The 72,089-nt window shown below is 44.3% G+C and overlaps 1 protein-coding gene across 2 annotated transcripts; it reads left to right on the top strand.

Moving 5' to 3' along the window:
• Positions 1–26,432: 26,432 nt before the first annotated feature.
• On the top strand, positions 26,433–69,571 carry RFX5 (regulatory factor X5). 2 transcript variants are annotated; one of them, XM_078668411.1, is made up of 10 exons: positions 26,433–26,499; positions 29,696–29,816; positions 33,281–33,314; positions 35,444–35,526; positions 37,134–37,253; positions 37,912–38,032; positions 45,272–45,349; positions 46,528–46,726; positions 57,726–57,820; positions 66,746–69,571. In XM_078668411.1, the coding sequence occupies exons 2-10, from the start codon at positions 29,716–29,718 to the stop codon at positions 68,204–68,206; spliced, it is 2,292 nt and encodes a 763-aa protein (XP_078524537.1). In that variant the 5' UTR covers positions 26,433–26,499; positions 29,696–29,715; the 3' UTR covers positions 68,207–69,571. The 2 variants fall into 2 exon arrangements, with proteins under 2 accessions (XP_078524537.1, XP_078524538.1); XM_078668412.1 differs by lacking the exons at positions 26,433–26,499; positions 29,696–29,816; positions 33,281–33,314 and having other exon boundaries at positions 35,450–35,526; positions 37,953–38,032.
• The last annotated feature ends 2,518 nt before the right edge of the window (positions 69,572–72,089 follow it).

The raw sequence follows: 72,089 nt of genomic DNA, 5'->3' as shown, positions 1-72,089 counted from the left end.
TATTTTAATCATTTTAAACATCATATGGCTCAGAAACCATATCAATGTTTTTACAGTATTATTTTATACTATTGCTTCTAATGTATGCACTTTACTTAACTATAAGTATTGCAATAATATCGATCCATTTCTCTTGTACGAGAAAAGAGACTGATCAATAAATAACATCTTTTATTGAACACGCCCGTCTCTTCCTTTTCTCTACATTCTGATGAGACTAAGAATGCACGTACTGACTGAGTAAAATAATTGCCTTGTGCTCACACGACTCTCGAGATTGACTCTTGATTAGGGGAGAGCAAAGTTGTCATGTTCTATGGTTGTCAGAAACTAAATCCCTTCTTGTCTAATCAGGGGAGTTAATCCTTCCTTGAACATTCGAGAAAGTTTCTAGCGAACTCTGAGCTTAGCTGGCAAACCCAAAAATTAAGTCTAGTATCGACAGTAGTAGACCTAGTTAACGTCTGGCCTAGGCCTTTACTGCTGTAGGTACTATTCCAATGCGCAGAGCCTATTGGGAAAATAGGAGCTACACTACATGGCGCCCAACGCGTTTGGAAAGGGCGATAAAACTAACGTAAGACATTTAGAGTAACTCAGTCGTGCTTTCTCACTCAGACCCCTTCTCCCAAATACTCCAAAGACGTCTGGAGTGGGTGAAAGGTTATTATATCCTCCAAAACCTCGCAGGAGGGAACTCCTATGTATGGTTCTTGGTCTAGTCAACGTTGAAGGATAAAACAGTTCCAGAATATTGTGCACCTAATCTCTGTTTCCATAAAGAAACCTGATCTGCAAATAAAAATAATACCATCCTGTCAATAAAATGGGAGACAGTGATGGAGAAAGAGAGGCAATTAGATTAGCTACTGAAATAGCAGCAGCTGATACTACAGCACTCGATGCAGACCCGGATAATAATACTCATCCAGGTCGCCAAAAGGAGAGCTATAACTCTAAAACTTATAGAAAATGGACTGACACCTAGAGGTGGTACAGTCATATTCGTAATCGAGGCACACGAATATCGGCAGACAGAGGTATACTATACATGGATACATTTTCCAGCAGCAAATGCTGTAACAAAGTACTTCCACTATTACAAAGTAGAGGAACCTCCTAATGAGTACACTCCTTTCGAGGAGGTGGAAGTACCACTCAAATTCCAAGAGCATTTGCTCTTATTTGATGGCGCCCTAATACATAACAATCACATTACAAGGCTCGGTCCTTTAGGAAGACCAGGAGCAACGTGGCCGGTCCTAGCCGGATACACACCACATCCAGACATCGAAAGAATGCCTGCAGCAGAGCTGTTAATACAGCTAAAACAACTACTAAAAATTCACAGACAATTAGTTCAGTATGTAATGCGGACTTCAACAATTCAGCCAGCGATTAAACTTCCACAGCTGACCCCTCACCAGGGGAACACAAATAAAATTACACCACAGAACATCCAATCCTGCCTAGGTAAAGTTCCAGCTAAACGGGAACAAATACCATTCTGGTTGGCACAGAAAATTACCCAAATAGAGGCGGTGTTTCCTGACACCACCCCGCTGGAAAAACACAGGATTCTGACTATATGTCTCCCAATGGGAATCGCACCACACATTGAGGACTGTGACACTTGGGGTACAGTCTTTGCTTCCATCTATACAAAAACGCACGGTGTTCCATCCATTTCGGTAATACCAGATGTGCTAAAAACAAATTCAAGATGAATACGGTCCAGAACCTGCTTTAACTCTTGGTATGAAATTACTGAAAGACTTCAAGCAAGTCTCGGCTATATTACTAGCCAACATAAAAGGTGAAGCAGCAAACGTGGCGATCCGCCAGAGGTTAAAAGAGACAGATATAGCAGACCAACCAGCTGAAATTGCCAGAATCATAGAAAAATCCTATGAAGAACTAGGCAGAGATAGTCTAGGTGGAATACCAGTAAAACCGCAACTGACTACAAGTCCAGAAAAAATATTTTTTAATAGTAATTCACCAAAAAAGAACTGGGATGGAAATAAACAATCCAATCCTAAAGAAAAGAAATTCCAGTCCAGAGGAAGGTCTCCTAGGCGAAGAGAGAAATCTCCAAACCCGAGACAAAGGTCACCTCAGAGTGAACCCTCTGGGAATAGATATAACCTTAGAAATAGGGATAATATTAAAAAACCTGATAGATATCAAGACATTGATACACGTCCCTCTCAATCTTTTCAGAATTCCTCGCAGAAATCGGAAAGAAGAGGACGATCAGAAGAGCACGCCAAGTCCAAAGACAAGGAACCTGCTCAACTGAAAAAGAAATCACAATTTCCAAAAAAGAAGGTAGCCAGTATCAAGGTAGTTAACAATGCCGAGAATACTGAGGACACAACTGAAAAAACGGAGAATGGGCTCAGACAATGCTAGACAGCGCAGCAGAGGTGAGCATAGCTCGCAAAGTCCTTATGAATCATCTGGAGACAGTGGACACGAATGAATACCTTCAAGTGGAAACTGCAGACACCAGAGTTAGCAAGCCCCACAAAATATACGAGATAACATTACGTATAGAGGGAGATAAGACTAGGAAAATAAGGGGACTATTTTGGGATAACCTATCCAAGGGCTATGACATCCTTCTAGCTGAAAAAGACTGGCCACCGGAGTTTGTCAGGGAGTGCCCTCATGGCGAAGAAGTAATTATGCCTGCCTTCTCGAATCAAATACCGATTCATAAAAAATATACACTTGCTAGAAAGTGGGCAGTGGCCTTAGCACCTGCTTTATATAAAAATCATGTAGGATGGGATGAGGATTCTCCTCCTCACAAAGTCCAGTTAAAATCACAACCTACTGCACAAAGGCAGTACCCAATTAAGCAAGAAGCTAAAAAACAAGTAAATGAAATACTAGATCAGCTAGAATACCAAGGGGTGATTGAAACTTGCACCTCACAAATGAACAATCCTTTGTTTCCGGTCTCCAAACCAGACAATTCATATCGTCTAGTTTTGGATTACCGACACCTTAACACATGTTGCAAAACTTTTGCAGTGCAAAACTCACACAGTGCTGCACTAATGAATAACATAGTGCGCAAAAAATACAAAACAACCTTGGACATCTCCAACGGATTCTTTTGTCAAAACATAGCACCAGAGAGCAGATATTTAACTGCATTTTCAGTAAATGGCACTCAAAAACAATTCTGTCGGTTAGCCCAGGGGTACAAGAATAGCCCGGGGGTATTCTCAGCGAGAGTAACAGAATTACTACAACTATATGATGATGAAGCATTATCTTATGTCGATGACATTTACTTAACAGATGATGACTTGGAGACTCACTTGAAAAGAGTGAACACCATAATACTTGGTTTCGCTGCAGAGGGTTACAAATTCAACTTCAAAAAGTCCAGAATTGCCCATCTGACGGTCCTATTCTTAGGATATGAGTTATCAAGTGAAGGCAAAAGCCTGGCAGACAATTTCCTAGAGAAATGTGCCGTAATCCAAGCTCCTAAAACACTAAAAAACCTACAGTCAATTCTAGGCTTCCTAAATTTCGGAAGAACATATATTGCAAATTACGCAGAAAGGGTCAAACCCCTTTACGATCTAATTAAACCAGACTTTAAAAGATCCAGTTGGACTCAAGCACACACAGAAATTTTGAGATCCTTACAAACAGACATGCTAATTAAAACAAAATTAGAAACCCGTGATAATACACGCAACCTTGTGATCCGAGTCATCCCAGGGAGATACGGATTCACATACCTAACCTCTAATGAGGGAGATAAGGTACCAATTGCATTCAAATCACATTTGTACACAAAAGCTGAACAGAGATTCAACAACAAAGGAAAAATTGTTCAAGCAGTTCAAACCGCAATAGCTAGAGAAAAAGACATAGCTGACGGTAGACATATCACAGTCAGAACAGCAGAATCAGCCTTTGAGGCATTAACAACACCGTGTAATTTACCAACAACAACATTGGATCCAGAATGGTTACAATGGGTAAATTCAATCACAACGGACAAAGTATATTACTTCTTTGATCCAGAACTAGAAGAATTAAAAAATCTAAAATATGAAAAAACGTATCCTCTGCCAATCGACATTCTGCCTCTACGACATTACGCCTGTGTAATCTATACAGACGGACATGCTCAACCCTCCGTTTGGGGAGAACATGCATACAATCCCACATGTGAGATTACAAAAGAAGTGTGGCACGGAGGTAAACTAAGACCTCTATTAACAAAATCACACTCAGTAGAAACTAATTCAGAACTACAAACTGAAATAATAGCTTTGAAAATGGCGCTAGATAATGCGGATCGCGAATTCCCGACACTTATAGTGTCAGATTCATATTTCTGCGTCAAAGCATATAACAAGGATTTGCAGACATGGATTCAGAACGGTTACAAAGATGACACAGATGCACCAATAAAGCAGAGATTGCTCTGGGAACAGGTAGCTCTTTTGAAAAAAGAACTACCAAAGACTCACGTGACACACTCACTGAGTCATCAGCGTGATGGCGTTCACGTTGTAGGGAATTCATTGGCTGAAACAGCCGCAGCGGCAGCCAGTAAACCGGCTCCCGTAGATCGAAAAAAGCGTACATTAAAATACATTGACGGCGAAACATTGCTGGCAGTAAAAACGTCATCAAAAGGCGACTGCTCGGCGTTACCGATCAACTATCCACTCAATTACACATACATCATAGATGCAAACTCCATTCCTTTTGCTCGAATCCCTGGAGTGGGGGATAGAGTGATTCCAAACATGGACAGGAGAAACTTGTTAATCGCAGACGCACACATGGGCGAGGGTCTCAGACACCTTAAATTAAAAGATTCTCTGGAAGAATTACAATCACGGTACTGGTGGCCAGGCATGAGCCTGCACTACACCATGTTTGTAAAAAACTGCCCAAACTGCAACAGAGATCGCAGTGGGGAGAGAAGCAGTTTAATACCTCGTCGTATCAAGGCAGATAACATCACCACTAAAAAGAATGGCTTGCGATTAACATATACAGGCTAGTTCCCACTTATAATGTAGATCCACAGCACTCGGCTGACGTCCGGACTGTTATACAAGATTTGCGAGTCTAATTGGCATATACGCTAAGAGCATGCTACGTTCGACCATTTTTTTTTTTTCCTTTTCTCAGGCAATCCAGCCTGGGGGGGGAAAGAATGGCCAAATGAGCACAGCCCAGCGGGAATCTTCTCACTTCCTTCCTGAGGGTATGGGATGGTGTAAAGAAAAAACCAAGACAGAAAGCAATCTATAATAGAAAGGATATTAGGTTCGGGAGCTGGGTGGGTCAAACATCTAATAAGTGTCCAACGTAGTCTAAATAACTTGCCAAGAAATTCTCTGAAGGGATTCAGTCCGTACGAATTATTATTCGGAACTAGGATGTTGATCTCTGACCTTGATAGTCAGACTTCAGTGGTAACAGAAAAAAGCTTTGATGTCAAAGACCGTTTGGCTATTTTGCAGGACTTAAACAAAACAAGAAAAGACCTGAGCAACATACAGTTGAAAGAACAGCCAACGACCACTGAAGAATCACCACCTGTCCCAGCAAGACCTGTCTGGATTCCAAAAGTCGGGGATCTAGTCAGGGAGAAGATCGCGGTAAAGAAGGAATTTGGGCCTTCTTACAGAAAAGCAGTTCCTGTATTGTCTGTCAACGGGACAAGATCAGTTGTACTACCGCCACTTGCTGGAAAAAAGGAGAACCGAGTTGTATCCATCGACCTGGTAAAACCACAACATGTGGCCGATAACCAACAGTAGGCCAAGTGGACTCCCAATAAGTAGCAGAACACCAAGGTTTGCTACCAGTACAGAGGTCCTATCAAAGAGGCTCATCACATTCGAAACGCCTACAGAAGAACAACAAGGACTATGCAACAATGCAATAGAACTTAGACCTCTGAAAACCCAAATAAAGACATTTAGCAGAGACACACCAATCTATACAGAAGTACCAAGTGAAAATGCGAGAAACAAAAATCCTGAACCAATTGGAACAATTGACAGAACTGCATCCGGTTACTTCATCAACTTCGATGATTCCTCTGAAGGCTTCAGCGAACAAAAGACACAGCCATCATCAAAATCCTTTAAAGACAAAGCTAAGGAACTTTTGAAACAACTGAAAGAAACATATCTAGTTTCTCCATGGATTGAATTTTGGGTGGGTTTTGGTGCATTTATCCTCATACTTTGGCTCATCATGGTATTTACCTTGGGACGCTTCATTGAGGGAAAATATGCTAAAATGGACACAGCAAGTCAGAACATCAACTTGGTCCTCAAACCACACACATCTTCACACGTCGAGAAAAGAGAACTTTCTTCAGAACTTTCTTCAGCCAACTTCACAGCAATTCCAATATCTGGTGGGGTAGCCTGGGACAACACTGACTATGAAATTTATGGTCCGGTCGAGATCCTGAAATATCCACACCAAATCAAGATCTCCTTGAGTGACTTTGCAAAACCAAACTCATTTGCTGATGATTGGGACTTTGAAAGTATAAACAATATGATGTCTGACTTAGTAATGTCTGCTAAATTTACAAAACATGATTATTTGCAGGGTTCTACAAATTATGACAGCATGTACTGCTATAACCATTATGGTAACCATTTCTTGCATAAATCTGCACAACCTAGAAATGTTTTAAATTTTAATCAATGGGAACATTGTGCTACACCTCCAAAAGGGAGCTCTAGAACCGTGTATGGCAAATATTCATATTTTTCAGGTTTTAACATAACTAATGCTGAAACATTTTATTACAAATTGTCAAACAAGACAGGGATGAAAACCATGATAACCAACACAAAATTGATATATTCAGATTCTTTCTTTGAAAAAATGAATACTTTTGGATTTGATTATTGGGACAAAAATGTTGATTTGAAAAGTGTTTGGGGTACAAAAGAATGGCAAGTACAGGGTATAGAAGCTTTGTTTAGAGCCTGCATGATCCCAGAACAAATGATATTTTTAAATGACACCGTTCAACAAACCACCTGTCTTGGCTTAGCCAAAATCAAAGATTTAAATAACCTGTCTATTCCAAAGCCAATAATGTTTAGCAATAACTCTGAAACAGATGAAGAAATAGACATAAACCATATACTTAACCAAAACAGAACACATCCTGATTGGAAACAATGGTTGATCTGGCCCACAGATACAAATAACTGTCAAGATAGATTCCTGAATAAAACACAGGGTTTCAAAATGACCAGGCCAGACCCTAGATATCCTCAAAGACATCACCCAGGGATAATAACAACCTACAGTGTGGGCAAATTATGCCTTCAATGGCTACAAACTTCCACACTGCCTGAAATTAAGCAACACCTAACTTTACTTACTGATGGTGCTGACTTGCGTGATTTCATAATGGGACCACGCAAACAGCGTCAAAAGCGTTTCATAGCAGCCTCTGTATATGCAGCATACAATGAGGCCTGGAAGGTTACTCAAATTGAGACAGCAGAGAGAATACGGGAAATTGACCGTATTAATTTGGAAAAATCACTTTCTGTAGTGGACAATGGGTTAATGACTCTGTCCTCCAGAATTTTTTCATTGGACAGCATTGTGTCTTCAGCAATCGATATATTATCGCAAGACTTACTGTTATTACAACATGGTCAGTCACAATTGCGTTCTATTGTACAGCTTGGCTGGACGTTACAAAATCTGCGTTCAGGCTATGTGCCTTGGCGTTTAATCAACACAACGTCACTATTTCAAATCTTTAACCTTACTGATAGACAGATCGGTATGGCGCAGAAGGGTGCTGATTATACAATCTTGAGCATTGAAAAACTAGAAAGATTACCGTTGACAATGTCAGAACGACCTGTCAGTGAATGGATAATCCACGGAATCATAAATATTCTAATCTCAACCTTCAGGTTTCAATACTGCCAAAAATATATACAGGCTGGCATGTACGAGAAATTGGGAAAGGGGTACCTTAAAACAACATGGAACCTGCCCTATTCACATGCATGTGTCAGTAACAAAGGACAGAAAGTGTTTCTTAGTGGCAACAATTGTGCTATGTCACTAAGCGGCACGCTTCTGTGTAACGGTATTAGTTTGCACGGAGCCTGTGAAGGGAATTCATACAACCTTTCATGTCACCAGCAAGGCGCACCTGCAACTGAAATAGAACCATTCTTTCAAAGACTCTATAATGGGAGTTACATTCTTATTGTAGACCGCAGATGCTGTAGTCTTATGCCCGGGACTCCTTATCTCGTCACTACGACGGCGAAGGTCAAGTGCTGTGGACGTTCTTTGTTTCCCAGCTCCTTTCCAGACAGGGAGGCAAGGGCATGGCCCGGTCTGAAAATTACTTCTATTCGAATAGACACTTTAAGCAGAATGAAAACAGTGCTTCTTCAGACGCCTACAAGGCTCACGTCATCTAAAGAAACGTATGATCTACAAGTCGCAAGGACGACTGCAGAGATACATACATTATTATCAACTAATTCCCCCGTACATTTCGCGGAAATTCTGAGCGAAATCTTAAATATTTCTGATACCACTGGGGTCTCAAAGGTATTTAAGACAGTATTTTCGATGGCATTAACACCATTCAAAGCCATACTGGGTATTTTTCCAGATTTCGTCCATTCGATTTTTGGCGGACTTCCCTTGATCCTGGGACTAATTGCAGGAATCCTATTCCTAGTCCTTATTTTTCGTTATGGCAACCCATGTCACAGATCAAACTCTCGCGACAATGGAAGATACGATCCTAGCCATTGGATACCGGGACCGGATATCAAAAATCCTGGGACTATCCCGGCTTAGAGACCTAAACATGACTTGGTTTCTATCATTTCGACCAATGTGGCAAAGGTGTGTTTTACCTGTACTAAGGTGTCTGCTATGCGGAGAAGAATGCGTGTTAGACACCTGTCTGACGCTACAATCGGATGCGCCGGTGGATGCAGATACACTGTTGGTTCCTACCAAGGTTCACGCACTGTGCTGCCCTCAAAGGCTGCCAATTCTGATGACGGCATTCCTGGAATCTTCACCACTGCGATTGAAGAGTAGTGAAGTTCAAGATGAAAGCAGCATCGAACAGGTACGACCTTCTGTCAGCAATGCAAATCAGAATGTCAATGGAGACAATCATGCGCATGAATGCATGGTTACCCCTATTTCCGACTTAGAGGAACTTTCCCATGAAGCTGTTGACAGTTTTTTCGAAAGCCTGAATGATATGATGTTCTCTCCGGAACAGAAATAGAGACTTTTGAGTAAACTCGCACACGGCGTTCCCTGAATTCGGCCTTCAACTTTAAAAATAAAGTCACATGAACAATTACAATCCAGTTCACGGACAGCAACTTTTTTCAGCAAGCCCCTAAAATATTTTTCTATATATTTTTTCCCGGGACACTGATTTTCTGCTTAAAGTAAGAGACTATTCCTAGAGAACTAAGATTTCTATTTTAGATACTTTATAGACTTTATAGACTTTAGCTGCCCGCTGGTATGTTCGCAATAGATTTTATGTGATGAAATGGTTTCGACTTTTTTTCTGTATAGCCATATTAAGAGCCATTTCATGTGTATTTCTCATATACCAACAAGCAATAATGCATAACAATGCGTGTTTACTTTTGCATTTAATTCATAGCTTAAGTGCATACAATATATATGACTGCGATTTTTCAGTATATTTGAAAATTTCGAAATGCATTTATGTATTTTGGGGTGGTAAGGTATACATTATACTCTATAGTATGTTGTACTATGTTATACTATGCATAGATTAGTAGATATGACCATAGTTAGCGTGGAGTGGGTGTCGTGTATTTCTATAGGTTCTGATTCGATCCCCCTATTCCTGACCCTATTCTGGTTAAACTTACTAGCTAGTTAACTAACAGTCAGCCCATGAGGCAAGAAAACCCCCATGATGCAGATACCGTTATCTGACGCAGTCACACTACGGCACAGGAACGTGTTATCTGATTAGGTCATAACGCTTGAGATCTAATTAGACAAGCGACATTCCTCCAGCCCCTGATAAGGCATACGACGTTCTCATAACAAATCAAACCTATGACAACCTGGATAATCCGTGCGGCCATTGTTTTGATTTCACAGAGAACTTTAGTAAAGAATGTGCTAACGAGCAAGTCGTATGACATCTTTATTGACGTACCTATGTCCATCCTTACGTCAATCTCGGCACCTTTAAGGTATAAATATTGCCGACCTTGCCCTATGCAAACACACGCGTGGTGACAAGACGGAGCAGCCATACTTGCCGAAGCCGAGAGCAGAAGCAGACCCCGCAGGCAGCAGCCCCGCCTTCCTGACGCGCTGAGAGACGCGCTGCTATCTCAAGCCGAGAGACCCAGCACCGGCGCTTCTGGGCAGCCCTCGCAGGCAGCCTGGAATATCGAGAGCAGAGAAAGAGATACCATTCCTCATTCATCCTAAATTCCAGGTACAGAACTGAATAACCCCTCCTAGAGAATTCTTTAGTTATTCACTTGGCAAAAACAAACTTAACTTAAACTGTAACTTTCTATTCCCGCCCACGCATTAGACTTAGGTCAGGTACACGGGGTAGGCGTATTTAGAAACACCAGTTGAGTACGTTTAGTCAAAATGTATATGTGTATGTAAATATATTTTAATCATTTTAAACATCATATGGCTCAGAAACCATATCAATGTTTTTACAGTATTATTTTATACTATTGCTTCTAATGTATGCACTTTACTTAACTATAAGTATTGCAATAATATCGATCCATTTCTCTTGTACGAGAAAAGAGACTGATCAATAAATAACATCTTTTATTGAACACGCCCGTCTCTTCCTTTTCTCTACATTCTGATGAGACTAAGAATGCACGTACTGACTGAGTAAAATAATTGCCTTGTGCTCACACGACTCTCGAGATTGACTCTTGATTAGGGGAGAGCAAAGTTGTCATGTTCTATGGTTGTCAGAAACTAAATCCCTTCTTGTCTAATCAGGGGAGTTAATCCTTCCTTGAACATTCGAGAAAGTTTCTAGCGAACTCTGAGCTTAGCTGGCAAACCCAAAAATTAAGTCTAGTATCGACAGTAGTAGACCTAGTTAACGTCTGGCCTAGGCCTTTACTGCTGTAGGTACTATTCCAATGCGCAGAGCCTATTGGGAAAATAGGAGCTACACTACAATATTTAAAATATGAGTATGTCAGGGGTCTGTGAGGGAGGACACTAGTGAGGAGAGGGTGTATTGGGAAAATGTGGGAAGAAAAGGGAACTGGTATGTTTAATTACAAAATGTACAGGGCAGTAGTCAGACGTTCACAGTGCTATGGAGGAGAGTCTCCCCGCCTCCCCACCCAGCCTGCGAATCGCTGCCGTACCTGCTTCAGCCACACTCCTCCCTCTGGAGTGTGGCACGGCGCTCCACAGGGTCGTTGGCCTCCTGGCTCAGCTTCCTTCTCGTTGTTTTCTCTTTTCCTCACTCCGCTCCCGTCACCGTCTCCTTCTCCTGGCCGCCACACTCAATCACCAAATTCCTCCGGGGTGTCGTCACACGCCGTCTCCTGCTCTTCCTGGGTTTTCACCAATCCGACGGTCCTGGCATCATGTGGGGGCGTGGTTTCATCCTCGGCAAAGGCTCAGTTAAAGGCGCCTCCACCACATTCTTCCTCCGGCGTTGTTTTCAAGGGATATGTAGTCCAATCGTTCTGGAGGGAGGGAGGGGAGGCAGAATCAGCAATCCACCATTCACTGGAGGAGAGGGCCCCTCCACCCGCCTGTCCTCCCCGTTACACATATATAGGAATCGAAATAGTATATACCAAGTTCTGGGGGGGCGAAGTATAGATGTGTGGGATACAAGTCACTCACTGACCTTGGGCAGCTAGCATGGTACCTCTTCCTTATCAGGATCCTAGATATCAGAGGGGGGGGGGGGCCTGCTCTGCCTCCTCCTTGCGATGACAGGCAAGGACAGGCCAGCCCTTGGCCCGGGCGGGAAGGCCGCGCTGCTTTTCTGCGGCTGGTGACTCCTCCCCCTGCAGCTGGGGTCAGTGGCGATTAGCGCGGGGCTCCCTGGGACATGGAGTCCCACCAGGGAGAGCGTGAGAGTGGCAGCGGGGTGATGCGGGTGGTTAGCAGAAGATCCTGGGACACCGGTCCCACCAGGATTCAGGTGTGAAGAGGCAGAGTAACCCCCAGTAGTCTGCATTGCCGTTCTCCGCTCCCTTCCTGTGTCTAACTATAAACGAAAAGGGCTGGAGAAATAAAAACCACCTGAGGACTAGGGGGTTTTGGGCGTTGTGCCTATGCATCCACTGTAGGGGAGCATGGTTGGTGTATAGTACAAAGGACCGTCCTTCTAAGTAGTATTTTAGCTTTTCTACGGCCCATCGAATGGCTAGGCTTTCCCTCTCTACAGTGGGATATTTACACTCTCTAGGGTGTAACTTTCTACTAATGAACAAAATGGGATGCTCCATCCCATCGTCTCCTTCTTGTGACAAAACAGCCCCTATACCTGTGTTGGAGGCGTCTGTAGCTAGCGTGAAGGGTTTACTAAAGTTGGAAGGGATAAGTACTGGGCTGGTGGTTATGGAGTGTTTTAAGTGTTGAAAGGCCTGTCTCGCACTTTCGGGTGGGTGGAGGATTTGTGCGGTTTTCACATTCTTTTTTAGGAGGTCTGTCAGGGGACTGGCCGTCTCTGCAAAACTATCGAGGAATCTCCTATAGTAGCCTATTAGGCCTAAGAAAGCTCTCAATTCTCGTTTGGTGGAAGGAAAGGGGGTGTTCAGTATTGCTTTATTTTTTTCCTCTTGTGGAGCTATGACTCCTTCGCCTAACATGAAACCCAGGTATTTGACTTTGGGGTAAGCGGCCCTGGACTTCTTGGCGTTGATGTGTAACCCTGCAGCCTGCAGGGCTGTCAGTATTTTTCTTACGTGCTTCAAGTGCTCTCTCCAGGTGGCACTGAATATGACGATATCGTCCAAATACACTGAACAATATGTGGTATGTGGGAGCAACACGTCATTCATTAGCCTTTGAAATGTCGCTGGCGCCCCATGGAGGCCAAAAGGGAGGACGTTAAATTCAAACAGGCCATCTTCCATGGCGAAAGCGTTTTTTCGTTCATCTTCTTCTCTTAGGGGGACCTGCCAAAAGCCCTTGGTTAAGTCTAGCGTGGTGATGAAGCGTGCCTCCCCTATTCTTTCGATTAACTCATCCACCCGTGGTATGGGTAGGCATCAAAGGAGGATTTGGCGTTTAAGGCCCGGAAGTCCATGCAAAACCTGGTCATTCCGTCGGGTTTTGGTACCATCACAATAGGGGACGACCAGTTGCTCCTGGATGGTCGGATAACCTCCAATTTGAGCATCTCCTGTATATCACGTTAGATGTCTTGTCTTCTAGCCCCTGGTATTCTATTTGCTTTCTGTTTCACGCTTTTCCCTGGTCCTGTCTCAATCTTATGTTCGATCATGTGGGTTCTTCCAGGGGTATCCGAGAACATTTTGGCGAAAGGCTGTAGGGTCTCTATAGTAGTTCTTTCCTCCTTTCTTCCGAGAGATCTACGTTTACGGGTAGCTGCTCTAAGTTTGTGGTGCTAGACGTTAAGGTAAGGCAAAAGTGAGATGCCTTAGGTAAGGGCCCTATCCACTTTTTTAACATGTTTATGTGAAAACACTGCTGTCGGGAAGGAGATATCCGAATCCGATAAGTTGTCTTGCCCAGGGCCTCGGTAACGGGATATGGTCCCAACCCCTCGCTTTGGAACTTTTTGGTCGAGGAGGGAAGAAGGACTAAGGCCCAGTCTCCTTTCTCTAGCCTCCTCCATCTTTTCCCCTTATCATAATATTTCTTTTGTCTTTGTTGGTACTTCTCCAAGTTGGAATAGGCGAGATCTCGCAGTTTTCCCAGTTTTGACCTCAATTTTTGGGTGTATTCTAACAGGGTTCTCTGTTCTGCTACTCCTTCTTGTTCCCAGGGCTTCTTTCTAGAAGTGACCGTGGTTGACGGCCATATAGCATTTCAAATACCGAACAGCCAAGGCTGCTTTGTACCTGTGCTCTGAGTACGTACAGGGCCAGTGGTAATAATCGGTCCCAAATTTTTGTTTTCTACCGACAGCATCTTTTTCAAGGTAGCCTTTAGGGAGCAATTATATCGCTCGACCAGACCATCGGTCTGGGGATGGTATGCCGACGTACGTATGTGGTGCAGATCTAATATCTTGCATACCTCTTTCATCATGCGGGACACAAAGGGTGTCCCCTGGTCCTTTAGATCTTCCCTGGGGAACCCTACTCTCGAGAACAGTTCCAATAATTTCTCTGCCACGTTCTTAGTTGTAGGTGCTCGAAGAGCAAAGGCCTCCGGGAAGCGAGTGTTATAATCCACTATGACCAGAGCATAAGTATGGCCTTTGAACATACAGGAAAGAGGTCCAATCAGGTCCATTCCGACCCTTTCGAACGGATTCCCTATTATGGGCAGGGGTTGTAGGGGTATGGCAGGGGGTTTATACATGTTCCTTTTCTGACAAACCTCACATCACTTACAATATTCTTCTGACTCTTTATATATGCCTGGCCAATAGAAGTGTTTTATTATGTTTTGTGTAGTCTTTTCTGCCGGAGTGTCCAGCTGTCAAGTGAGTATGTGCATAGAAGAGTATCTGCTCTCTGAAGATCTTTGGTACCACCAGTTGGTATGGCTCATTGGGCTTCCCTTCCCTATACAGTAGGTCGTTCTTGATTGTGAATCTAGGGTAGGTATTGGGTGGGGATGTTTGAGATACATGAGCTATTTCCCAAGCGTTGAATAGAGTGGCGTCATTGGATTAGGCAAATTTAAAATTACGGTGCAATAGCCACAGTTCTGCGGTTATAAAGGCGGATCGGGGACTGCTATTTTCTCCCTTCCCCTTCCTTATTTCGGACCGAAACAGGGACATAAAGTCAGGATTATCCACCCCTATAATCAAATCTTCAGGAAGGGACTCCACCACTCCTACCTTAACGGAACATGGGGTCCTACCTATTGGGTGTATTTTGATCTGTGCCAAAGGGTATGGCTTCACGTCGCCGTGTACGCATCTGTATGTGTACTGTGGTATTTGTAAGTGTAGGAAGGTGGCTACCTGACTATGGTTACCCCAGATTTTTTGCCTTGTGTTTAGCTGGCTTTCGACTTAGTTGGCCTGGGATCCTGCTAATCAGGGCCCCAGGCTATCTGCTCTCTCTATAAAATGGACTCCATGTACCTTAGGTACATACCTAATTGGATATTGGGTCACTCTTGTGAGTCCCTGTATAGTGTACCATAGGTACCCAGGGCATAGGTGCACCCAGGGCCTACCAGGGGCTGCAGCATATCTTATGCCAACCCATGGCTGGCCATCCAAACTGACACAACTGGCTGATCACTCAGCTGGGGCAAGGTCGTGTAATCACCCCTTGCTTAGGTATAGTATTCCTATACCTAACATTATATATAGGCACGTATGCACCTATAAGTCACTCCTATGGCAGGCCTTAACAATCCTGAAGGCAGAGTGCTTGGTTTTATGTGAGATGGTGCTCTAGCATGAGCTGAGCCTGTCTGCAGCTTTCGGAACCATGTCCTTATAGCTGTTCTATGATATAGCCATACCATATACTCTTAAGTGCATTATAATTAGGGCTCCCGGTTTTATGGTATTTATTTTTTTGCCATTTCCGTCTGTATTTACCCATATTTATTTTTTGGGCATTTTATCTGTATTTATCCACATTTATTTTCGCCGCAATCAAAAGGCAGCGCTGCAGCTAGTATTTTTCCACATTTAAATAGACCATGTACACCGTTTCCCTTTCATTTCTGTTTAATATGGGTGATGTGTGAGAAGCTACAGACATTTCTTTTAGATCAAAACAGACCTCACCTATGAAAGATGGGCAGGTGTCACAGTGAATATTTGCAGTAAAATAAATAAGCTGCTGCTGTTGTGCACTCAGGTGAGCACTGCAGCTGCTTCCTTTGAAGCCTGTTTGTGCTTGAGCCTTAGGCTTGGTTCATGTAATCAGAAAACTGACTTCCTGGCTCAAGGCTTCCACTGGGATGCCCATGAAACTAGGGTGCAGCGATGAGACCCCTGTACAGGGTGGCCCCGGCCTGCGCAAGTAATATCGACCCAACAAGCAAAATAAAAAGGAGTCCGAGACTAAATACATTCAATTTCTTTGAGCAGCAGCCGAAAAGGGTACATTTGAGGCACCTCGCCACACCTGGGCCAACTACTGCCCCAGTTAATGTATCACAAAAGGAGGGGATCCACCTAACTCCAGGACTTTAAGTGAGCTGGGTCCTGCCGGTGCTCAGCATCAGCAGTTCTAAAAAACAGGTGCTGAGACGGGTCCCTATCGAGCTCTCCATTTTTGCCCTCATCCTAGGATTGGGGTAAAAATCAGTATCGCCCTTTGCTGCTTTGATGTCACATAAAAGAGGTTAGTTATAGTTCTTTCACAATCTCACTATGTCAGAACTGAAGCATTTTTAATATTATATAGAACAAAGCCATAGTTGTTGCTTATTTATCGAATGCGCTTAATTCAGGCAACTCTGTGAAATGTGCCTCTGTAGATTTCTTTTTAATACTAAAGAATTTTTCACAAAATATTTAAAAAGGGCATGAGTGAAAGGAGGCTCAGCCCTTCAAACCGTCAATCCCTATCCTCATGACAAAGTTTCTCAGCTCTCTTACCACTCTTTTTAACTACACAAGTAAATAAACAAGCTTGTGCACTAATTACGAAACAGGACCTATTTATTTTAGATTGTTACAGGGAGATTAAATGACAGTACACAGTGTACTGCACTGCAAGAACTACCCTGCAACAAACTCGGCAAACGCTCCAGCCCCTGTGAGTGGACTGTGAAGCTGCCATCAAGCTTTGCTTGGCTTTGAAGTTGCAGTTGCTGGAGTGTTTCCCGATTTTGTGGCTGGATTATTCTTGCAGCCACATGTTGTTGCAGATTTATATAGCGTAAACTCGGCACGAGGTATTTGAGCGCTTTACCTTTCTGCACAAATTTCATAGTACAAGGACACATTCATTATTGGCAGTCATGGGGAGATTACGTGACAGTAAACCGTACAGTGCACTACAAGAGCAACCCAGCCACAAACACTTAAACATTCCAGCCCCAACCATGATTGGCTCAGGGGCACAGGAGCAAGTCAAAAAATACCCTAATTAGAAGGAATCTCCAGCAACTAGAGACTAATTTCTGGGGGGCTGAGAGAACATTTCGGGGGAGGGGCAGGGGGAGGCTGACTCTCCCAGCAATAGCTAGATTGGAGATACAGGGGCTCTGCAAGTGGTGACAAAACAACAAAGCCTCGTTACCAAGTTAAAGGTCTTTTAAAGACCTGTAAAGTACTCAGGAGCGGCTGTGTGTGTGCCCGAGAAGCCCAGGCTGCCACACACGGGGGGAGGGGTGGGGGCTGCCTGCCTGCCTGCAGCTGAGGGACGTGGCAAGTCATCTTGGCTGGACCACGGCAGCACGTAACATTTACTAGTATTTAACCGCATCTACATATTAATACAGACAAAGGAAAAATAGTTTTCCGTCTGTATTTATATGTAAATATCGGTTTAAACGGAAAACCGGGAGCCCTAATTGTAATCCTTGCGGTTATTGCTAAATTTGGTTTGGCTTTATCAAAACATGTCGTGTAAGGTGTCATATGCTTTGGAATACTACCCCCTCGCCAGTTCTGGCGACGGGGGTAGCATTCCACCCTTCTAGAGGGAGAAGACATGTTGTTCCTACTAATCCCGGTTAAAGTTAACCAGAGCCTCAGCATCACAAAATGGATGCTGCTGCCACAGACACAAGTCTGACCTCCTCCTGCTAGGTGCCTTTCCAGCGAGGGGGGCTTGGACAATAGGTTTCCTGTCTTGGGAGGTGCTAGCACCATCCCAGACAGGCTATAGTGTATTGGGGCAGGGAGGGCTGATTGAAATAAGACATTGCCTGGGGCACACAAGGTGTCCCATGCATAGTCCAGTTCAAACCGGTGCTGGGGCACTCCAGCCCCAGCTCTGGCGCGAAACTGGACAAATGGAAAGGGGTGTAACCACCCCTCTCCCTGGTCCCACCCATAGGAGGGACCTAGCAGGTAATCCAGCCCCTAAATTTGGTATATAGGTAGGAGCTGAGTCCCAAGACTTTAGATTTATCCTAACTGAAACTTGAAACAAAACTCTGGACCTTCGACATTCTACTGCAACTAGAAGACTGAAGAATCTCCCTTGTGGTCAAGGAGTGACCACCCTGTGCAAGCAGGCACCATCAAGCGATCAACGGTTTGCTTTGTCGACGCTCCCGCCGGAGCCCGAGCACAGATCCTGAGAAGACCTGGACTACCAGACTTCCACCAGCCCGATCCACAGTCACAGCAGAGCTGAGACCCGTGGAGGTGACGAGAGACGTGGGACCGGCCATCTTGGAAAGCCAGCTAATTGCTTTCCGTGCAACTTCTGAGGCACCCTCGAAGTTGTGCAGTGGGGATTGAGAAGCCCCAGCCCCGAGCACCAAATGCACCGAAGATCAGCCCTCCACACTCCACGAGTTCTGCGTGGGGCCCTTCTGCATTTTCCTGCTCGATTCGTCTGTCCGGTCACTTGCCCGTTGGCTATTGGCCTCTGTGACGACGAACCTTTTGATTTACACCGCTGGTCTGGTTGCTCCAGACTGGCCCTTGCTTCCCTGAAAAGGAGAAGTCCATCAGACCTTGCTGGTCTGATCCGTAAGCCATCTTCGATTCCTGCGTGGGTTGCCTTTGCCAAGACTTGTTGACTCCAATCCGGAAGCCGACACCCCAGACAGCGAAAGCCTTCGTGGGACAGTCCGTATCCAGCTCCTGGTCATCGTCGACACCTCCTGGTCCACGTGGCTGCAGAGACAAGCCTCACAACATCACCTGATTGCTTCGCGACATCGCCTGGTTTCTTCCTGGTCACTGGCTAGTGACCCAGACTCTGTCCCCTCTGCTTTCAGGTACTCTTCATCCTCGATCCGCCCTTGGATCCACCCGGACACTTCCCTCCTGGTAGCCTGCAGCATCTTTCTTCAAGGCTCCATAGGATTCAGTGGCGAAACTCGACACACTTTGACACCTATGCACCCGCTTCCTGTGGGTGAGGTAACACGAGTACTTTGGTGCTCCTGTGGGTATTTACTATCCTAGTGTCTAACTTTCAAGTAGCTTTCTCCTTGTCCATCCGGAAGTGACCTAAAAGAACTAGTTTCCAATTCTTTCGTTCCCATTCTAACTCTATGGTAACTTGCGTGTGTGTAAAGACACTGCACACGCATGCCGTGGGCCTCCTGCTCCCTATCCTTTGGTAGTACAGCATAGCCCCAGCGATTCTCCAGGCCCTAGGCCTATCCTTTGTTCGTGACGTGGTTCTTATACCACTATTTTAGTATATGGTTCAAAGTGCCCCTAGGGCATTACTGTATTTTGTGCAACTTATTGTATTATAATTGAGTATCTTGTTATGTGCTTGTGCCTCTGACCTCATAAAGAGTTCAGAGGATTGTGTTAGAAATAAATACATATATATTTTGATATACAACCTGTGTGGTGTCCTTTCACTGGGTATTAAAAGGGTTACATATGGTAAAACAGCTGGCTTCACATACACTCTTGAGTTTAGCCTAAGACTGCTTTGTCCATGCTACCACTAGGATAGCTGGTCTATAAGGTTGACTTTACAACCATCACCATAAGGGTTGTTTAGACTGGTGCAAGGTGCTCACTAGAATAGTGAACATCATATACCAGGCCAAATTCTCACAGTAAGTATCTGAGAGGTCAGTACTAATCTCTTTTGTATGACCGATTGCCTACATCCTGAATCTAATAGAGCCCTTATACCCTTGTCGTTAACCTGAACACGTACATAGAAGGAGGGTCCCATTTCTGCCATGTACATCACCGCCTTAGGGATATACCCCGCCTCCATTGGTTCTTCTGTGGTTTTTCTTCTTGAGCACAGACGGGCAATGTGGGCCCACTCACCACATTCGAAACATTGTGGGCCTCTCACAGGGGTGGGGTCCAACCGGAATGGTTTAGCTTTTATGGGTTCTGGGCCGCTCTTGCTTTTCTTTTCCTGTTTAAGGTTGGGGGCCAGTTTGAGGGATTTATCACTGTCCCAAGGAAAGGACCGAGGTTGGGCCCTTGAATAGTTAGCGGCCATTTCTGTTGTTTGAGCGTCCGTAAGCCCTGAGTGCTGTTTTAACCATCGCTGAGTCCCGTAAGGAAGAGCCTCCATGAATTGTTCCAGATAAATGCTGGTCATTATCTCCTCCTTACTTCGGCTTTCTGGCCTTAGCCATTTATCTGCGGCCATCTTTAAACGTAGGAATAGAGTGTTCGGGTTTTCCCCTGTGATCCCCTTTTCTTTTCTAAACCGTACTCGATAGGCTTTGGTATCAAGCCCCAGATGGTCGAGGAGAATTTCTTTTATTTCCCCATAAGGAGTGTTACCCGCGTTGTTGGCGACTTGGTAGGCTGCCTGAGCCTCTCCAGTTAATAATGGAGCCAAAAAGAATGGCCACTTGTCTTCCGGCCACCCACAGGCTCGGGCTGCCCTTTTGAAATGGGTCAAAAATGCGTCCGGGTCTTCTCCCGTCACATACTTTTGTAATGAGACCCCTGCGGGATGCGACACGGGGGCCCTTCCCTCTATTGCGGGGGCTGCGCCAGGATCATGGATAGCTTTTTGTAAACCCTCAATTTGTGTGGTGATGGTGTTCTTAAACATCTCGCGATCGGCTTGTGCTGTAGTCATCTGGCGCACTATGGCCCACTCCAGTTTCTCCTGTCCCTTTATCAAATGTTGAATTACTTGATCCATCTGGGTTGGCGGGATGGAAGTGGAGGATCCCACTTCTGACACCAGTTGTGACGTGGGTATATGAAGGGACCAGAGACTTTTTCTGGTGAGATAGGGTTTTATTTTTGACAAGGATTTTCGTTGGCGTGACGATAGTCTCTCACGGGCAAAGTCGGCAGGCTCCGTCATATCGAGTTCCCTCCCAGGGTGTTCTCAGATGATTGCTTCCTCTTTTCTCTGTACGTCTTTTTGTCTCGGGTCTTGATTTGCTCCCCACCGGCAAGGTATGCAACAAAAAGACAGAGGAAAGGCCGTCAGGGCTGGAGGTATATACAGAGTCACCCAAAGAGAACTGGGTAGTGAAAGGGTCACCGCTGACAAGTGATATTTACAATATGAGTATGTCAGGGGGCTGTGAGGGAGGACACTAGTGAGGAGAGGGTATATTGGGGAAATGCGGGAAGAAACGGGAACAGGTATGTTTAATTACAAAATGTACAGGGCAGTAGTCAAACGTTCACAGTACTATGGAAGAGAGTCTCCCCGCCGCCGAATCGCTGCCGTACCTGCTTCAGCCACACTCCTCCCTCAGGAGTGTGGCACGGCGCTCCACAGTGTCGTTGGCCTCCTGGCTCAGCTTCCTTCTCGTTATTCTCTCTTTTCCTCACTCCGCTCCCGTCACCGTCTCCTTCTCCTGGCCGCCACACTCGATCACCAAACTCCTCCGGGGTGTCGTCACACACCGTCTCCTGTTCTTCCTGTGTTTTCACCAATCCGACAGTCCTGGCGTCATGTGGGGTCGTGGTTTCATCCTCGGCAAAGGCTCAGTTAAAGGCGCTTCCACCACATTCTTCCTCCGGCGTTGTTATCAAGGGATACGTAGTCCAATCGTTCTGGAGGGAGGGAAGGGAGGCAGAATCAGCAATCCACCATTCACTGGAGGGGGAGGGCCCCTCCACCCGCCTGTCCTACCCGTTACACATATATAGGAATCAAAATAGTATATACCAAGTTCTGGGGGGGCGCAGTATAGATGTGTGGGATACAAGTCACTCACTGTCCTTGGGCAGCTAGCACGATGCCTCTCCCTTATCAGGATCCTTGATATCAGAGAGGGGCCCTGCCCTGCCTCCTCCTGGCGATGACGGGCAAGAACGGGCCCGCCCTTGGCCCGGGCGCTGCCCGCGCTCGTCCCGCGGGAAGGCTGCGCTGCTTTTCTGCGGCTGGTGACTCCTCCCCCTGCAGCTGTGGTCAGTGGCGATTAGCGTAGGGCTCCCTGGGACATGGAGTCCCACCAGGGAGAGCGCGAGTCTGGCACAGCGCTGAGTGGCAGCGGGGAGATGCGGGTGGTTAGCAGAAGATCCTGGGACACCGGTCCCACCAGGATTCAGGTGTGTAGAGGCAGAGTAACCCCAACAAACAACTCCTCCGGGACCTGCGTCGCGGGAAGGCTGCGCCGCTTTTCTGCGGCTGGCGACTCCGCCCCCTGCAGCTGTGGTCAGTGGCGATTAGCGCGGGGCTCCCTGGGACATGGAGTCCCACCAGGGAGAGAGCGAGTCTGGCACAGCGCTGAGTGGCAGCGGGGTGATGCGGGTGGTTAACAGAAGATCCTGGGACACCGGTCCCACCAGGATTCAGATGTGTAGAGGCCGAGTAACCCCCAACAAACAACTCCACCCCTGACCTTTTCTCTCACTACACATACACCACTCATAGCACTACAATACAGTGCTCCTGAGTAGTCGCTAGTCGTAGCACGCCCCGTCCTGCAGCGAGGCGGGAAGATCCCTATGATGAAGCATGACACCAAGGGCCCTTTTGGTGTGTGAGGGGTATTTAAGCAAACACCGTGCATGCCCTACCAAGTTTGGGCACACTTCCCTTTGAACCTCTTTGAGGTGGATCTTTTTGTTTTGAATTAGAAACTCAAACTGCCCTGGCAACCAGTCCTAGCTGCTCTCTGATGAGGAATCTGTGTCCTTAATTCACTGGAGCTTAGAGAAATCTGATGGCTATTGATAAAGCACAGTCACACAAAATGCTTGGTACATATATCTGTACTAGCCCCTCATGCCGTTTCCTAGCCATCACAGGAAGAGCTATTGTGGCCTCCAAGTCACTTACTAGGACACCTATATTCCAAACCAGAGATTTCCTTTAACAAATCAGTACATTCTGGGAATTGTGATCCTTGTAAAGTTAACACTTGAAAACAAATTGCCAGAGGAAAGTTCAGGACTAGAAAGCTTGTGTGCCTGAGGCACCCGTCACATTGTACCCCTACAACCGGCTATAAGAATCCCTAAAAGCCTGACTGTAACTCCCCACCCCACTAAATTGCCCATTCTGAAAGCCAAGCCAAACAAAAGTCATGGTTTAGGTAACTTGTAACTGCAAAGTGCGGATCGAAGGCAAATAAATAGAATATCCGGCGTCTTCTTTAAATGCTACATAAGATGCCACATATCATTAGAGAGTTGGGCAGAAGCCCCAACCAAAAGGGGAATAGAGGGGCCGGCGCATTAAGCCGTGCAAAAGCCAGAGAATGTGGCGGGTCCCAACAGGGACTGCCAACAAAGGCAGGGGCGGGACTGTAGCAATGTGTGGCAGACGACGAGACGCACTGCGAGGCACCGGGAACGGCTGTTTGGCATACACTGATTTTACGATGAGAGGATTTGGCCCATAGTACATGCGACCCGTTTGGCGAGAGTCACAAAGTAAGGCAGCCCTGCCCACAGGGACCAGGGAGTTAGCAGAGCGCCGGCCACAACACAAGCGGCTCGAAGCTCTGTGTTTTTAAAAAAAAAAACAATAACAAAAAAAGGGAAACAGCCAGCACAGCGCATAAACAATGCAAACAACTTGGAGGCCCCACATCTAAACAGACCACAACATCCTCCACAAACAAAAGACAGAAGGTCTCTGTACTGACCTGGGATAAACTAATTTGGGACATTTGTCCGCACAGAAGCACTGAAAGAAATGGAGGGGTGTACTCATTTTACAATAAGACTCAGGCCTGAAAGAGCTCACAGGGACAGCCTATACAGGGGTGACATGACCCTCAGCGAAAAGGAGCAGTGAAAGGATTCAAGGACATACTCACTGCACAATAGGCCAAGGCTTGAAGGAGCATATGGGGACAGCCCACAGTGGCGATGCGACCCACAATGCAAAGGCAGAAAGCCGGGCAAGTGGCAAACTAGCAGCAGCGGATAACCCCACCTCGGGTGACACGAACCGGTTGCAAAAGCAGAAGCAGCAGATACAGCCAGTTTGGCAACTCGACCCGTCTGCTTACACCTATAATCAGTGGACCGAGCAAGGATGGTGGAATAAGCCAGCAGAAGACATCAAGATGAGATAGATGAAATTCTAAGAGCGGCCACGCATGGGAAACAATGGCTTCTGAGGCAGCTAAGAGGTGAACCTAGTGGACAGCACAGAGCCCAGAGAAACCAGCGACAGCGGGGAGGGCGAAGAACGCGGCGAGGATCGCGCCGAAGGCATGACGACGATGCCCTGCATGTACTGGACTCGGGGAGTCCTGTCTTCTGATATTCCTTGACCTTTCTGCAGCCTTTGACACTGTTAATCACTCTCCTAAACACTTTAAATCCGAGAAAGGCCTTGGAAGGCACAGTTCTTAAATGGTTTGCTTCTTTCCTCTCGGAAGGATCTCAAGTGATTAAAATAGCGAACAGCCTTTCATCTTCAATGGCAGTAGGTCAAGGCGTCCCTCAAGGATCTATACTCGCAGCCACTCTTTTCAATCTTTACTTGGAACCATTGGGTAATCTCTTAAGGAAATCTGGAATACTTTATCACCTCTATGCTGATGTCACACAAATCTACCTTAAGGTGTCTTCCTCACACGACATCTCTATCCTCAACTCTATTCAAAACTGGATGTTAGCTCATCAACTCATTCTGATCCTTCCAAAACTGAATTCCTCCTCCTCTCTACCTCTCTCACTCTTCCTCCTGTTCAATCTTGGATGAATAAACTGAACTTACTGAACAACAAACCTATCGTTGTCGAAAGCGCTAAATCCCTTGGTGTCATTCTTGACAAAAGGTTCAATCTACAATCCCACATCAACTCCATTGCAAAGAATGCATGTTACCAACTGCGCCTTCTCGGGGAGATTTGACGTTTCCTTCCGGAGCAAGACCTAAAGACCTTGGTCCAATCTCTGGTTCTCTCTAGATTGGACTATAGCAATTCTTTGCTTGCTGCCCTCCCCAAATCTCACCTTTCCCCTCTCAAATCCATACTCCATTCAGCAGCTCGTTTTGTCATTGTGGCCAAAAAACACACCCATTCTTTTTTCTCTTCAATGGCTTCCCATTGAAACAAGATCAATCTACAAGCGTGCTTACCCACAAAGCCCTGCACACTTCCTCCCCTCTATACCAGGCAAATAAACTTAAAATCTCTGGAGGCTCTAGACCTTCACAAATGCGTAAAAATTACTGCTTGAACCCCCCACCTTCAAAAGGGATAGATGAATGGCTCAATCCTTCTCAGGCAATGCGGTCAGAATCTGCAACTTGCTTCCTCCACTACTCCGTACCACCACCTCGACCCGGACTTTCAAAGCTGACCTCAAATCTCTTCTCTTCCAAAGACACTTCCAGAATTAATACATCCCTTTTCATGCCCCCTCAAGGAAGTTCTTACAATGTTGTAAATATGTAAACTATGACTGTACAATCGGAATCCTATTGTGTTTTTGATTTTTGTGTGACTGCCATCTATTGTTTTATTTTACTTTTTCATCTATCCCGTTTGTTTCTGTAATATGCGAGTATGTAAATTTCCTCATGTAACGTTCTTGGTTCTATTGTGAAGTGCTCTGACACCTTTGGGTAGAGTCTGCGCTATATAAAATTGCATAAAATATATATATATATATATATGAATATATATATATATATATATATATATATATATATATATATATATATATAATTTAAAAGGGCAACACAGCACTATAGGCAGGAGCTGCACTAACAGACCCGAGCCTCAGAGTGAAACAAACGGACTGTCATCCAGCCAGCGCCGCTGCACAACCCCATTCCGCCCCCCCTAGAATTACAGGCAGGCCCTGGCTGGCTGCTTAGAGACAGATGTGTCTACTCGGACCAGGTTTCCCGCCGCTTCCATCACTGGTTCGCCTCAGAAGATCCCGCCCAGAAAGCCATGCCACCCCAAGCTGTGTATGACATCACTGCCGAGTAGTAAGAGGGCGGCTCCGACAGTGTTTATACACAGCAAAGGCACGTGCGGACTCCGCAGCCAATCAGCGCTCCGGACTTCTGGGCAGTGCACAAGGATTGGTTGGGCTATCGAAAGTGCTCCAATCTTAGGCCGCCTTACACATTACGAGTCCCTCGCTCTCCAGACCATGTCCAGCCATGGTATTGGCTTTCAGGCGACCCGGAAGTAATGTATTTTACGGACAAATGTCATCCGTTATATCATCAATAAAGGACCTCCGACTTTAAGCTGATTTTACGGACGGTCCGTGTAAGTAGCGGACAGGTGGTCATTTCATGCCCTCCTGAAAAATGAATTATATTGAACTGAGGCTCAACATTAAACTGCTTATTCCCGTGAATTATGCAACTATCGACCTGGCTGGCGTCTTTGTATGTCTCTCCGACTTATGGACGTCAGACAGTCCGTTGTTCTGTGTGTTTGTTCCGCCGACAGTCTCTGTCTGTGATTGTTTGTATATCGGAGCACAGCCGGTTCTGTTTCTGTTGCATATGTATGGTTGTCTGGTAGTGTTGTTGGCCTGGGTCCATCGATGTCTAAAATGCGCTTGGGTGCATGGTTTTTTTTAATACAGATATATAGCACGAACTCCAACCTAAGGTATTGGAGCGCTTTCCATGAGCACCAGTTACGTTACACAAGGACACATTCAGGAACAAGGAGATTACATGATTTTGCCCAGAATCACAGTATGTGGATGCGACCCCGATGTTAGAACCTTGGTTTCCAGCACCAAAGTCGGCAGTCTAGCCGTCAGACCACATCCTGTCCCCAACATTCAACATTGGTCTGTAGGAATGAAAAGGAATCGTGCTTATTTTGGACTCTAGACATAGATGTCAGTATATCTCTATGCACGTAAGGTTGCATTTCTGTTGGTGTCTGCGGGTGTTCTATGTTTGTTGACCTGGATGCATAGGCGACGAAATGTGCGTTGGTCTGGGCACAAGGACGCCTGTATATCCTTTGCTACCACATTTCCTTTGTCCATACATGACTATATTCTCCAGTCAAGGTTCTTTCCTTGTATCCTGGGACTTGTAGTCCTGGTTTTATAATGGAATAAACAAGACATCAAGTACCAGAATGCAAGAAAAACAGGGTTGGAGTACCTGAATGAAGTCACTGGAAAGTTGCACTGCGGATACCTATCATCCACCTACATATTTTATGCTACTCCTAGGACCAATTAGCTCTGGTATTTGCTGAGGAATTCGGGTACTTGTAATTCAAAGCTGCAATCGGGCCGAGTAAAAACAGGCACATCAAGTAATGTGGTCTTTGCAGTAAGGATCACATTACCTGTTGGCTTGTTTGAAAACTAGATCTTGTTCCATTAATTGCGGGGAACATGTACTTTGATGTGGTTTTATGGGTTCTTACCCGAAAAATACTGATTGATTGAATAGTACACTTGGAAGATAATAAATTGTTCTCTTTGGCAGCTGAGAAATATCGTAGATGAGGGTGTCGCAGGGTGTTTCATTGTGTTGCACATTTCTTCCTTGCTTAACACTGTATCATGCTGTTCTCATGACTTGGCTCAGAGAGGTGTGGATCACAATGATGGTGGTTACCAGTTTCTCCTCATTTTTGGCAGACCAGTCTCAGTTTGGGATTTTGTCACTGTTCGCTCAAGCAGTTATGTGGTATAGCGTGGGCTTCCATAAGGGCTCTGTCTGTGTGCCTCTTGCTGTTTTGTAATATGTTTAACTTTTGGCCCAGTTATTAAGATCACATGGATGTTCTTCCTAGTCATACTTCATACCATGTGCAGTTTAGCAAAAGCCTTGATCCGAACTCCTCAGCTTCTCACACTAATCTTGAGGACAGCATCTGACAGCCAACCGAGAATGATCAAAAAATTCCATTCATTGAATGGAAGGCTGACTTGATTTTTCATCGTTAAAAATGAACAGTGTGGGCAGGAAATAAACATTACACCAAGATTTGATTTGAGCCCTAAGGACAAAGCAATTGGGCACGAAAAAGTTTTCTATTCAAATCTTGTATTCTTATTTTGGACATTAACCTGGCCAACACTTCTCTTCCTCAAGGCCAATACGTTAACCATTGCTATAATAGCAACAACAAAAAATTCTTGACACTTCATTTACTTTGTCTATGCTCAAGTGGATACTTCTTTACATAGTCACAATAATATCTTAAGTTCTTAGCAGCATGATAGCCTACTTACCTGCATGTGAATATCTCTGTGTGCTATAGTCTGTTATGCTGTTATGAACATAAGGAGAGTGACTAATTTAAAAGAAGATTATATAAACCTTTGAACACCATAGGAAATTGAGTAACAGATATTATTGTGACTATGTAATGATGTATCCACTTGAGGATAGACAAACGAAATGCAAAGTCAATAGTTCTGAAGTTATTTTGCTATTATAGCAACGGTTTACGTATTGGCCCTAAGGAAGCAACCTTGATGTCGTGAAACAAATGTTGGCCAGGTTTTTGTACAAAATAAAAATAAAAGATTTGAATGGAAGACTTTTTCGTGCACGATCACTATGTCTTTAGACCTTAAATCGAGTCTGGGGTTCTATTTTAGATTAACGGTGGGAAAGGCCGCTCACAAGAGCCTCCGTGTTCCACTTTCTGTTAAGAAGCAAACATTGTTGACCTCCTCACTAGATACCTCTGATGGCTGGTTGTTAAAGCAAAATCCCTGTTCAATGAATATGTTTGTTTCAAGGTACAGGTTATTGCTATGTCAACTTCGTATTTTTACACGCTGTACCTTTTAGGGAACATCTTCTGGTTCCTTCCCATGTTCTCTCTTGCTAGGATCATGTATGCTTGTGTCTTATCCTGACATGATTATTGTAACAGACTGTGTTGTATAAACTGCAGACTATTTAAGATTTTGCAGCCAGAAAGGTAGTGGAGCTGAGAAAGTTAGCTCAGGTCTTTGGAGTTCGATGGAAGCTTCACTGCTTATGTGTAAAGTTAGGACTCTAGTGTTTTAAACACATAGAGTCTAGGCCACTGACATCTCCTGTCTCAGACATTTTCAAATCCGACCTGTGCCAGACTCCTTCATTTAAATGTCCATTGTTAATCCCCCCTCAGTTTGGGGACTCTTGTGTTGGGGAAGACCTTTTAGATGCTTTGATACAACAACTATGGAATTTGCTGCCTATATTCCTATCCTTTTCTGCAAACTTATCAGTTTTAGCCTAATTGACATTAGACCACATTTTCTGAGGGCTGTGTCTCTTAGCACCAAGATGCGCCAAGACGGAACACGCGCTTTACAATCTATAAACATAATTCCAAACTTTCATATTCTCGAAGTAGCCCTAATATTGAGTCATCATCTTCAATATGGTCAGTTGTGATAATTTAATTTGTGCCCATAATTGTAAGTAATGGAAGCTGATGAAAAGTGCAGGTGTTAACAATGGTGAATTAACTCTTCTTGCAGTGATCCTGTGAGCTGATGTCATGGCGGACGACGATCCATATCTGAGCCTTTCGCGGATGGGCCCTGCAGAGGACGCTTATGAGTCGGACATTCTGCTGCAGTCACTGAAACCGAAAATACAGTGAGACGAATTTTATTTCTCTAATTTTTCACACACAAAGAATCTTTCCCCCTTTTGACATCATTAGAAGGAAGGATGAACCCTAACTTGCCCATCAAATTTGTCCGTGCCGTCCTTGGAAAATGTGAATACAATCATAGTTTCATGTAAAAAAAAAAGCTATTTTTCTTTTGAATCATAAGACCTATCTGAAAGGTATCTCACAGAGACAGTGTTTTTTAACACATCCGACAAGGCTGCCAATTGTCAGCATCAGTATGTTTTTCATAATTTAATGAAATGGATTGGTGTAGGCTAGTCCACCAAGCTCACCTCGTTGGCCTATTTCCTTTTGAAAAGAACCCCCAGCGGTATCCAGTGCTTTAATTTGCTCAAGATAGAGACCTCCATGCCTATCCTGTATGCCAATTGCATTTATAAAAGACCATCCAGGCCCAGCCATACTACTGATCTATCCTCTAGGTATGGACCCACAGGCCACAAGAGTTGCCAATTTTAAGTCTATCCAGTTTATCAACTTCCATTCAGATAAGGACTGCATGTTTTTCCAGCTTGCCTAGTTTTCAGCAGCTAAACAATGCAACGCCTCCCAGTCTGCCTATATATTTCAGATTAAGACCTAGTGACACATCAAGGCTATCCATTTCACTTTAAATCAGGGCCTCAAGTTCCACCAGTCTGTCCGTTTCCTCCGATAAGGACACCAAGCTGCAGTCTCTCAATTTTTTAGCTCTTGCAGACCAGACAGCTCTTAACTGCCTGTAGGTGAAAGATTATTGTAGACCTTAGTACAAACATATGGTGGTGTTGGAGCCCACTGGTTACCATGGGTTGACTTTATTGTCACTGTCAGCTTGCTTGTTATTCAATGGCTTGCCTTCTTCTTTTTTTGTTTGCTCTTCCCCTTGAGCACAGCATTTTTACCATTCTTTCTTTTGATTGGTTGACTTGTACCTTTCACTACCCACTTTTAGGGATCTACTTTTTTCTCTTTTGTTAAGCACTCCAGGAGTGGGCATGTGTTTTACAGCTCACTCTCTCTTATGTGCTTCTCCTGCCCCACCAGATACCTCTGCCCTTAGCTCTCCAGGCACAGTATTACAGCTTTGGATTGGTAAAATACTCTTCAAGCCAACCTCTCTGCATACACCTTTGAATTACCCAGAGTTCCCTTTTTCCTTAATTTATGTGGCACTCTAAGCCTGAAAGGGTACTGTCTTGACTTATAGTAGGTACTCCTTTGTGCCTGGACAAAGCTATACCTCTCTGAAATGCTCTAACAAGAGCAACACACTTGCCAGGGGTTGCTTTTATTCATTCCCGTATGGGTTAGATGGTATTTTACCAATTCAAGGTTGTAATATTGTGCCTGGAGTGGTAAAGGCTTTTGTTATTTTTTAGCTCGGCATGTATGGCACTGGCTAATTCTATGCTTAACGACTTTGCTGTAAAAATGACAAAATGCTTTGTCACTTTCTAGCTCGGTGTGGATGGCACTGTGCTAATACTATGCTTAAAAATTCTGCTAGAAAAACAGACATTTGATGTGAGCAGATTCAATATCCGTGATGTTGTAGGGCAGCTCCATATAAAGGAGCTGCTCTTCGCCTCAACCTTGGGAATTACCTAGAGATCCCCGTTTCCTTTCATGCATAATTTAAGCAGCAGGCTAAGCCAGAAAGGGTGTTGTCTGGATATACTCTGAATTGCAGTAAAACGCTTCAGCACAATTGAATTTTTTAAAACTTACTGCCCTTAGTAGCATGAATGATCTTGGATCAAGTATATGAAAAAAATAATGAAATGGCGAGGCTCCAGTAGAATCACCATGCATACGCCCTATATGTGCATCATATAATGAAATTATTTATTTTTTTTGTATTTTTTTGTCTGATGTTGCACAGCAATAGCCAAAAGCCAAAGTCAACAGGTCCCAAAGATGAGCCATTTTGTCTTTGTTAATGCTTGTTTTAAGACGTGGATCCCGATGCCCATGCTGTCTTTGAACGGTTCAACAGAAGCATACCAGTTCTACAGCTCCAAGAAGCGTACAAAACAATACAATTAACAGTCAATGATTTTGCATGTAATTGTTAGAATTTAATTGTTTAATTTGTAATGACATTATGTCACAAAACTTTCTTTCTTGAAAATTATCTTGTTACATCTCCTGCTCTTCAAGAGACTGAGATTCGCCAAGAGAATATTATCTGAGAGATTTTGATTCCTTCTATTGAAGGTTTTCAAATTCTGTACCCATGCTACATGAAAACCTGAGCATCTTGTGGTAAGATGGCAGTAGGGGCTGCTTTGGAGTTTCCTCGCAAGGATGCAAACAGTAAATCTAAGTGTGAAGAGTTGTATGCGGTGGGGCAGAGAAGTAATGGAAGTGGTGATGTATCCGGGAAATTGTGATGATAACGATGTCCAGTGTCACTGGTGGTCCTAGGGAAGCAGTAGATCTCAGAAAAGAATAGTTAGAGGCAGAGAGTAAGGGCAGTGATGGAGGTAATGCTGGTTGGTTCTGTAGCCTTTATACCATTGTCAATATTTTTCAAGGCACTGAGAATGAACGGAAGTGAGAGGGCAGGACTGGACTCTGAGGGCAGAAGATGAGTATGATAGAGAGGTGACAGAATAAAGATTAGAAGTTCGGAGCACCCAAGTCATAATAAGGTGAGACAAGAGGTATGGATTACAGTATTTTGGTTTAAGGATAAGAGAAGCCCCTGAGAAATTGTATTGTATTGTAATTGCATTTATATAGCGCTGACTACCCCATACGAGGTGCCAAAGCACTTTTTCGGCGAGTAGCACGCTACTCCGGGACCCATAAAGGATTAGTGTTGAATTAGTAAAGTGAAATATGAAAGTAATTTAAGTGGTGGATAGGTTAGTCAGTTATTTGGATTCGGAAGGATAGAAGAGGAAAACATTTTTGTATTTATATTGCGCTTGTTACCCCTGATGGGGTGTTGAAGCACTTTTTTTGGCGAGTAGCACGCTACTCCAGAACCCATAAAGGATTAGTGTTGAAAATTAGTATAGTGAAATATGAAGTAATTTGAGTTGTGGCTATGTTATTCAGTTATTTGGATAGAGCAGGGTAGGCGGCGGGATAGACGAGGGAAAGAGGTTTGTATTTATATAGCTCTTGCTACTCCTGATGGGGTTTTGAAGCGCTTTTTTAGCAAGTAGTATGCTACTCTGGAACTCATAAGGATTAGTGTTGAATTACTATACTGAAATAAGTGTTGTCCGTCATACTTACGGGAAAATGTAACTGTTCCCCTGACTTGTCTCCTGTGCAAAGAATAAACCTCTACATACTTTTTTTCTGTTGGTTGCTGCACAAATCCTCACACTCAGTGTTTGATGTTATGTTATATCGTCTTCATGGGTGATATTCGCTTACGTTTTGTTCAAGTTTCACAACTTTCTTATTTTGTGTTTTTATTCCACAGCAGTTGTGTGCAGAGCAAAGTGGACAGCATCCTGGTGAGTTCAGTCTGTCAGATGAAGAGTTTCTGTATACAGGAATGTGGCAAATGAGATGTGGCGCGTGGAGTACTCCTAACAATGCATACACAGGGCTCAAAAAATCTGAAAAATGATACTAGTCCTGCAGGTCTAGTACCTTGAAAAATCTCCTCGACCTAACGGTAACCTACTTGACCTCCGTCTCTGAAAGCGAAGGAAATGTGACAAGAGAAGATTTAAAGGCATCTTTATTGCTCATTTGCTTTGTGAGCAATAAAAAGGTCTTTAAATCTTGTTATCTTGTCATATTTGCTCCGTTTTCAAAGACGGAGGACAAAAGTTAGTATGTTTTCCTACTCGCCAGAAAGGGCGGGTAGGACCTAAAAATAGCTTGACCTCATAAAATTTACCTCGCAAATGCGAGCGGTCGAGTGGATTTGTCGAGCCCTGAATACATAGGATGTGTGTCTGCCACGTTTTCACTGATGGTTTTCGCCATCCTGGGTTTGTTCCAGTACTGTGTTTAAAGATTGTCTCCGTTGAGATAGAAACAGCCCTTTTCCCCCAGGTTACTCTTGGGGAACACTGATTTTGGTGCCAAATCTTGTCTTTGGATAACCTTGTTCCTAAATCCTTGCATTGTATCGCCTTATTCCTAAGTCCTTGCACTGTGTTTGTGATGTGCGCGCTACACAAATCCTCATAAGATTACTTAATATAATACAACTTGCCCAAGCAACTTACAGTCTTCCCTATGGGCCACCCCCAACCAATTCCATAGCATGATCTTTTCTTTTTTTTCTTTCCAGAGTTTTATATAGCGCGAACTTGACCCTAATCTGGTATCAGAGCGCTTTACATAGCACCAGTTACGTTACATGAGGGCACATATTCATTGTTGTTAGGGAGATTAAGTGATTTGCCCAGAATCACAGGATGTTTTAGCGTCGTTGAAACATGAGTTTATGCACATGTTGGCAAAGTGTGCCTTCATGATGTTAGGGCATTCAGTGTTCCTATATCCTGGTAGGTGATTCCATCAAACAGTGTTCCTATATGAATTTGTGTATCACATGATGTAGTGACCCAGCATTATCACGGGGCATACACTCCAACAGCCCTGGACATGTTTACTCCTTAATGTTCTTGGGGCTCACTGTGCTACTATCCCTAGCATGATCTCTGGGCACACTGTGACAATGCCTGGGTCTCTTTGAGGTCACACCCTTACCTAATGCAAAAGTATGAAATTAGGTTGCATTGCGATACAGTTCCCCAATGTTGTTGTATGGCGCCCTTTAAAGTACCTGTGCATGTATTTGGGCACACTTCTAAAGAGAATCCTGGTATTGTCCTAAGGGACACTCTAATTCATTTCCAGCAATTGTAAACACACCTTAACCCTGTGCCCTGACATTTTAGGGCACACCTGGCTACTGCCTTAGGATGCGAAGGCACACCGATGCACAACGCCACAATATGATTGATTTTCAGAACACAGTTAGGTCCCCATTATTATGTTGGGTAAAACCTTGACATAAAACTCCTGTATAATTTCAGGGCACAGCTTCATGAATTCCAGCATGATCTTGGGGCACAGCCTAACCCAATGTCCTGCACGAATTGGTGGACAAACCTTGACACTTTGGCCCCCAGCACAGTTTTATCGCATGACTTTACGTAATGGTCCAGCGCGATCTCCAGACACATCTTTGCACAAATCCCCAGTAGGACATCAGGGCACAACTTGATAGAACGCCTTGATGTGATTTCTGAGCCCAAATTTGACACAGCTCTTATGTGGTTTTATGGACATCCTGCCATAACTCTTTACGGATGTTCTACCATTCAAGTCTCTATTTGCCTTAAATCCCCATCATGAAGATCAGAGCCGCTACTGTTCTGGCAGAAATTGTTATACAAAGACCTGAACTGACCTATTAAACATCAAAAAAGTTGTTGTTTGGTCCTGGTCCGAAAACGGTTCATAGCCTGCCTAGGTTTTGGTAGACAGGTCATAAGGTAAGAAATGTAACCTTAAGCTTGAGTTTACCTTTTTTATAACATATAAACAGAGTTTGAATTAGATCCGGAGTTAGGGCATCCTGGATTGCGTATCCAGTTTCACACATCTTTTGTCTCAACAGCAAGAAGTGCAGAAGTTTTCCGACAACGACAAACTCTACCTTTACCTGCAGCTACCGCCAGGACCAAGTGCATCGGAGAAGAGGTGAGTGGGCACGCGCCTTACTGAGGTGACTGAAATGGAAGAGGAGGGCATCGTCCCATACAAGTGTCTCTGGTTATGGGTCTGGAACACTCAAAGGTGGCACTGGTTTGATTGTCACAGAATTGCATAGCTTATCTTCTCTCCAGCAGAGCTGCATCCTTGTTAAGTTCGAGACCTCTATTCACAAATTAAATGGATTCTGTCTGCTGGTTGTTTGTACGGCGCCTTCGCTCTCCACTAGTTCTCTTCCAAAAATGAAACATGATTACAACTCACAAGTCCTGTTCTTATTAGTAGCACATTGCACTTTCAGTAAACGCGACATGCACACGTGGCTCATGAAACATCCCCCTCCTACCACTGGTCTCAAGAACTGTACTTTTTGGAGAAAATTGTGCTCCCTTATTGGTTGCTTATGTCATTTTCTGGAACTTTATAAAACATGTTAAAGTTGGACATGTCACGGGTAGGTGCTAGCTCAAGAACTTAGTATGCACATACCTGCAATATTATCAGCTTTATATTTCTTTTCTCTTTAGTTGATGTGTACAAGGATTTTAATTAAATAGTTTAATAATGTTTACCTGTGTTGAAAATCATGCTGCCTGGAACATAGCTTTCCCATTTCGCCACCCCGAAATACTTCCTCTGTGCCATTGGACGTGCACATGTTAAAGGCAAAATCACATGTGAGATCATAATATAAATATAACCAAAAACCAAACAGGCCCCCTTAAATTAAAAGTACAATTTAATTCAAAATAGGATAAAAAAAATGGTGGTCGTTTTTAGCAGAATTGACATGAGCTTAGTGAAATAACCTGTAACAACTGTTTTTTTCTTGTGCAGATTTTGCTGGGAACAACCTAGTGAATTGCACTGAAGGTGTGGGGTGGAAATTCCTGGAGTTACAATACAGCGCAGTATCAGTATTTGCAAATGAATTATTCTTAATGGGGTTTAAGTTCACGGCATGTGATGATATTTAAGAAAATGTGTTAGATAGCAATTTGCACCCTCAGTTCTAGGAATATTCTATACCTAATTACCTTGGACCCAAGATCGGAGTAGGACAGAAAATAGGCCGGGCACCAAATTAAAAGTGCTCCTCATTAGCGAATCCGATAGATAAAAAACGTAGCCCACATATGTAAATCAGGGCAGTTCTGAATTTGTACAGATAAGCTGTGTAAGTATCACGCAAGATATGGGAGGCTGCATGCATTTGTGTTTGCTGCAGGCAATATTTGTGGTAATATTAGAGAAATCTACAGTAAAAATCGGCTCACCAGACCATAAAGCAGGCCCACAAACAGGCAATAAGCGGGCCCATACCCTACCTTGTCGGACCAGCTGTTCTGGCACTGCCAAATTGCCTTTTAGATCAGTACGACTATGCTGAGACCATTTGGATAATGAATGCAAGCTGATAAATTCCTGATTACTAGTGACTAAAGGATTGAGACTTATGAGTCTTCAGACTGGTGGCAGAAAACCATGCACAGGTGGGTGACCAGGAACGGTACTTGGGGTGCGCCTCTGTTCACCTTTGGATATCCTATGTACACTGACAAACACTAAGACAATTCTCTCCTTCTCTCCTGCAGCTTAGATGTCAACTCTCTGAGTACGGCAGAACACAAGCGCGCCTGCAACTGGATTCGCAACCACCTGGAAGAGCACACAGACACCTGTCTGCCGAAGCAGGATGTGTACGAATCGTACAAGTGAGTCTTACAAATGCACCACTTCTTTTGAGGATAGGCTGAAACACCAGACAGTTGGAGATATTTTATGCATGTGGGGGAAGCCTATAGCTCTTGGGTTTATGAGCAAGTGTGTTGGGATGAGAACTGGTGGGCTGTGTGGGCAAACCATCTCAGAAAAGATGTTACAGACCAAGACTAAGAAGTATTTTGATCCCCTCGGGGGGAAACCTCAGTCAGCATTAGTGGTGGATGGACAGCTAGTGACCAAAATTAATATAACAACTGCCATGGCCCCCTATGGGCTCTGTTCTCAGTCCTACAACATTGAGGGGATTGGTGTCCTTGCTAGGCAGCAAGATCATTTTTCTGTGTCTTAGAATAATGTAGATAAAAGACTCCCCTGTTGACATACCTTTATAACCTGGTGCTGACTCACTTCTTTCATCCAGTAACATAAAGGAGTATTTTACATCCTGGAAAGTGGCTTGGGCTATTATTAGCATGTGCAAAATGTGAATTCTTGAACAAAATGGGGGCCCTTTAATTAAACTGGAGCTGGAGTATAGAGTGTAAATGATACTGTGTACATCAGTATAGCATATGGTAACATACTTAGCACCCATTGATTCTGCTGTGTTGAATGTCTCTGCTCTCCCACTGTATGTTCTCCCTTCAGGCGATACTGTGATAAACTTTGTTGTAACCCTCTGAGCGCAGCTAATTTTGGGAAGATCATCCGGGAGATTTTTCCAAACATCAAAGCCCGACGATTAGGAGGCCGAGGACAATCTAAATATCCTTTTATGTGTGTTTTCAGCCATTTGAGTCTTTCAGTTGCTTTTGGAAATGGTGATTGCAGAAAAACAAAAAATGTGTCAAAATAACCCTTCTTTACATGTGTTCAGCCACACTAATGATCATACTTAACCCCTATTAACCTAATCTAGCACAAGGAAACTGGAAGAACAGTTTCCTGGGAACACAAGACTAATCACAACAACTAACAATAAATAATAACTATTGAATTAACCACTAACATTGGGTTCTTGAGTAGTGTGCTACCAGCCACAAAGCGCTTCAAAGCCTTGTTGGGGGTAGTAAGCCTGTATCATTGCAATTACATTAGAATACAGCTATTTTGTTCGCCTCCAAAGTGCAGTCTGCCAGTTTGCCTGCATTGTTCGCTGCACTTAACTCTCCAGATTTGTCTTTCAATGCAGGCTGTGACTACAACCCTGTGGCTGGTCAGGGTGTGCTCAATACATTTTTGCAGATGGAAAATTATGTGGGTGACTGTTTTAGTCACTGAGTTTTAGAGCTACACTTACATTGGGGAGAACCAGCTCTTTAAATAAATTTTTGGTAAAAAAACTATCTAGATTTTAGTTTGCTTTTACCGCTCTGTATACACTAAACCAAAACAATTTTGGCAGATTGGAAATTCAAGTCCCGGAGAGGCAAAGCATGAATGCTTCACTGTCAGTAATAAAGTAACTCATCATGTCCATGATTTTGGAGGTCCTCTCAGGGTTCCTGTGAATTAGGCTGAGATTTATCAGACCAATGATTGCTCAATAAAGATTTGAGGCTAGCTGTAGTTAACAGTTTTATGGTTGAATACGCTTCGATTCAGTGTTTGCAACCGTAAAAATGCTTTTTCAAATGTACTGATCCAATTTTAGGAGTCAACGTTTTCCAACTCTTAAAATGGGATTGTGAATGAATACCTATTTGGTATCTGGAAGAGGGGATGTATGATGTTACAACGCATACATTTACATCGCGGTACATTACATCGCGGTTGTTACAACGATTTGCGTTGTAGGGCGCTGGACTTAGGAGTAGTATAATTTACTATTCCAACTCCAGTCTACGTACAGTAGGAAAGGTGTTGGGTACTAAATTATACTATTCCTTGTCCTAGAGCGCCATCCAGCGCAAGTCGTTGTAACGACTTGCGTTGTAAAAACCGTGATGTAATGGCATCGCGATGTAATCCCCACGTTGTAAACGATGTTTCCCGGAAGAGGTGTCTTGTAGGCAAATATTCCAAATACTGAATGGGTATGCTTTGTATAGATATTTTCGGACCAACCTCAAGTTGCAAACCATTGAAAAGTTATTGAGCCGTCAAGCAAGGTGGTCACCCATTTCTAAAATGAAAGGGATCCCCTAGGTGGGACAATCTTCTCTTTGTGAATTAAAAAAAACGTTTGTTGGCAAATAGGCAGCATTAAATTAGCTAATTTTCCTTTAAGGAAAACGTTGTGCATTTAGAAAAAATACATTTACTTTATTTAATACTAATCACAGACATGGTGGTCTGCTGATCCTAGAAGGCACCCACCCCGTGATGGCCTCCAATCGTACCTCTTTGTTATTCTTGAGATAGTTCTGATTGAGGCCCACAATGGTTCAGAAATTTTCAGTTTTTCAAAGTTTGCAACCAGTTATTTGTATATCTGGCCATTCATGCTTTTATTATTCAGCTTGTGAGATTTAGCACCAGCCAACTAAAGCCGGCATTATTTGCATAGATTGAATTTGCCTTGTTTTTGCATCTTGCCACCTGCAGGTGACTGAGAAATCTCTAGTCCAGCTGTCTCCAACTGGTCGATCCTGAGCTCCCAGTAGTTTGCATATACCTTCAAAGTAGCTTGCAACCTTGAGTGCATTTTAAAAAAAATGCACATGGCTACATTTCTTTTTAATATTAAGGGAAAGCTGTGTTTATCTTACATTATTATCATCAGACTGCAGATAGTAGGGCCTGATAATGAGCAGTGCTCCAGTCAGATGTATGACCCAGGGTGGGCCACAGACGTGAAGCACTGAGGTATTTTGCTCTTAAATAACAGTCCATGTCAGCTCAGTATTGGAGTGTGAGCACAAATTGATGTTTGTGTATGCTTTTAAATGGGAGAACATTTAAATGAAGAGTTAACCAATTTGTTAACTCTTAATTTTAAATGTCTCCCATTTCTAAGTGTCGCATTTACAAACAACAGGCCTCTTGCTTGCAGTGGCCAATATACACTGTGACATATTTATAATTTAAAATAGTCATTTTTTTTACTAGGAGAAATTTAAAGTGACGAAAAATATTTCCATGAAACATTGTCTTAACGTTTTTCTCCCCTTTCAATTGTGCCAATTTTGACTTAATATTTTATGAAGAATGTTTCTTTACTTTTAATTGAATCCATTTAAACAAATGGCTGTATTTTTCAGTTATTAATATGGCACCGTGTCTACAGGCCAGTGGGTGCAAGATGCCTGTTGTTTGTAAATGTGACACTATGAAATGGGAGAACATTTAAATGAGGAGTTTTATTGAATCCATATAAATATAAAGTTAACTCTTCAGTTTAATGTTCTCCCATTCCAAAGTGTTGCATTTACATACAACTGGAATCTTGCTCCCAATGGCAGGTAGATACTGTGTCAATATTTATAACTGCAAAATACAGCGATTATTTTGGTTCAGTGATTATTTATTGAAACAGCTTGATTCATTACACTCAAAATAAGATACACTGCACATAACAGCAAGTGTAGTCAGAAACTTTAGTCCGACAGACCAATATAACAAGTCATTTAGTTCTTTAATGAAAAAGAAAGACACCCCCATCCTCTATCCTATCCCACACAATAAATCTACTTATTCCCCATAAGCACCCCCAGCATAGCAATCTCAGGGTGTGAATACCCTATCCCACACCTCACCAATGAATCAGTATTCTTTTATCGTCTTGCCTCCAATACACTCAAACACCTCCCTCTAAACTGATAGCCTAAGGGAGAGTAACAACATGGGGCAAATTGAGTATCAAATGTGTGTGCCATGTTGCAAAGCCCCCAAGCCAGTTTCTCCATTGTAATCAGTGCCCATAAGGTACTCGCCCATTCATATTTTGTAAGAATTGTGGGTGATTTCCATTTCTGAGCTAATAGCTGTTTCGCTGCAAGGATCATTTTAAAGATGAATCTCCCATTGCCCCATGTCAAATGTTCATATCCCACAAGGTAAAGGGCCAGGATTGCAGGTCCGGGGTCTGAATGGAAAGGATACCCTGTCACTCCCCTAATATGACTAAGGACCTCTTTCCACAGCCAATTTTTTGAGCGGGAGAAATTTAAAGTGCAATTTTTTTTCAATATTATGAACAATTTTGCAGCACATTTCTCTGCACATTAATTTTCTCCCATTTAAAAAAAATGGTTGTATGTTTGTGTTATACATCTAATGGTGCCACACATGGTGGAAGGCATGTCCTGTGCCACATGTGCATAGGACACCGCTGTCATTCACCCATACATATCTCATTCATGTGAACACATGTTCATGCATCCCCAAAGACCACGCTCTCACTGTGCACATGGCTGCTTTGCCATAGAGCCCCTAGTCAAAGTATTTTGTTCAAACCATAATATCTGGCTCTATGGACATTAGACTGAAATTCAATGAAGCTGGGTGTGAGGGAGTCTGGTAACACTGTGTGTGTGGCCATGACCTTCAGTAGCTCACAATGATTTTCACTGATCAGAAGTACCTCTCACTACAGAAAAGATTGGAGGTCCCAGCTGAGGTCAAGGTAACAATTCCAAGGGAATGGGTATGTGACTTCAGAATTAACACTACAGTTTATAAGAAGTTTGTAAAGAACCAAACAGAAGGCACATTCTTGGGCCAGAAACAAAGTACTTAGTGTGTGCGGTAGCACATTATTTGCTAAGGGCAAGATTCACAAAGATTTTTGTGAGTAGTTTAGTCTTATAACTGACTCAGGTTTGACCTAATCTTACATTTTCATGAATAAGACACTTTCTCATGGAAAAACAGATTTGTGAATAATATCCTAAGATATGAATGATGCAACTTATATAATATAAGTTAGTCCAAGGGCTGCTTGGGATGAAAAATAAAGATGATCACACAATGTAGCACACTTAATGAACTGAAATATCTTTGGATGCTGATAGCCGATATTCAAGACTGTTAATCTGCGCTAATGTTAATGAAGAGCGAACCCCTGAATCTGCCTTGTTAGGATACATACCTGTGAACTACACTTAACACCCGATCTCCTGTGGGGTGGGGATGTATGGATTTTGATCCTTTGAGCTGAAATTACTGCCAATGAACGTCACTGAAAAAAAATAAAAATAGAGAACTGCAGTTTTGTAGAATTCCACTAGGTGGCGGCCACTGTCAGTACATTTTATTTCTTTACGATTTACCTGAATATGTATGCAATGAATGTAACACCTGGTTAAGTACTGATACAAAAAGGTGCGGTTTTTACCGGGTGCACATCCGGTTCCGCACATCAGAATGGGGGATTTTGAGGGAACCGTGCATGTTTTACCACTTTTTGAATTGTTAAATCTGCAATGCTTGGAACTTTCCCTGCACAGATCCTGTAATTTATTGAAATAAGAACAATCGTCTAGCAAGCTTTCAGACAATTTTGTGTGCTTTGGGATTTGATCTTTCCAGAATGAAGCCAATGGGAAGGCTTCCTTTGGCACAGCTGGTCTAAAAAAAACATGGACGGGGAATTACTAGGGCAAGATATGAGTTATGTGATGGACCAAGATATTACAGTTCCTCCTTATTAGATTACGGATTTTATATAGCATTTCCCCTCTCAAATCGTAAAGGAAAGACAATATGCACCACTGTTTTGGGAGATTTTAAAAACCTTGAGACTGAATGGCGTAAAACTAAAATGCTAGATTTTTGGAAGTTTAAACCCTCACTCCAGGCGCATAAAAATGATTAACAAGACCGAACAAGTAGGCTAAAGAACCTTTTAGTAGAGTCGAAGCCTCAACAGGCATAGTTCCTCCAGGCCTTGACTATCCCAAAGGACTTTATATTTGACCCACAACGTGCTTAATGACAAAGCTCAACAAATCCAGAAAGATGCTTCCAAACAAGTTGTTAGTCTGAACAACTGTGGCCAGTGCTTAATTTGAGCCAGTGGTTTCCTGTGCTCAGCACCGGCACTTAATCCACACAGGCACGTTTCATGAACACCAGTTAAGGATACATTCATTTACATGGACATTAAGTGATTTGCCCAGAATCACAAGAGGATCAGCTGACACCAGGAATCTAACCTGGTTCCCCAGCTCCGAAGTTGGCAGCTCTGGCCATTACGCCACACCCTCTCCCTACTATTACGGTTGTTGGTTCTACTTCGGGTGGCGCTAATAGGAGAAATGGACTGGTGCAAGCTGCCTCCCGACGAGAGCCCCGGCACTTTTTTTTATTTTTACAAATTAACCACTAACTGTGACCATATCTCCTCTGCCATCTAAGTCATGCATTTGGTATTTGTCACAAGAATAATATCTTCCAAAGTTCTTTGTATCACCAATATGACAATTCAGGTCACTGACTGATTTTTATTCAATTGTATATCGTGAGGGTATGTTGGACTACAGACCATTGGCTAAGATTAATTCAAATACAAAAACAACAGTCGATGGACAGAATGCAGAACGATTTTATACATTCACCCCAGTACAGAGATCTGGGCCCAAATCCATTGTTTCTTTGCTCCCCATGCCATTCCAGTTTGAACCCAGCCATATGCAAATCAGTCTTGACCCTGTGCCCCATGGGAACAGTCCAGCCCGAACTGCCAGGTCCTCCATGGACTGAAAACAAGCATCCTGGGACCGGGTTCGGGCTTTCAGCCGTCATCAGCCAGGATAGCTTGATTCCAGTAAGAACATGGGTGTTATTTGAGATGCACAATTAAATTTAAATACACTTATTGGGGCCACAGATACATCCAGCTGCTTCTGCTTTGGACTTCTCAAACAGTCTATTCCTTTTATTGATAAAAATTCACTCTATGATTGTAAAAGTAATCATAAATTACAAATCGGATTACAGTAATACCATGGTGCGTTCTTCTCATTACCAAATTGCATGGTGCACAAAATGAAGCCTCCAAGCAGATTTTCAATGTCAAGAAGGCATAGCATTGCGGGGGGGAATTCAATCCCTTCACTGGCTACAAGGGCAGAAAACAATTGTAGTTAAGATTCTATTCCTAGTCAACAAATGTGTCAAATCCCAGGCCAACTTTAGTTCCTGGAAAAAATGGAGAAAGACTGCTCTTTGATATTGTCGGAACTTACACTGCTTGTCATTCATAAGACTTGCCTGTGCAGGAAGGGGCACTGTGAGTGTTCGCTTGCAGGCACAAAACAATGGACCACACTCCCAATAGATGTTAAAAACAGATCCACCCTCCTAGGTTATAGAAAGAACCTTAAGACCAAGGTTTTTGCTTAGAAGGGCAGGTTAGTGGTCACCTAATTCTCTGATCCTTTTTGTTTTATTAGTTGGCTTCTGGCAGACAACTGAAGGTCATTTATTTTGTAGAGTACACCATGTAGATAGTAAAAAGATTTAAAATCCTACAGGTTTTACCAAGGGTAATTTGTTCAGCGATCATTTATAATGTCAATGCTTCCAGTTTGCACCCGAAATCGGATTAAGAGTATTCGTGAATTGGAGGCCCTAAAGTGTTAAAAATTCTCATAAACCCTGATCTGAGTTACCAGCATGTTTTCATACCAGATAACATAGATTTGAGAATGTGATTGTGGTGCACGGACGTAGGATATTCACAGGAAAATTATAAATATTAAAACAGCTTAGCCTGGCCTGAAACAAGAAACAAGAAATGGTAATGTCGAAATGGAGTTTGAAGCCCCCTTGGCTTGAGCTAACCCTATCTCCTTTCGCCTAGAAAGGGCACATTTTTTAAGTTTAATTTTTGTGCTGTTACCAAACTCCTTGCCTTCTCAGCGCAGTCTGTACATTTCTATACCTTTTTGGTCTTTCTTAGTTTGCTCTTGTGATGGCCTGATGTTGCTTGCTCGTTTATGACCAACTCCCAAGAAATTTGCAGATGAGTTTGTGTTATTCCAGAGAGGAGGGTGGTGGCAATGGCCGTGTAACTCGCCTAGAGCAGGATAAAGCGAGATTTCCTTAACACATTTTAACATATTGCTACAGTGGCATCCGGCGAAGGACTGTGGTGAAAATGCCATCGCTCCCCAGCTTAGATCTGAAGACTGCAGACACCGTAAGATTATTTAATATCCATTATTTCAAGTGCAAACTGGCAAGAGGAACTAGAGAACAGCTTGAGACTTTTGGATATTCATCAGGGAATGTATTCATTATTGTATGCGACAAAATAGGGCATGGGGTCTAAAAAGTGTACGTTTTCATTTGGATTCCCAGAGGAATCTTTGCTCTCTAATACACAAAAAAACCTGAACAAATACATCAAACTAGGCATTTTGGCAGAACACCACTTAAGGAAGTTGTTTTGCTTAATTTGTGTAAATCTTTACATTTGTTGTCAAGAAATTGGCATTTCAAAATGTTTTGGTATGGCCATAAAGAGGTTAAATTGTAGAGCTATTTGGGCTGTTAATTCATGGAGGCCTGCAAACCTAGACTCAGTCTTACGTGAGCTGGTACTCAAATGTGGTTTGGTGAAGGATCTTTTTTTGTGTCGTCCATCTTGGGCCTGTGAACCCAAACTAGGGTCCATTGACCCAAAACTCTGTTTGGTTGGCTACAACTTCAGAAAAAATGTTGTGGCCACGATTACAGGAGTCCCCAATTTTAGAAAAATAAATAATAAAAGGCGCCATGAGGGGCATGGAAAGTATCCCATGATCCCTGACTAAAGTACTTACATTCCTAGTTCTACAGCCTACCCACCATCTTTTGGTTTAAATGGTGCCAGATTAAGGACTAGGAATCTGCTACCTTATCAAAATGATTAGAACTTCAAATGTTCATTGTTGGGCAAGAGAACTGCTCACCTTTAAAGAAGCAGTTTTATTTTTCAATGCATTGGAGCTGCTGTCTACCTAGATCAGTTCATTTGAATCCCTTCACGTTTGTCTATTAAAGGGGAATTGGGTCTGATAACGTGTTTATGGTTAGTTTTGTGCTATGGGGCACAAATGCAGTGTCAGTGGTTGTGCTCAGTGAATATGGCTATGAAGTTATAGGAACTAAAATTCTATTATTAAAAGCAGGGCTGGTCAGAGCCCTGCTCACTTCACAGGTCCCAAATTCTGATTTTTGCCGTTTACAGCTTTAGGATTTGCCGATAAGAATCAAAACTTGAAACGTGCAAAATGATCTAACATAAAGTGAAATACATTTCTCGTGTGCTGTAGGCTGAGGCCCGTTTCCAGTGGTCACTTCTTTTATAATGTGCTTTGTTCTCGTTTTAACCAGTCGGAGTTGACAGATGTGGTGCATTCCTACAGCACCGATGTTGTGGAGGCCTCGTGCGCACTCATCTGTAATTGGGCCGAGAAGATCCTGCAGCGTTCCTTCGACAATGTTGTGGAGATGGCACAGTACCTCATACAGCAACATATCATCAGTCCACGCTGCCCCAGCGCCAAGCTTGTCATGTCCATGGTGGTGTCAGGTTAGTCTCCCTTGTGCCTTCAGTAATGGGTCAATGCATTGTTGTGGTTCTTTTCTGTGCCTCCTTTTATCTACTGGTACAGTCCTTGTCATGTTCGTTGTGCTGTAAAGTCAGTCTTCCAAGTCTCTAATTGAATGTGGCACATTTTCCCTACTTTTGTTGGAGTTAAGTCAGTATTTGCTGTGTCTACGTTATTGAACAAGTGTCTTGTTTGTCAAACGCGTGGGGGTTTGAGATACATTTTTCCTGTGTCTTCTCTGATGTGCCCCTGCCACACCCTTTCATATCAATAGCGTCTTCTAAGCAGTTTCCCGGTGTACCTACTCTGATGAGACAACTTCATTCTGGACATGTTTGCTTAATCCTAGAAAGTTGGTATGAAATGGCATGCACCTAGAATGCTGAGCTAAGATCAGTAGTTCTATAGTGTTTGACTGAAATGGTTGACTCACAGAATTGGGTGTTTAATTTAGAGGCTTCTGGAATGCTCTTTTGAGATTTTAAGCGCGTTGAATGCACAATGCTGGCATCTTGTCTTCAATAAACTGATACACACACCGAAGAAATTTGTAATTGCTTTTAAATTGCATTGCACAAGCACAGGAGCAAAGGAGATATCTACATGGTGCAAAACACAAGGTCCCATACTTTGAATGGGTTTCAAAATTGGACATTTTGAAGTTTAGGCACACAATAGTAATATTTTCTATGGCAGTTTTATGGGATAAATTTAGGCTGGCTATAAACGTCATGGTGTATTTGGCCTATCTAATATATGAGTCTAGTGATGCATAGGCATCAAAGGCAATGAGGAGGGTTTTCTGGTATACACTGTGAAGTGGATCTGTTGTCAGCCACACCATCTGGCAAAACCTCTGTTGCTTCTTGTTTTCCTGACATCTTTACCAGAGGGTTGCCTCAGGTGGACTTGGGGCATAATTTCTGCAGAGCGAGAATGCTTCATAAGTGGGCATCAGGGCCAGAATAGGAAGAAGGGCTCTAGGGACGATATTGGAGATGGCCATTAAGTCCGGGATTATAAAAAGGACACTAAAGCTCGGCTTTCATATGAAGCCCTAGGTCACAATTGGAAATATGCTCTAAACCCAGATTATAAAGTCGGATGCTATGGCCAGAGTTTGGGATGTGGCATTAAGGACTTACTTGGGTTTAAAGGGGCAGGGTGATATAAACAAATTTGGGAGTAAATAACATGTTTTGGAGCTACAAAAAAACATTTAAGGGAAGCATACTCACTCAGGAATGGGTAAAAAAACACACTTGTACCGGAATGAGCAAGAAGCACACTAAATCAGGGCTAGACAGGAAACATAGACTCTGGGGTGAAGGGTGAACACACTGGCGCAGGAATGGGTAGACAAGGCAATAGCTTAAAGATTTGTGCAGGGTGAAAATTAGACAAAACTAAGTAGAGGAGAGAGCAGCATGTGTCTCCAACAGGTAAAATGCTAATGTAGGCCTGGCTGTGGGCCATGCTCCAAAGCGGTCAGGTGGCTATGGGGAAATAGGAATGCAAACAAAACGCCCAAAAACAGTACAATAGGAATACATGTTTTTATCCATATTTTTTTCTTGTGAAAAAAATGATCACTGTAACTTGGAAGGTTGAAAGTTTTCAAGTATATTGGAGTTATACTGACTACTTTGGATCCAGTGGGAAGAAAACCACGACTAACCAAGTCAGAGAAAAGTCTTTATACATCTGCATTTGCTTTGTTTGTAGAAGTGGGCCATTACTGCCATGGGAATATGGTTTTTCATATCTGTTTGTAGAAGTGGGCCATTACTGCCATGGGAATATGGTTTTTCATATCTGCAAGGGCCAGTAAAGACCTAGCTTTAACCACCACTGTATCAGCCATGTGTTAGGAAGCCCCAAGCCTCGGTTTCCTGTGATCCACTGGATTTGGTTGCACTGTAGGAAGAGACACCACCTCTTGCCAATCCACTGGGCACCCTTTTTGTTCTGTTATACTCTGTATCCTGGCACCATTGGTAAGACAGAAATTGAGTGTCTGCCACCCTAAGGTCAGCAAAACTGCTGACTGGCGTTTCCTGCCACTTTGATAGCACAGACATTTTCCGTGAAGGAATTCTGGGTCGTCTTCATATAAGTAGTAACCAACAAAATTATAATTCTGCTTTTTATCTGTAACCAGTGAATAGAAGAAGGATTTCTCTGTCTTCTCCAAGGAGCCATAGACCAAATACAACCTCTTAATTCTGCTGGTGATCAATAGCAATGCAGATGAACATATTGCAGGCAAGCTCTGATCCAAAGGAAGTGAATGGAAAAACAAGCTAATGGGCATGTCCTTCAAACTGTGAAACATATATGAACCCTGAAAGTGACCAGGAGAATTGGAGGCACATTCTAAATTGCATGAAATGATCTAACAAAACAAAAACATTCAGTCCAATCCCTCCTAAGGAGGGTAAACCATAACGTTTTATTTTTTAAAAGACTGAAAAACAGCAAGCTAATTTTTTCAGCTAAAATCTCTGCTTAGGGGTGGTCACAAATTAAGCAGTAAGCAGCAGTAAAAGAAAGTAGGACTTAATGCCCCTGTTACTTACTACCAGTAATCTTCATTACTCTGAGTCCTGGTCTTCTTTGATGCACTGTAGAAAGCTGGCTCTTTATGTCATATATCAATAAGTTGATATACCATGTAAAGAGTCCAGGGGTTCCCTTATAAGTGGACTGGGGCTTGCTATACAATCCCAAAGTGCTCTATTAAAGGAGTAGTGTGGTTGAGCAGCCTTAGGCTTAACACAGTGGAGTGCAAGACACTTGCAAATGTTATCCTATGGAAGGAAGAAAAAGTTCTGCAAACGGGTATAGTACATCGACGTACAGGACCAATCTCCAGTAGTTAATGTGAATGGCGGGCAAGGTCCAAGGCAGCACAAACAGTAAACCACCAGCGACATGAGGGCAGCAGGGTGTAAATCAACTCCAGGAGCCCAATGCGTTTCATAGGGGATCGGTCACTGTAAGAAGAGGCTGCAGGCTCTAGCTAGAAAGCCAGTCGGGCTGAATCAGCAAGTGGGCTCAGACCTTGCGACGCTTTGGACGCGGGACACATTTGGTCCTCTTCTCCGAAGCCCCGGGGTGATGAAAGAATGTACAGTAACCTTTATGATGTACTACAAAGTTCAGTTGAGCAATTCAATAAGCTCTGCTGATATGTAATATCCCCTGCTGGTTGTTCAAGCACTCCCGGGAGTGGTGAGGTAACCAGTTGCAATCTTTTGGCGAAGAGTACACCATTCTGACTCGAGATGTAAACAAAGTGCCATTTTTGGAACATATATTAATTGTGGATTAGCTAATTCAAACAAAAGGGAAGAGGACGTTCTGTAATACAACACAAAGTCGCAACATGTACATGAGAGAAATAAAAAGAATTAAAATGAAAAACAAGAATTCCTGGCTCTGGCAAATCGAAAAAATGAGTAGAGCATCAAGAAGAAGCTGTTGTAAGTATATGTGGAGGTACCCCACTAAATCGAAAATTGTACATGTCTCTTTATAAAATATTAGTATTAGCAGCATAACCAGAAATATTGCATCTCTTATCTTTTGTTGCCCTCCAAGGTAGACAAGAAGACCAGTACTCTATTGGTGTTGGAGTGGGATCTTTGAGGATATGGATAATAATAAAACTCAAGTTAAATGGTATTGAGATCCACAGTGTCTTCAGATGCCACTGACACTCTCATGCCCCTTCACCCTCAATTCTTCCTGTAAGAAAGGGTAATAACTCGCACTCTGTAAATCGGAGAGAATGTCTTCTATTACTGTGTTCTCTGCTGTGTCCAATGATCTGTTTCATACAGTGAAAAAGAAAGAAAAAAGTGTTGCTTGTATTAACCACAGGGCCCACCACACAAATACTATTGCCCATGGTTATACGATTCAGGTCTTCGGTGAAAAAAAGTTCTCCGGGGGCGTGGCCAACTGCCGAACATGGCGGCAGCTTAACTCGGGAGCTCCGCAAGGCTGACCGGCCCGCGTAACTATCCGACCACTTATCCGCTCTTCAGCCCGCCCGAAGGGGTAAAATCGGTTCCGGGAACCAAGCGGCGCACATTGCGCCGCCCCCGGTGGCAATCCGACACCGGGAAGTGCCGGGTTCGGCGACGGCAAAGTGGGGCCTCCGCCTGACCGGCAGCACCGGCCTGGAGTACGGGCTGCGCCCGGCCGGAAGTCCACCATACCCGGCGGGGAGACATCGGCTCTGCCCGGCGCCCGCACCCTGCAATCAAAAGGCGGGACCGGCGCGGCATCTGACCAGCGCGACAGCCTGACCATACCTGCGGCACTGAGGTCTCTTCGCGGACAGGACGTCCTCGGGAGAGGAGGAATCCTTACAACGCGAGGGGGCCATTTTGAGGCTGCGAGACCGGGCTGACCCCCACACACACGCCGAGGTAGAGCGGGAGGCGCCTGGACCCGCGCGGCCCCCCCCTGCAGCTCGCCATATTTGACTCTGGCCCAGGACTGAGTGGGGACGGAAGGGCGCTCATAGCCTGGCAGCGCCTGCACCCAAAGCGCCCATAAAGGAATAGGACACGGCGGTGAGACCCACGTGGAGGGGGCACCGCCATAGACGTGATCGAATTTTACCTGCGGGGAGCCAATACTCCAGACATCACCAGAGGCGAGTCTCGGCCTCATATCGCCGCCACCTGCAGTGCCCACGGAGGTGAGGGTCGCTCTCACGGGGGCATACACAGAAAAAACCCGAGCAGTTTACGACGCGGGCCTGGCGTCAGGGGGCTGCGGTGCGTCACAACCTGCACTCCTACATTTGCGACAACGGCACGCGCCCAAAGAGACTAGGGAAGCGGTGAAAGGCTGTACCGGGGCCCGCTAGACGGATCGGACGGTGCAGCGCTACACACAGCGTCATGACGGGCAAAAACACGAGGCACACAACGACGCAGGCGAAGCTTGATAAATTCGCATATGCCCAGAGTGGACAATCGCAGGGGCCTGGGCGTCATTCCACCGGTGCGTCCGCAGACGCGAATGGGGCTGGGAAAGTCACACTGGAGGCCATAATGAAGACCCTCACTGAGGTCCAGGCGACGGTGGGCACCATCTCCACTGAAGTGAACCTACTGAGAGCGGATTTTAAAAAGATGTCTGAGAGGGTGTCCCAAGTGGAGGTGGTCACAAAATCACTCATTGAAGACACCTCGGATCTGCAGGTGGCGGTGGAGCGACTGGACAAGACCACCAAGCAACTACAAGCGAAACTGGATGACCAGGAAGGGCGCTCACGGAGGAACAACGTCCGCATCCTAGGCCTTCCGGAATCGGAGGGGAAGGGCGCCATGGACCTCTACATCGAGGACCTTGTCAAGACCAAACTGCAGCCCAAAGGCCTGTCCAACTTCTTCTCCGTTGAGAGGGCACACCGGGTCCCTGGGGGAACGGCCAAACCAGGAGCCCCACCACGGCCGGTGTTGGCTAGACTCTTCAACTTTAGGGACAGGGACGCTATCCTGCAGGCAGCCAGGGTGGCACCGCCTGTAAAAGTCCAAAACTCTACTCTAGCCTTTTTCCCGGACTACACGGCCGAGGTGGCCAGGCGCAGGAAATCCTTCACTGAAGTAAAAAAGACACTGCGTGACAGGGGCCTAATCTATTCGATGCTCTTCCCCGCCAAACTGCGGATTGTGGCTGAGGGAAAGACGTGGTTTTTCGACACGCCTGAGGTGGCACGAGAATGGCTGGATGGCTGGAGGCCGGTGGGCAAATCGCAGCGCCCGCACAAAGAACACCAAGCCCGCCGCAACGAGAGGACGCCGGAACGCCGGGCGGACAGCCCAACGTCCGAACAAGGTGCAGCCGGGGGACTGGAATCTGATCTTGAGAGGGATCCGTTTGACTCCGGACAGCCTAATGTGGGTTGATTACCTGAGCTGAGTATATCATGATTTGGACACAGCCCTTGGGACTTCGGACCGATGGAACTGAGTAGGGCGGGCTCTGGCCGGTGCCTGTAGGGGACTCACCAACCCCACAAGCAAGTAAGACTAGATGGGGAGGGAACGAAAGCACTCTGCCAAGTTGGGGATGCGGGCGGGATTTCGTCCGTGGAGCAGGGGAGCAGGGAGGGGGTGGGGGGGGCAGACTTGCACTGTTACAGTTAAAGTTAAGGTAATTGGTCATCATTCTGAATGTACAGGGCACAGTTACACTACTAGTCATCTACGCCAGGTATCATGGCGTGCGGTTCCGCACACTGGCTTCACCACATTGTTGCCCGTTAGCCTCTTGGGTTTTGAACACAAATGGCACACCAAGCACAAGTAGCACCCACTGAGGACGCCCCTGTAACGACACTGGTGCCCCCACTGAAGCTACTTACATGGAACGTTCGGGGGCTGGGGGACAAAATCAAACGTGGTTTGGTACTGCAAACCATTAAGCGCCATAAATCTGAACTGGTGCTACTTCAGGAAACACATTTAGCGGGGACCACCTGCAAAGCACTGAATAGGCGTGGCTACACCATGGCAGTCCACTCCGAATTCACCACGGGATCCAGGGGTACCGGGATACTCCTTAAGAATAACTCATCCTTTCTGGTCACTAGCCACAAGACAGACGATCAGGGGCGTTTTGCGGCACTCTCTGGCCAGTGGGAGGGGAGGGCCTTGAATGTGGTATCTGTGTACATCCCCCCAGCGCTTCATTCTACAGCGCTGCCGGCTCTTGGGCAGTTTCTCATCGATCTCCCGGAAGGTGATATGATCCTGGGGGGAGACTTCAATGCTATCACAGACCCCCTACTGGACACATTTCCCATACGGAATCGCCAGAGGGGGAATGCCACGCTTCCTGGATTTTTGACTGCCATGGGTCTCACGGATGTATGGCGTCACTTACACCCCACAGAGAAGCAATACACGCACTACTCAGCCCCCCACGATAGCCTTTCACGTATTGACTACTTTTTCTCTCTAGGGGTGGGATTAGGCTCCATAGAAGGGCTAGACATCCTACCGAGGGGCATCTCTGACCACTCCCCAATCTCACTTCACCTTTCTACCAAAGAACGAAAACGTGCTAGGATGTATCCAATATATCCCCACTATCTGCAGGTTCCTGGGATTAGGAAAAAACTTAAATTGACTACAACACATTACTTTAGTGAGAACACGGGTTCGGTCTCCTCACCCTCGGTGCTGTGGGAGGCGTATAAAACGGTCTTCCGAGGGGCATCCATATCGGCAATTACGGGGCATAAACGGGACTCTAGAGCTGAACTGGCTAATTTAGAGCTGGCACTGCACACGGCGAATAATGCTCACATGGCCGACCCCACCCCTACCACTGCACATGAGTTGCAACTACGACAGCAGCAGCACCTGGCACATCTCACTACAATCACTAAGGGGCACCTCGCGAACACCGCACACCGCATATATGATGTGGGAGATAAGGCAGGGAGGCTGTTAGCATGGCTGGACAAAAGGGGCGGCAGCAACAGGGGGATACAACGATTATATGATGCTAGGGGCCAGCTGCAGACCCACCCGGAGCGGATAGTACAAGCCCTAGCGCACCACTTCAGGGAGATATACACGCCGACACGAACGGTCACGGAACAAGAGGCCATGGCGTCACTCGACCACATTTCTGTCCCTGTGCTTACTCCTGAAGCGCGGGAAGAGCTTGATACAGATTTGACGGAGGGGGAGATTCAGTTAGCGATCCAGGCGTTGCAATCCGGTAAGGCTTTGGGCCCAAACGGTATCCCTGTGGAGTGGTATAAGGCGGTGGACTCGATACTGGCCAAGCCTCTCTTGGACATGTACATAGAAAGCGTGGAGACGGCACTGCTTCCGCTCGACCAACGCACAGCCACTATTGTGGCCATTCCCAAACCCACCAAACCACCAACGGAATGCGCCTCGTACCGTCCCATTTCTTTGCTCAATGCGGAAGCAAAGATCCTGGCGAAACTTCTGGCCGTTCGTCTGACCAAGCATTTGAGTGCCCTGATCCACCCCGACCAATCAGGCTTCATGCCTCACAGGAGCACAGCGCTGAACTTACGAAGGGTGCATGGGGTGTTGGCGAGGGCACATCTTCTCACGGACCAGGCTGTGATACTCTCCCTAGACGCAAAAATGGCGTTTGACTTGGTGGAGTGGGAGTACCTCTTTGCTGTTCTGACCCGAATGGGGTTTGGCCCCAAGTATCTTGCATGGGTCCGATTACTCTACGCCTTGCCGATGGCGCAGGTGGTTGCAAACGGTCACATATCATCGACCTTTCCACTGGGGCGGGGAACCAGACAAGGGTGCCCGCTATCGCCCCTTCTGTTTGCATTGGTACTGGAACCGTTGGCGGTTCTGCTTAGAGCAACGCCGCTGTTCCGGGGAATCGCTTGGGAGGAGGGGTGGGAGGACAAAGTCTCCCTATATGCGGACGACATGCTGATCTACATGACCGGACCGAATGAAGGGGTCCCTGCCCTGTTGACTCTTTGCGATGACCACGGTAGGGCATCGGGCTATACCCTGAACTGGTCTAAGTCCGTGCTCTATGTACTCAAGGGCCCGGATCCAGTGCTGCCGGCAACCTGTCCCCTTAGGATAACCACCACCTCTTTTAAATACCTGGGTATTTTTGTGTCTGCCGATGCTACGCGGTTTTCCACCGAAAATTTGCAGCCGCCTTTGCAACGCCTGCGTGCAGATGTCCGATACTGGGCTGCGTTACCGTTGACCCTCATAGGCCGCGCGGCACTGTATAAAATGATGGCTCTCCCAAGGTTTCTGTATGTGCTCGAAAATTCCCCTTATGTGGTAAACCCACGTTACTTCCGGCAGGTCGCGGCATTAGTTTCCAATTTGCTTTGGAGTGGTGGCCCGGCACGGATAGCACAGAGTAAATTGGTACGGAGCTGGTACGAGGGGGGAATCGCGCTGCCTGATCTACAACTATATTACTGGGCGTCCCAGCTTAAGGTTATTAATCATTGGATACACGTCTCGCGGGCAGACCCCGCGTATAAGGCGGACTGGTCGCAACTGGGGACTGAAGGTATGCTTTCAGTGCTGTACAACCACCCGCAAGTGAGGGCCCTGCTTGGCCCAACGCTTCACACGGCGACAATATGGCATGCGGCGCAGTCACGTCTGGGGTGGAAGGGTAAAATCACCAGGCTAACTCCGTTATGGGACACTAAAACACTGGGCGCCCTGCGGACATGTAAAGGGTTCGAGAGATGGGATGCCATAGGGATCTCAGTGGTGGGGGACCTCTGGGACAAAGGCACGGTGGTTCCTTTTCCACAGCTTCAACAGATGTACGGCATGGGTCCCTCTGAGACGTATCGCTATGTGCAGATCAGGCATGCTCTCTTGCAAGCAATCCCACCAGACACCACACTCCCAGAATCGTCACCACTGGAGGACAGGCTACTGACCGAATTTATGGAACAGAAAGCGACCTCACTCACGTACAAAAAACTGATTAATAACCTGCCAGATCCCACACAGAGACTTAAAGAAAAATGGGTGGATGAATTGGGTGAATTGGATGAGACGGAGTGGAACGAGGCGCTTGCCTCACCGCGAGAGGTAGGCATTTCGGCCAGATTCCGCCTAGTGCAACTCAAAATTTTACATCGCACCTATTATACCCGAACTCTGCTGCATAGAATACAAAGGGCACCACACCCATACTGCCTCAGGGGTTGCGGGGAGGAGGGAACTCTCCTCCACACGATATGGGAATGTCCACAAATAAGGGAACTTTGGAGACAGATTATGCGCACAGTCTCACAGGCCATCAATGTATCTGTCCTACCGGAACCCCGTAAGTGTCTGCTGAATGTCTGGGACCCTACGGACCTAAATAGGTATGGACGATTGTGGGTCACACTGGCGGTGACAGTGGCCAAGCGGGACATTGCGCAGAGATGGGGGGCCCCAGAGGTGCCGACGGTAGCGGGGTGGATACGAAACATGGACCTCCTCATGGTGAAGGAAAGAGCAGTATATGTATTGAGGGCATGCCCTCGCAAATGGAATGGGGTGTGGACGCCATGGAACAAATACAGGGGGGAACCATGCGAGGCCCTGCCAGAGGGTGAGGACTCGGACTCTGAGGAGGACGAGGACTAGTGGCAAAGGGTGTGCCAACACGATACTGGGGGAGGCCGGGAGGAGGCGAGAACACAGCGCTACCTTGGGCGAAATGCTGAGTAACTGAACCTGTGAACAACTGTATGTGGCTAATCGCAATAATGTGCTCAATGATGACCTTAGTTGGATTTTTAAGTTTTAAAGTTTTATGGTTTATCTACAGTTACGTATTGTTGAACTCAAAGGGATATGTCAGCAGTGCATTTTCAGGGAGTGACTTATGGTAAGATGTAACCTTGGGCCATGCTTTCAAAATGCTTGTATTTCCTACATGTTCCAGTGCATGGCTATTTTAGTCACTGATAGGTGCTGACGCTCGATCTGTTAAGTTCCTTTCATTAGTTGACAATTGATAATGATGTACAATTGTGCTTAACGAATGCAAATGTCATTGTCTCCTTTTGTTTTCGTGCAAAATAAAGATTTAAAAAAAAAAAAAAAAAGTTCTCCGGGGGGGGGGGGGGGGGGGCGCTATTTAACCTGACATCATACTGGCATTTTCATGCAAAACTTACTTTGACCTTGGTGGTCATTACCCTCACCATTATCTGTCTCAATGGATTGAGTATAACTACGAACCGCAAAGAAGGCTTGGCTTTCAATGTCAGGACGCATAGCTCTGAGTTCCCATGCTTTTGATCTGATTTTCCAGTGACTCTTTTTATTTGGTCTTGGATCGATCTTGCCATCTCCCCCATCTGTGAATATAAAGGATGAATAGAAATAACTTTTTTTCGGTGTAAACGTTGTACAAACTAGTGTCCCTTATAAAGTAAAATATGCATTTCTTTGTTGACAGATGGCACTGAAAATGCCCAGCGAAGCCAGAAGCAGCCAGCACCCACTTCCCGGAATGACAAAGTGGAAGGTTCTGAGAGTGTCGCAGATTCGGAGGTGAGAACTGGTCCTTGTCTTTGACTGTTTATTCAGATACAAAATTGTCTGCAGTCTTTGAAGCAGTCTGTGGGTTAACAATTCTGTGCTCTCCTTGCTACTGTATTGGAGAAACTACTACTTTTAGAAGCAGTGAAATATTATAGGCTTTCTTACAATAGTATTACGAGTATGGGGCTCCTTTATGCCTCCAGCTACTTACATGCCATTTACTTCTGTATAAAAGCAGCATTCCTTTCTATTAACATCAGTCCTGCCAAGTATCACACATCAGGCGTTAGACTGAAGCATTTTGGTGTGGTGGTCCATATCACCGCACTGAATTTGAAAATCATGCATAATAGGCATAGTGCCCCCTTGGCTGTCAAGCCGCGTATTAGCACTTCTAACCATGCAGCACCGAAATGCTAAATTAAAGCTGTAGTGGTAGCGCATGGTGGCGCTGCTCCCGGCAGGCTTGGGGGCTTCTGCTACTACAATCTAACAACCATTCTATTCCAAACACCGCGCAGCTGCACAAGACATGATGTCCTGCTGCCTCCCGATGCGGTGTCAGCGGATGGCTACAGTTCCTAAGAACAAATTGTGGGAGGCTGCAGTGGCAATGAGCGCTGCTCGCAATGCAGGAATTATTTCAAAATTTGTTATCCCTGCGACTGGACCCAACCGACCCAAACCCTTGTTCTGCAGCTGCCTCTGGAGGTTCAGAGCACACCGTTGTGTAGCTTTGCTGCTGAGCTGTGTGGGATTGATCATGCCCAGGAGGCTTGGTTTGCCCCGGGAGTCATTGCGGCCATGAGGCGGCTGGGCCGTCCCGAATAGTCGCTCGCCTCGAGTCAGTGCCTGGAGTGAAGTAATGGTATGTCTCTCGCTCTGCTAGTTTCTAAATAAATTATAACAGTACTAAATAGCGCCTAGCGCGCAGTCATGATCTTCAGCTGCCTGCCCTATTAAAGCTGTAGTTTGCAGTCACTCACAGTCTTAGTCTGTTAGGTGAGTCACTGTAGTTTTCACTGAGCCGCGCAACATACAGCCGCACTAAACTGGTGGTGAAGTCAACAGAGCCTGATGTAGCTTTGATAGCATGTGGGGGTCATGGTGTGATCTGTGCTGCTGGCTAGGCAGATAGAGGCGCGCCAAACGGGGTTAATGATTTTTATTAGGGTTTGAGCAATGAGTTCGTTTTTGAAATAATACAGTTTTATATCCATTGTGTTAAGTCTTTTTTTTATTCAGCTGCATATTTCCCTCGTCTTCATTGCTTGATTTTGTTCTCGTGAAATTGTCACTCGTTGTTGAAATGCCACTCATAATTTCGCTGAAATTATGAAATGTCACACATAGCAATCTGAAACCTTGGCAGCTATCTACCATGAGCCTTCTGACTGTGACAAATGGGCAATGTTTGAAGCCTAGAGAGAAGTTTCATATATCTACCTGAGGGTAACACGGGAAATAAAATTAATTAGGTTGGTTAGATACATTCAGTGTGTATCTTCCTGTGTTTGTATGTGGGCAGTGCTTAATTTAAGGTGGTGGTTGCCTTTGGGGGGCACCAGCAATGTATTTTTGGACAACAGCACTTATTTCCCGCATCATGCATTTACTGAGTGCAAGAGAGGGAAAAACACACAGATCGGAAAGATGGAGGAAGGGAAAGACGGCAAAACCATAACAAAGAAAGAAATGGGGAACTTGCAAGAATGAGAAAAGGGGACAGGGAGTGTCTTGAAGTGGATTAAAAACTACCAGCCTTGGTATTTGGCGCCACAACATTTAATTGCACTTGCCACCGGCTTCTGAGCAGAGCTTCGGGCACTTGCACGCTTTCTTTAAAAAATTAGGCACTGTATGTATGTTTGTCATGGCAGTATAGTGGTAACTAACTGCTACCACTGCACTACCTGTAAGTGGTGCTGCTTGCTGTATCCACCTCATACAGATCTATACAGGCTTAATCGCCCTTCATTTTCATGTATGATATTTCCTGGTGTCCCAGACAATGCACGGACTGCTGGACTTCCAATAAATGTTCAGCAAAAAATAGGGGGTGGTGCTACTGGTATGTCCAGATTGCATGGGGAACCGAGGGTGCTCCTTGACTATTTGTTTCAGCAGCATTGTCCCTGGCACTTTTGAAGAATTCCATACTTGAAAGTACAAGGGAGATTAACTTTAAAGAATGGATAACATTCACCCAGAGTTCCTAATTCCACCAAATTCAAAATGAGGAAACCCTTTTTTCATGGAGCGCATCAGGTAGCCCACCTTAGGGGTGTGATTGGCCTGGTAGTGCACCACGCACCTTGCATTGCTAATTTCCCACCTGTCCTGGTGCCAAATGGGCCTCAGGGCAGAGGTAGGCATGTCCCAGATCTGTGGAAAGCTGGGGTTGCATATCAAAGGCAGCAGAGGCTTTGAAGCCTACGGTCTTGGTATGCAGATTCACTAGCCATCCTTCTAAAGGAGGTGATAACACCCCCTGCCAGAGCAGGCAATGTTCCTGGCCTCCTAGGAGCGTGGGCTGTCACCTGCAGGGAGTCAGCAACGCTCTGTGGTGGCAGGCTGGAAGGATCCAGTCAGTCAGCACACTAGAAGATTATTAAAGTTTCAGGGGCGTCTCTAAGGTGCCTCCTGGTACACGTCATAATAAATCTTGTACTGCCATCAGTACAGATTTATTAAGACAAGGTGTTTGATACCAAACATAAGTATTTTCAGTTAAGCCAATATGTAGCTGGGGAACTTGTAATGACCAGTGCCGAGTACTTATACTTAAGATGGCTTTCCTGTTAATTTGAAATACCTAGTAATAGAACTAGCCATCACGGGCATATCTGCTCATGCAGATATGCCCTCACAAGTGCTAGAATGCACCCTGCCTTAGGGCTCTTAAGGCCTGCTGTAGGGGTGACTTACATAGAGTACCTGCTGTGTACTTTGGCATGCAGTGTACTTTGGCATGCACACAGGCTTTGTGCAATGCTGTGTTTTAAGAAGGGCTTGCACCCTTTCACGCATTCTGCAGTGGCAGTTTGCATTTCAAGTCAAGTCAATAAGTCTTTATTTCGACATAAGTCATAAAAGACAACACAGTAAAACAATAAAAACTCAACATTTCATACTTGTTAGATCCTAATATTCATAATGACAAGGGAAAGTTCGTTAATTAATCTATCCAATCAATGCTTTATACAGGGTGTTCCAAACACAACCATTAAAAAAATAAATACATTGTGATCTTAAAATTTTATAAACCATTTTAAAATTTGTTACATAATTAGCAGCTCATACTTCCTACTATAAGGGCCAGGTTAAAACAATGCAGTCTACATTAGTTTCAGTTTATCTCTGCGTATTGACCACATCCATTTTAGAAACTTTGCAAGTGCAATTACCATGCTATCAGTACAATCTGTTTTTAAAATCCTTAGTGCCACAGTGCCACTATGGATGCCTTTCTGTATGCAAATTGGTCTTATCCATTTGTGGCGCGGGGCTTTATATGCTGGGCATATAAATAAAACATGAGCTATAGTTTCGGATTGGGCTGCACAGAAAGGACACAGATGGTGATCTTTGTTAGTTGACCACTTGCTTGTGAATGTATTGATAGGAAGGGTTCCTACCCTGTATTGATGGAAAAGTTTCCTATCATTGGGGATGGTAATAAGGTCCCAATATCGCTCGTATGCAGGGATATGTTTTTGTTCCATAAAAGCCCTGGTAAGTGATGCGTCAGTGTGTTTCTGAAATTCCCTTTGGGTTATGTTAGCCCAATACAGCTCTTTTAGGGCCTTTCGCGAGGGAAAAATATTTTCTAATGGGTTTGCATTTCATTTTTGTAGGGTCTCTTAGGGTGGCATACGACATAATGCAGCCCTTAGGGACCCTCTTTATTACCCATGCCTTAGGTACCAGGGGTGCCATTTACTAGATACTTACAAGGATGCTAAAGTTCTTGCCAATTGGGTTATAATTGGACAGTTCATTTTCAAGGGAAAGAACACTGGCCCTGGAGCCTGTTTAGCAGGCTTCAGTGTACTGTCAGAGTCGAAAAAACAACATTTAATATTTCAGATTGGGGCCAAAGCTTGTGGGGGCGTCCAGCTGTCTTCCGACATTAAGAAGAGAAAAATCTCTACATCAGTGTGACACACAGCCTAATTATCCTAAGTAATCTACAACCTAACATTTACACTAGAACCCAATTTTCCACCTGATGTAAAAACTGATAGAGTGGATGCCCAATAACCAAGAAAGCCATAGTGGAAAATTCTCAAATCACTATAAGGAACACAGAAATTGTTATGAGAACGGACACAATAAAACCTGTATTAATGCAGTCCACCTCTAGTACAGGGGCTTCCCAATTTGGATTATTATTACCTGGCCATTGAAGTTTGTATGAGGTAGGCATCTGTTTTGTAGCTCTGCTAACCATTAGTCTATAACCCAGTGCCACCAACATATAGGTGAGATGTACAAATGTCTGTTGTCAGTCCGACATTACCCGATACGTCTTTCCTCCCATTCAAGAGAAGTTGCATCAGATTCAGCCAGAGGCTCTAATGATAAGCATTTCTAAAGAAAACGGGAAATGTGACAGCACCAACAACAGAAATAGAATGGGACAGGTTGGATCAGAGTCCAGGTCTGGGGTAATTTGGACTGATGAAGGCCCACCAAATATGCGCTGGAGGATAAATAGACACAATCCATGCCGACTCCTGATATAGAACAATGGGGTAAGGTGGTTGAGTCTGGGAATTCAAAGGGGAAATCACTCTAAACCTAGCATGACTTTCCTTCTCTGTTAAACAAGAAAACTCCTTTCTCTCATACTACCCATTACCCAGTGAGAAGTGTAAGAAAAGAACACTATACAAACCTTTGGTAAACATCATGACATCATCAGCTGCCCGCCACAAAATACATAAAGTTGGAAAAGTGACTCCAGACATTCCAGCATAACGATGTAGAGAAACCCATAAGGAATGAGCCTAGAGAAACCCTTAGTAATAAAGCATGTGTATGATGGAGACAAATGGTCGGCCAGAGGCTGTTGAGACCTTAATATGTCTTTGAGTGTAATACAGAGGATGCAGATCATAAAATGTGGACAAAATAATGTAATTAGTGGGAAGTGGCAGGTCAAACCACCCAATTTTCTTAGGCTATTAGGGAAGCATATCCTATTGTACACTCCCCTCCATTTACTTTTCTCTTTTTAAAATGTTTAATGTGAACGTAATTCAACGTTCACATTAAAAGGCTCTTGCCAGCACCCTGCCGTTTTGAGGAAGTCACAGACTGTTAGCGGCCGAGACTGGTGTGGGGTACCTTGTGGCTAAAGAGAAGTAAAGTTGATTCCAGTATCAGATGAAGACGGTGAACTAATAGCCCTCATTTTGGCACGAAATTCATGGCCTGTATAATCATCTCAACAGTTTTATTAGTATTACAGAGTGACGAGTATGTTATTTGGTCCTGAAGAATGCCCATGAACTCCGGCTGGAGTCAAATAAAGGCAGAAACATGTTGACCTTTTAATAAGGGTATATTTGTTTTCAACCCCTAGTCCTCTAATTTTTCAATCCTGTCCCTGGGTACCATTGAATAAATGTATTAGGTTCCTCGAGACAGTTTTAACCACTTTCTCCTTTTGCACTCTGCTCCTGATTCACCTAGTTCATCAGCTTCCCCCATTTAAAAAATCTCCGCTCCTCTCCACTAATTTTCTTTCAGTGGAGAGTTGTAGTCCACACTGGGGACCTTGCAGTCCTGGTGTGAGGAGGGAGCCCCATGATGAAGCATGTCACCTTTTGGTGAGTGAGGGTTCTCGTCCTAAAATAAAAATATTTTTTACAACCCCCCCTCCTCTCCCCCTGTGATAGTTGAGAACGTATCCTATAGTGAATTTAAGATATTGATAGGGAGTGATACGCTCTCTTCTAGGTTCTCTCCCTTTGATCCTTAGTGTGAATCTGATATAACTAAGGCTCCCTGTTTTCCTGTTTTACTGATTCTTACAGATAAATACAGACTGAAAACCATGTATTTTTGTCTGTATTTATTTTTAAATGTGGATCAAAACAGAAATTGAATTATTTTTTAAGTGATTCTAAATGCAGTCAGTCACCACAGCTTGGCCAATAGCTGTGCGGATTGACAGATAAAGGTTAAAAAAAGAAAGGCATTCTAGTAAAGAGGCTTAAACAGAAGTATATATGCACAACCTTGATACTAAAATTTTAATGTTTTCATATATGTGCATTGCTTATCATCTGTGGGTGTTCATATTATTAACACCTATCAGGCGTTCAAGCATGAATGCACATTTATTGGGTACATTAATATGGAAATATACTAGTTTCAACTTCAATTTTTCACAAAACCCAAAATAAATATGGATAAATACAGAAAATATTAGCAAAAAACATATACCGATAAATACAGACAGAAATGTGGAAAAAAAAATACCATAAAACGGGAGCCCTAGATATAACCTTAGAGGTTTGGCCATACAAAGCTTACAAAATGTGTTAATGTCTCCATTGGCATGAGGCAGAATATTTATAAGATGATTATTGAGGCTATGTTGGGCGCAAACTAAATGTTCAATGTTTCACCCCTTCTTGGGGGATATGTGCTTGGATGTTTGGTTTGGTACAGGGTTCTACTCAAGTCATTTGAAATCTGCAGTGATGTCCTGGAACTGCGATTCCAACATCATTCATAACCCCAAGTAGGGCACATGTCTGAATTCATGCCCTGTCCCTGGTTATCCTGGAAGTGATGTAATATGAAGAATTGTTTGTTGTGTGAATCATTTCCTGCTTGGTCGCTTTGTTACACACAGAACAGGAATCCTACTACAAGATGTAGGGGACCAGATCAATCTCACCAACATGCCCTGTTTTCCATTATCTGAGAGACTTTCTGAACAATCAGAAATTAAAAGCTTAGTAGAGATACACACCAAACTAAAAGACAATTTTAGCATTAACCCCTTCCGTGCGGCCGCGATTCCCCCCGTGTGCGGCCGCCGCCCGAACAGGGCGGGGCCGTGACGAACCCCAGCCGTCATCAGCACATGAGCACCGTGGAGCGTGACGGCTGGGGTTCGTCACCAGCATGGAAGGGGTTAAACAATTTGCCTGAATTCCTGCTTTGGCTCCACTCCAGGTACTATACTATGTTTGACTGTCCAAACCGGTATATTTGATCTTCTGCAGAACACTTCTGCCACCACTCACTGGATTTTCTCTTTCACTGGACAATTATTTTTTGCATACATATCTGTCTTTAAGGTTCATGTATAGTGATCATTAATCTGATTTACTCTTCTAAATTGGATCTTCGTATCATAATCTCCAAAAGTGAGAAATTGCAGTTCCTAGTGGCCAACCTATCTTATTCTGGGCCAGATGTACGACCCGTTTTAGCGGTCACAAACGGGATATCGGCCGTTTGTGACTACTAAATAGGTCTGTTGCATGTACAAACCCTATTTTGCGAGTCGGTAACCCATTACAGACTTACAAAATAGGGTTTGCAACTCGCTATTATAAGCGTGCCAAGGGCGTCCCTTCTAAATGGCGGCTCGCAGAGACATGTATGAATGTTTTGCGACCAAAATGCGGTCGCAAAACATTCACATTTTACCGCCAATGGAAAGTTGGTGGTAGACCAGTCACAAATAAGAAGGGGTTCTCAGGGGACCCCTTCGCGAATGTGGGTGCAAATATTTTTTAAGAGCAAGCAGTGGTCCCACTGACCATTGCCTTCTCTTAACCTCTTCCATGCTTGTGACGGCCGGGAGCCGTCACGCGTCACGGTGGGCGTGTGCGCAGGACGGACCCCGGCCGTCCGGATCCCCGCCCACTAATGAAAACTCCCGCACAGCGCAGAAATGTTGCGCGCATGGAAGGGGTTAAAAAATGAAACTGAAAAGATTCATTGTAAGGGGTTAAAAAGTGAAACTGAAAAGATTCATTTTTGTTTTTGAAACGCATCCCGTTTTCGTTTAAGAAAAATGGGCTGCATTTCTAAAGAAAAAAGTGCTTCATTGAAAAAGAAGTCACAGACATAGTGGTCTGCTAATCTACGCAGGCCACCATCCCTGGGAGTGCCAACCATTCCCAATGGGTCGCAAATTGCAACCTGCCAAATGAATATTAATGAGGCAGGTCCCTCGCGACCCATTTGTGAATCACAAAGCGTGTCTCAGACACTGTTGTACTTTCCATTTTGCAAGTCGCAAAACGTTGCAATTTGCAACTCGCAAAATGGAATGGTCGTACATCTGGCCCTCTGTGTTGTGCAGATCAACTGGTAAAGTCAACAGTGGTATACAAGGATGTTTTCCTTTTGAACTTGATATAAAGAGGGGATCTAAAAGTGCACAAAAGCTTTTTTGTTTATCTGCATTAGTAGCTGCATGGAATATGCATGTGCTCATGTTGTAAATGTAGACTCTCCATTTCCTTCCATGAAGTGCAGTTGTAATGACTACTGTTAGATATAGACAGAGAGGTCTGCTTACTTCAAAATCTTATAGAGTCATACCCCATTACATGAGGAAGTCCAACATATTTAGTCTGCCAGTTGTACTGCCTGCAACTCGTCTGTGCTATAGATACAATTTTCTGTGCATTACTTTCCTCTTCCTGGACTGTCTGTGAGCAAGGCATACACTGAAAGTAAATCTCAAATCATGAGGATTGGTCGTTTATTTGAGGTGCTTTATTCTGTTTGTAGTCCCTTCATTGGTTCCTGAATTAAACTGGAAGGTAAATAGCACAGTGAATTCCAGCATAGTTCATAACTTCTTATTATTTTGGCGATTGTTTTTGTACCAAAAGAAAAATTATTAGAAAACAAGGAAAATCCTTGTAACCTGTCGTTATGTTTTAATTTCAGAAAACAGAAGAAAAGGCATTGAAACCACTGACAAATCCGCAGACTGCTGATAAGAAGACGACCGCTGACGGTGAGAAGTCGGCCTCCAGTCCTCAAGTGGATGCACTTGTGGCTCGTCTACCTCCACTCCGGCCTCGGATGATCCCTGGGGAACAAACTGTGGGACGCTGTGCACAGTTTCAAACTCCTGCCCCTGTGTTTGGGCAGAAGATCACAGTACCTGCAATCAGTAACTCTATCCAGATCTCGCCAATACCTTCTTCTGCTCTTCCCCTCACCATGTCAGCTGGACTAAATGGGGCAGGACTGATGAGCTTGCAGAAAGCTGTACCCATGATCAATGTGATTTTGCCACGAATGCCTGTGGGTGTTTCGGAAATACAAATCCACCCCACTGTTGCAAATAATGAAAAGGGCATGGTAGGACAGAGTAGCGAAATTCGGGCAAATGACGCACCAGACATCCAAAAGAGCACCACAGCAAAGCGGCCTTTGGAACAAGCCCTTGTTACTGATGCAGCGCACGAAGCTGCCTCTAGGAAGAGGCGCGGACGCCCCTGCAAGGTGGTTGGTGAACCTACATTGGATGCTGCATCATCCCTTTCGGATTCCGAGAAAAGTAGTGGAGTTTCTCCGGGGGCACTTCAAGGATGCAGTACTGTCTGTGGGGACGATCAATTATTGGATCACTCTGCGGAGGGGGTAGAACATCAAGAAGTGCGCACTGTTTTGCAAATGGGTCTTCGCAGGGTGAGTACATCCTGCGATATCTCACCATCCCAACCGTCTATGGTGGAGGACAGCTTTGGGTTGAAAGAGAGTGATTCCATAAAGAATGCCGCAGCCCGAAATGAGGCGGTGAAGGTGGACAATAGAACAAGTCCTAATAGAGATGAGTTCCCGGAAAAACTTCCCTATGAAAATGTACCTTCAGGGACTTGTCCGACCATTCAGCATTCTCTATCAACAGATGAACAGACAATCCGTCTAACAAGTAATTCTAGGCACAATACTGAATCCAATGTAATTACTACAGATATACAACAAACTCGTCAAATTATTATGTCATCAGATGGGATTGGGGGAGGTTTGGCCTCAGTTGCCAGTCCTTTGGTCAGTACCAAAGAAGATTTGGTGTCAACCTCTCAAGTTAGTGTGATCCAAGATGGCAGGTACAGCATGCATAAGTACAATTTGGGTCTTGCCCAGGATCAGGGACGTGGAAAAAACCAACAGGCTCCGGAAGCCATAAAACACATACCGTTGCCAGTTGACAGGGTCCTTGCAAAAGGAGGGGCTTTTCAAGACTCTGTGAAGGAACCTTCACAAGCAGACCCTCCAGCGGTGGACCTTGGAGCAGCAGGATCATCAACCACTGGTCTATCCTGGAGTGTGATCTCTTCAAGAGCACATGAGGACACTAATAGTGGGTTCCTCTCTAAACCAAGGACAGGGCACTGAAGGCATTAAAGTCAGAAAACACCAGCCAAGGTTAATGAATAGTGACGGTTCTCTCCAAAGAACAAGGTCTGAACAAGTACATGCTCTTGAGGGACCGACGAGTTGAAGAACATGGCATCATTGCATGCACACAGCATTCTGTTTCCTTTTACATTCAAACGTTATGATTGTGCTGAACTGTGGGGACATTGGTACTAAAACGTTTTGAATTCAGCCCCTCCAATTTACATATTTGGCCTGATTATAAGATTCATATCATTGGCAGTCTAATGTTTAATTACTGAAAATCCTATGACTGTAGCAGTTTAGGCTTCCTCATTGGAATCTTTCAGTGAGCAACTGACACCAAAACTTTATGTATGTATGTATATGGTATTTCTATAGCGTGAATCTAGCCAAAAGGCAGCGTAGCGCTGTACTTGGTCAAAGACAAGCATAAAGTCAACATGTAATAGCATGGGAAACTGTGGACAGATAGTGCATTGTGATGCAGTGTTCTTCCCTAAATTGGAGGTGTGCTGGGGCGGTCCTGATGGATATGGGGATGTTGTTCTAGATCCTTTTTCACACTTCTCAGTCTGCAGTCTGATGGTGTTCTGACCGTGGTTGCGCTGAGAACACCAGAGGTGGTGAGCTTGCTAGCAAGATAAGCGAGGGTGCTGGTCGTGGTGGCTTTGCAAATGATTTCGCTGGTTGTAAAGATAGTAGTATGTGCTGGCAAGGGAAGTCAGTTGAGTTCCATCCATATGGGGGAGATGTGATCATATTTCTTCAGGTACGGGATGGGTCATGCTGCGGTGTGCATGATGCTCTTAAAGAGGTGACAGTGTGGATTTATTGATGGCCTGATGTTTTATCTGTGAATCTGTCAGCATTCAATTAGTTAAGCAGATAACTTAGCCTCTGTCTTGCAGGGCTGCAGTTCCTCCACAGAATCTATTTTAATGTCCTGGGGACACCAAGTGGATTAGGACAACAACTTCTAGTCCTCTTCCTTGTTAAACAAATATTTTGTCTTACTGTCCATCGAGTAATGTGTCAGTACCATTTACCCAAGAATATTCTTGCATGACTTTAATTCCTGCAGTTGTAGCAGGTCAGGGGCCCCTTTCTGATGTTAATTTAAAACTGTCTTTGACATATAGTGTTTCCCACTTTGTAATAATAATGTGTTGGGCTGGTTGTTAATTTTTCAAAAGGCTTGACAGATCTTGATCTTCCCGACTGTAGGATAACGTTATCTGGATTTAACATACTGAAAAAAGGAGTTTGAGATCAGAGCTTCTGTTTGCTCAGTTTCTGTGTGTATAATGTATATATATGTATATATATTTATATTTTTATATAAACTATTGTATTGCTATGTCTCATTTCATTTGAACTTGTCTTTTGGAAGAGGTAGCATGCAGTGTTCAATGTAAATGTATCTGTGTGCTAGTGAGATAGATTGCAGACTGCCAAAAGGGGTAATGCATGGTAATGGATATCAATGTAATCCTATCTTGCATGTGTACAAGATGACGAACATTGGGTTTCAGAACTAAATGGGTAGACTGGTATTCCCACTCAAATTCTGAGATTGAGTCACTCTGTGCCTTTTGTATAGTGCCCAGGGCGAGAGTGCATTTTAGTGTTCTTCTCCAACTCTATGTGTATAACAGTCTCAGAAGGGGGGGACGCAAGTTTCACCCCCAGAATAGAATTGTTGGAGCACTCTTCTGTTCTTGGCTCCTACCTGAATGCTTTTGTCCTAGCCAACCACCATAATCATCTAGGTTTGCAATGGTATGTTGCATTGTTATGCTGGACTTGGCCAGGGTGTCTTTAATAAGCAGCTACAGGTAACTTTGGGCATAATGGTGTGATATAATTATCTGCAGGAACTGGTTCGCCCAAGATTACTACCTTAGTCATTTTCAGTGGCAGTCTTAATTTTCCTTTTTATGTGAGTGAGGTCACCAAGTCGTGGATCTCCTTTTTGAAGGGTACGTGGGAGCAACTGGCTTCTCCAATTAATTCCCACAGGGTTCTAAACCTAACCTAAGAAGAACCCACTCAAATAGTGCAACACCCAGCCATATAGTCCATATATCCAGCAGGGCTCCAAAGTTGTAGAAGAGTCCAGGTCGAGTACATTGCACCCAGATCCCTAACACACTGTAGTTTACTTTCATTTGCTTTTGTCAAGCTAACTTTACTGCAGACCTAGATTTTTTTGAGGCTTTGGTTTCCAGGGAGTGACAAAGGCTTTTTTGTGGACCGCTTAAGGATAAAGCCAGAGCCCTAGCACTAGTATTTTTTCAACCTGTCAAAAGCAGTAAAAGCGGTCTCAGGAAAACTATGTGTAGTCACTCATGCTAATGTAGGGTAACTGAAGGTCTTCAGGGATGTAAGAGAGTAGTTATTTTGTCATGCAAGTATGTTGGTGCTTCTTTCTGCTTGTTGAAAGGATGTCCAATTTCTTCACCGGGCTTACTCGGATAATAGGGTTTCCTGACTTTTGTAGATGAGGAAGTGTATTTGATTTTCCCTATGGAAAAGCGTTCCAAGACAATTGCGATCTATTCTGATACAGGGACTCTAATTCCTACTTGGACGTGTAACAGAGGTGTCCATTGTACATTATCTTCATCCTGCCCTGGTGGACAAATTATATGCTACCCATGCACGTCCGCCACTCATAACAACAAAGAATCTGCAGGTTGTACAAAACACAAAAAGCTAGAACGATCCTGAAAATGTCACCCCTGTGAAAATGATGACACCACACAGAAAAATCAACAAATACTATTAGTACAAGTCCAATTCATGGTTCTTTAGCTGTTATAAAGAATATTCATCGTTACAGGCCCCCCTTATCTGCTATAAAGATTCATGAGATGTGAATCTGCAAACATTTTGAAATCCACATCATGTCAGAAAACCTATAGACCATTGTTAAACACACATAACTGAGAATAGTAGGGCACATGCTTCGAGTGCAGAGCTTTACCATCAGGGTCTTATAATCGACTGAATCAGGGAGAATTTAAGACCACAAACTCATCAATAAGAAAGCTCCAAAATGTAGTATATCCTCTTGTTTCATCCTTCCCATCCACCATATATTATGCACACAGAAGTCAGGCCTCCTAACCAAAGGCCCAAGTACCTGGAGAGCAGCCATTGGCATAGTGCCATAAAGTGTGTAAGAGGCAAAATAACCATTCCTGCCCACTGTACCATTGTCCAACATGGCCCCTATTATGGGACATAGAATTTCTCAATACTGTAATTCAGCTCATCAGATGTCCTGATATCTGCAGAAACAGAATCAGTGGTACTGGACACCATGCTTGTCTTTTACCCAGGACTACTGTGTCTGAATACTAGGGGAAAATGTGCCCATCACAAAATTGTTGAACCTGAGGCCCGGATACATGTGTCTATTCCAGTTACATGGCCACTGGCTTCCCCAATCATTTTCTTCCATTAGAAGTCTGATGTGGTTTTTCTCAGTTTGGATTACCTTGGCCATCATTTGCTTTTTGCTTGTATCCTCTCCTGTTCCCTTCCTGTGATTGATTTGAAGAATCTTGTGTACTGTCGACCAAGGACATATTGTCCCCCTTGATGGAGCATGAAACAGGTTAATGCTTTGTGTTGAAGTCCTATAAACAGCTTCCTTTGGTTTTCAGATTATCATCCTTATTCAGGGCAGGAGGCTGGTCTGTCAAAAGGGACATGCGCCTGGCCCCCTTCCTTCTGTGATGATACTGGTACACCCTGGTGCCTTAGCAGGTAGGGTTTGGTTGCATGAAGAATTGCAAAGATAATCTGGAGATTTGTCAGGTTCCCACAATACAACAATATGAGAGCAAATGGATCCAAATTGGGGCCTCCA

Source organism: Lissotriton helveticus, chromosome 12, assembly GCF_964261635.1.
Source record: "Lissotriton helveticus chromosome 12, aLisHel1.1, whole genome shotgun sequence".
NCBI lineage: Eukaryota > Metazoa > Chordata > Amphibia > Caudata > Salamandridae > Lissotriton > Lissotriton helveticus.
The sequence above is the reverse complement of the archived record's forward strand: the minus strand, read 5'-3'. Positions and strand labels throughout refer to the sequence as shown.

Coding starts and splice junctions, on each gene's coding strand:
- RFX5 (XM_078668411.1), top strand. CDS start 29,716: ATGGCGGACGACGATCCATATCTGAGCCTTTCGCGGATGGGCCCTGCA. Junction 33,315..35,443: donor GCAAAGTGGACAGCATCCTG/GTGAGTTCAGTC, acceptor TTGTCTCAACAG/CAAGAAGTGCAGAAGTTTTC. Junction 45,350..46,527: donor ATCTGAAGACTGCAGACACC/GTAAGATTATTT, acceptor CGTTTTAACCAG/TCGGAGTTGACAGATGTGGT.